We start from the raw sequence: 70,380 nt of genomic DNA on the forward strand, positions 1-70,380 counted from the left end.
GGAGCTCACATGGTGTTGAGCTGGGCACTATGTCTCGCTTGACCCCATCTAGTATCCACACCGCATGCATGGATTCCGCCTGACCAGATCAAGGTTCAATAAAAAGGGTAAAGTAGTGCATATTTCTGTAGTTGTGGTCGTACTAGTTTAGTTATTTTCTTGAGACGCATTCATCTTATTGTAGAGGTTGCAAAGATGGTCCTTGTTGGTTTAGGTACTAACAAAGCTCTAGCGGGCTTTGGTGTCTAGATATCTCCCGTGAGGAGCAAGCTAGCTGATCGATTTGGCCGCCGGCTAAACATGCATGTACATGATGTTGATCGCTACCTTCTGGTAGGAGCACGTACGCAAAACATGGAACCATGGATGTCCAGTTGAGGCTGCAGAGATGCTCTTGGCCTTATGTTTGGGTGTGGACTCAGAGTCGGTTGACCGGAGGATGAAAGTTAATAACGGCAAAACACTGTTGATGAGGGATTTTTCTCGTCCGTCCTCACGTAGAGGTGGTCCTTTCCCATGATCTTCCTGCTCCTGCAGCTTGTTTGACGTTGTGTGCACGTCCAACCTCGTCACCTCTGCCGCGGTTGCAGGTGCACTCCTTCGGCTACCAATTCAACCTGCAGTAATGGACCTCATGACGGCCCGATCACGCAAGAGAATCAAAGGGCAGCCCCTTTTTTGACGTTAAAGTAAGGTGACGGGAGAGTAAATCTAAGCTAGGGCATGGTGTAAGACGGAGAGGACTGGAGGAGATCGATTGGCGGCGACTTCATGGGCATGGTTTATGATCCCGTGATGAGCATGAGGAAGTTGAGACGGACATGTTTTAATTTAATGGCAATAGTGGGTAAATTAGTGAGGATGGCATTGGTGGGTAATTTATTCATACTCAGAATTGATCTAACGGTTGTGTTTTTCTTATGTACATAATTAAAGGTTTGATATTTCTAATCAATATGGGATTTTCTAGCCAATATCTCTATTTTCCTTCGTATATTCCTTTTAGTCTCCCCTAATAATAAAGCACCGATGGCTTCTGCCGTCCGTCGTGGCAGTTTTGCAAAAACGCCCCCCTGTTTTTTCATCCTTCAATAAGTGAAAAACGTTTCGTTTTTACGTAAACCCCCTCGCAATCACCACCCGCGCCATGCCTTATCCATTCCCGTCCTTCACCACCGGGCACATGTGCGCCGCTCGGAGGCTGCCGCCGGATGCCCAGATGCGGCTCACCTTCCCGGCTAACCTCCGGCACAGCCTGAGGCCGCCGCTCCTAGCGCGGTACTTCGGCAACGGCATCATCCTACTGGGCGCCGCCTGCAAGGTGCGGGACGTCGTCGCCGCCGGCTCGGGGGACCAGGCGCCGCTGGCGTCCGTCGTCGGACGGATCAGGGACGCCGTCCGCGGGCTGGACGACGAGCTGGTGCGCTCCACCATCGACTACCTGGAGACGGCACCAACTATGCCTGCGGCGTGCAGCATGCCGGCGGCGTCCCTGTTCCCCACTCACTCCCCCTGTCCCATCCGGCGAAACACGCCAAGCACGCGCACCGAATCCATCGCCCGAGCAAGCGGAGCAGACGGCCGCCCACCGTCTCCCTCCGAGGAGCTACTCCGAGGCGCCAACAACCGATGGCGATGGCCAGCGGAGCCCCGCCGGCGCCGCTGCCAGTGGTGGGGCAGCAGTTCTGCGCGCCCTACGTGGTGCAGCTGACAGTGACCAAGAAGTCACTCAGCCTCTCCGACGGCGACTTCGCCATCACCGACGCCAATGGCGTCGTGGTGCTCAAGGTCAAGGGCGCCATCTTCAGCATCCAAAGCCGCCGCACCATCCTCGACGGCGCCGGGACGCCCCTCCTCACCATGCAAGAAAAGGTCCCTTCTCTACTACAGATTCGCTTCTTTGTCTGTCTCCCAATCTCCGCTGCCTCTGCCCCGGCGCCGGTGAAATTTCCTCCATCCGTGGGCATGTCTGGGATGTTCATAGCAGAAATAAGAATTGTCGTTGCAAATTGGAATAGTCCTGGTATTTTTATTTTATTTTATTTTTCTGAGCTGGGGGAGGAATAATAGTGTTGATTCTTCAAGTTAAGGTGGGTCACAGGAATAATCCTGTGACTTCTACATCATGCTCACAGATCTCAAAACCCAAGTTATTGCAAAAATCATTACAAGGGAGTGGCAAGGAAAACGACGTGTATAAATGAAGTCTGACTAATTCCGAACTGCCAGTATTCTTATCAGCCACTGCCTTGTCCGATGTCCCCACTTGAGCTTGATCTGTGACAAGGAGATATGTCCCCACTGGCTCGTCGGCGACGCTGCTCGTTCCGGCGGCGAAGTCATTCCTCGTCGGCCTCACCAGGTTCAGTGGTCCATGCGCCTCCACCAGAATCACCGTCCAGGCACGCACCGCTCCTCCGTCTATCCTGATCTGATCTGGGGTGTGGTTTGGCTTCATCAGACGGCCAGGAAAACTTGCTTTGGTTGTCGCAGGTCATGGGCATGATTACGGCGCCGCCAGCGAGCGCATGGAGCGAGAAGAAGAACCATTGGCTGATGTTCTACCTGGTCGACGGGCTCACGGTTACCGGCAACAGCACCCGCTTGCTGGACGGCATAGGCCAGACGTGGTGGGTCGATAAATGCAAAGCCGATAATGATGTGAGGAAGCCCAACTCAACTCTTAAGGATTTCTTTTCTTTAATTCCTCCTTGCATTTGGCAAGTGCCCTTTGATTTACCAATCTTCTTCGGAGAGAGAGTATTTAATGGTCAATATATTTCCTTAAACCGAAGCATTTATCAGTTTTCACTCAACTATTATTATTCTTTTCTTTCAAGATTGTGTGATTAAGGCACCGACGGTCAGTATAAACATATATACTGTAATAGAAAGCAAGTGTAGTGGCTAGGTAATTAGCATAAATGGCGTCCATGTAACCTCATTGCACACGTATGACTACATGGATGGATACAGGCCTTGGTGGTCATGAACTGCACCGACGTGGAGCTGAGCCAATTCAGCAGCAAGGACAGCCCGCAGATTCACATCGGGCTCAGCATGAGCGGCAAGGTCAACGTGACGCAGCTCACCATCACCGCGCCGGAGAACAGCCCCAACACCGACGGCGTCCACGTCGACCGGAGCGAAGACGTCCACATCACCGGTTCGACCATCGGCACGGGCGACTACTGCATCTCCATCGGCCCCGGGAGCCGCTTCGTCACCGTCGACGGAATCGTCTGCGGCCCTGGCCATGGTGTAAGGTAACAAAGGGTTGCAATAGGGAGGCTTTCTTCCACTGCATTTTCTATGTAACATGCACTCGAAGAAGAGGCGTAAAATGGTGTGATGACCGGGAGTGTTGTATGGTTTGATCCCGTTGCAACGCACGGGCTCTTTTGCTAGTATATAATAGATAGAATAGACAGATAGAAAGAATAGAAATAGAATAGATAGAATAGAATAGAATAGATAGATAGATTAGCAAACCACGGTGTGTTGTGAGAAACATTGACCATAGCTAGTTGTTCATGAGGGAAGCTATCATCAATAGGTAGTGGATTATCAAGAATATTTTCTAACCTAGACAAGTTATGAGCTACAGGGTTCTCACCTCCTTTCCTATCAATTATATGCAAATCAAATTCTTGTAACAAAAGAACCCACCTAATAAGTCTAGGCTTAGAATCTTTATTTTCCATAAGATATTTAATAGCAGCATGATCAGTGTGAACAATTACTTTAGAATCAACAATGTAGCATCTGGATTTATCATAAACAAATACAACTGCTAAGAATTCTTTTTTAGTGGTAGCATAATTTTTCTGGGCATTGTCTAGAGTTTTACTAGCATAATGGATAACATTTAATTTTTTATCAACTATTTGTCCTAGAACAGCACCAACAACATAATCACTAACATCACACATAATTTTAAAAGGCAAGTTCCAATTAGGTGGTTGAACAATAGGTGCGGAAGTTAAGGTTTTCTTAAGTGTTTCAAAGGCTTCTAGACTATCATCATAAAAAACGAAAGGAACATCCTTAGGTAATAAATTAGTAAGAGGTGTAGAAATTTTAGAGTAGTCTTTAATAAACCTCCTATAGAAACGAGCATGATCAAGGAAACTACGGATACCTTTATATCTTTAGGACATGACATCTTCTCAATTGCATCAACTTTAGCCTTATCCACATCAATACCTCGTTCCGAAATTTTATGACCCAAGACAAATCCTTCATTTACCATAAAGTGACACTTGTCCCAATTCAAGACAAGGTTTGTTTGCTCACATCTCTGCAGAACTCGATCAAAATTGCTTAAGCAATCATGAAAAGAAGTTCCATAAACGGAGAAAACATAACTGAAGGTGAATCAAGTGCAGAGCTAGATGGCAGTTCCTTACCTGTCCTCGTAGTTGAGGGCAAGACTTTAGTTCTTGGATCTATCAGATTCCTCATAGTGACCAGCAGACATAAATCCCAAGTGACTCAGAGAATATTGTTGTGCTTCCCCGGCAACGGCGCCAGAAAATAGTCTTGATAACCCACAAGTATAGGGGATCGCAACAGTTTTCGAGGGTAGAGTATTCAACCCAAATTTATTGATTCGACTCAAGGGGAAGCCAAAGAATACTCTCAAGTATTAGCAGTTGAGTTGTCAATTCAACCACACCTGAAAGATTTAGTGTCTGCAGCAAAGTATCAGTAGCAAGGTAGTGTGTTAGGAACAGTAGCAACAGTAAACACTAGCAGCAAAGTGAGAGCAGTAGCAGCAAGGTAACGTAGCAAGGACCAGTAGGAAAAGACTCGTAGGCATTGGATCGGTGATGGATAATTATGTCGGATGTTATTCATCATGCAACAGTTATAACACGGAGAGATAAGTAACTAGCTCCAGTTCGTCAATCTAATGCAGGCATGTATTCCGTATGTAGTCATACGTGCTTAGGAAAAAGAACTTGCATAACATCTATTGTCCATCCCTCCCGTGGCAGCGAGGTCCTAATGGAAACTACGGGATATTAAGGTTCTCCTTTTAATAAAGAACTGGACCAACGCATTAACACTTGGTGAATACATGAACTCCTCATGCTATGGTCATCTCCGGAAGTGGTTCCGGCTATTGTCACTCCGGAGTTGCCGAGTCATAACACATAGTAGGTGACTACAACTTGCAAGATAGGATCAAGAGCACACATATATTGGCGACAACATAATAAGTTCAGATCTGAAATCATGGCACTCGGGCCCTAATGACAAGCATTAAGCATGGCAAAGTAGTAGCAACATCAATCTCAAAACATAGTGGATACTAGGGATAAATCCCCGTCAAAACTAACTCGATTACATGATAGATCTCATCCAACCCATCACCGTCCAGCAAGCTACGATGAGATTACTCACGAACCGTGAAGAGCATCATGGAATTGGCGATGAAGGAAGGTTGATGATGACAATGGCGACGATTTCCCCTCTCCGGAGCCCAAAACGGACTCCAGATCTGCCCTCCAGATGAAGAACAGGAGGTGGCGGCGCCTCCGTATCGTAAAACGCGATGAACTCTTCTCCTTGATTTTTTCCGGGTGAGACGGACTAAATAGAGCTGAGATTGGAGGCGGTCGAGCGTTGTGGGGCCCACAAGCCTGCCACGCGCGGCAAGGGGGGCCCGCGCCTGGTTGGCTTGTGGGCTCCACGCTCCACTTCCTCCGCTGATTCTTGTGCCAGTATTTTTTATATATTCCACAAAAATTCTCCGTAAATTTTCAGGTCATTCCGAGAACTTTTATTTCTGCGCAAAAACAACACCATGGCAATTCTGCTGAAAACAGCGTTAGTCCGGGTTAGTTCCATTCAAATCATGCAAATTAGAGTCCAAAACAAGGGTAAAAGAGTTCGGAAAAGTAGATACGACGGAGACGTATCAACTCCCCCAAGCTTAAAGTCTTGCTTGTCCTCAAGCAATTCAGTTGACAAACTGAAAGAGACAAAACAAAAACTTTTACAAACTCTGTTTGATCTTGTTGTTGCAACTATGTCTAACTCATAACCAGAATTTCAGCAAGATCACAAGTAAACCACATAAGCAAATGACATCTAGGTCTCACGGTAAACTCATATCAATGGCATAAGCAACTAGCGAGCAAATAATAATAAGTCTCAAACGTCAACACTTCAATCAAAACAATCATGAAGCAGTACGAACACATGGTATCTCGCTAGCTCTTTCTGAGACCGCAAAACATAAATGCAGAGCACCTTCAAAGATCAAGGGCTGACTAAACATTGTAATTCATGGCAAAGAACATCCAGTCACAGTCATACTCAATCACAGTTAAAAGCAAAGCATAAAAATGACAGAGGTGCTCTCTAATTGGTGCTTTTATAAGAAGAGGATAACTCAACAGGAATATAAATAGACAGGCCCTTCGCAGAGGGAAGCATTGATTTACAGAGGTGCCAGAGCTCAAGCTTTGAAAACAGAGATAATAATTTTGGGTGGCATGCTTGCGTTGTCAACGCAGTGACTAAGAGTTCTCACAATCTTCCACGCTACACATGCTATAGGCGGTTCCCAAACAGAAAAGTAAAGTTTTGACTCCCCCACCACCGATCAATCACACTCCACGACTAGCCGAATCCACGGGTGCCGTCCATACCAACATCAATCCAGGGGTTTTTTTTTGCAATTATCTTTTCGATTTGAGCATGGAACTGGGAATTCCAATTACCGGCCCCTTTCTCGTGAATGATAGTGAATAAACACATATCGAGGATAACATGCCTAGCATGGAAGATACTGATAGCCCCCTGTCACCACATGAGCGGTTCGGGCATGCAAAACAGATTATTTCTTGAAGGTTTAGAGAGTGGCACATGCAAATTTACTTGGAACGGCAGGTAGATACCGCATATAGGTAGGTATGGTGTACTCATATGGAACAACTTTGGGTTTATGGAAGTGAATGCACAAGCAGTATTCCCGCTTAGTACAAGTGAAGGCTAGCAAAAGACTGGGAAGCGACCAACTAGAACGCGACAACAGTCATCAAAATGCATTGAGATTAACTAACATTGAGTGCAAGCATGAGTAGGACATAAATCACCATGAACATGAATATCATAGAGGCTATGTTGATTTTGTTTCAACTACATGCGTAAACATGCACCAAGTCAAGCCACTTGAATCATTCAAAGGAGGATACCATCCTATCATACTACATCATAGTCATCTCAAAATTCATGTTGGCAACCAAGACAAACCATTATAAGCTCCTAGCTAATTAAGCATGGCATCAGAAACTATGATCTCTAAGTTGTCATTGAAAACATGTTTCTCTCACAACAAAGCTGAATTTGGAACGATGAGCTAGTCATATTTACAAAAACAAAATAGATCGAGTTCATACCAACTTTTCCAAGCTCAGTCACTTCATCATATATCGTCATTATTGCCTTTCACTTGCACGACCGAATGATGTGAACAATAATAAGAGTGCTCGTGCATTGGACTAAGCTGGAATCCGCACGCAAACACAAAGGAGAAGACAAAGTAATATGGCTCTTTAACAGATAAACAGGTATGCATGCAAGAGCCACTAAACATAGTAACCATGGTCTTCTACCTTGACCCAAAGAAAAAGAAAATTATTTACACGGAAAAGCTCCCAACAGGCAAAATAAGAAAAAGAAAATATTTTTGGGTTTTCTCAAACTAGACAGACACATGAAAAGAAAAAAAAAAGAAAAAAACTAGCATGGATGATACAGTGGCAAAGTGTGAACACCGACGAAGAAAGTGAAAGCATAAGCAAGAATGTAAAGTGGGTGAGAACACGTACTCCCCCAAGCTTAGGCTTTTGGCCTAAGTTGGTCTACTCCCATGGATGGTCCGAGAGATACCCAAAATCATAATGAGGATTATACGGGAGCACTGCAGCCACTACCTGAATAGCTGCCTCACGGAGACGAGCAGCCTTTGCCTCCCTCTCATACTCTTCTGCCTCTCCTCTGGTTATGTAATATCTCCGTTTTACCTGAAAGTCAAAGAAGGCACGAGCAGGAAGGGTAATATGGAAAACAAGCTGTCGGTTAAATATTAACCGGTATAGGAGGGATTCATCATCCCTCTCAAGGAACTGATAGCGTGTCAAAGCGGTGCGATCAAGGAAAGCTGTATGGAGCAGGGGATCTCCTTCGCGGATAGGTACTCCAAGAAAGTTTGCTATGCGAGTGGCATAGATCCCACCAAAGAAATCCCCTTCATTAGCACTATTATTCAGCCTCCTTGCTATAATAGCTCCTATGTTGAAACTTTTATCACCTGTTACTGCACTCTTAAGAATACTAAGGTCGGGTGCGCAGAGGTGACAATGCTCAATCTTGCCATTAATGCATCTGTCTATGAAGAGGGCAAAGTAATGCAAGGCAGAAAAATGAATGCTTCCCATGGTAGCCTGCGTAATATCTCTAGTTTCTCCAACAGTTATACCAGAGAAAAAATCTCTAACCGAGGATTTAGGAGGATCATTGAGACTACCCCAAATAGGTATCTTGCAAATTCTATTGAAATCCTCTAAATCCATGGTATACGATTTGTCATAGAGATCAAAGAGTACAGATGTATCACGGCCAACTGAAAATTTGAATCTACGAACAAAAGAGGCAGTGAGAGCAACATACTGTTCACATTTATCAGAGATGAATTCTTCGAGTCCGACGTTGCGAACAAGTGTATCAAACTCGTCTTTCAAACCTGCCTCAATCATGAATTCATCAGAAGGCCATTCACATGGTTGTACCTGTGCGTTCCTCGGTTGGTAAGGATCGGGCTCCCGAATCGCAAGACAGGGACCTCTCTTGCTTGAGGAACCACCATGATAGTTTCTCCTGAACATCTTCCTTTTATGAAATTTTCAGTGACCCAAAGGAAAAGTGAACAAGGCTCAACTAAACTTGTAGCAACTACTCCCACAAGTGCCTAGAGGCCATATTACGCATCAAAACTACTTGGGGCCAGCTAAAATTAGCATGCAAAGCTCAAGAACAAGGTCACCAAGGCAGCAAAAATACGCGAAGTATAAGGCACTAGAGCAAAAACTAATTGGACCAATGGAGGAGTCACTTACCAAGGAGTAATTTCCCCAAAACAGTTCGGAGAATGGTGCTTTGAGCAAGGAAATCAAAAATCCCAGCAAGAAGAGCAAGAAGACGGGTTTGAGCTGCGAAACGATTTTTTCTGGAGGTAGGAGAAGCGGATGGGAGCTAGAATGAGTGGAGGGGGTGCACGTGGGCCCCACAAGCTAGGTAGGCGCGGCCGGGGGGTGCCCGCGCCTCCAGGGCTTGTGGCCCACTGGTGCAGCCCCCAGACTAGCTCTTTGTCTCAGTATTTTTCAAAAATTCCAGAAAAAATCATACTTGATTTTCAGGACGTTCGGAGAACTTTTAATTTTGGGGTGCTTTTCTACGGGACGCTAAAAGCAGAAAACAGGGAAAACTAAACTAAATCTATCATTTTTCTACTAAGCAACCGAAGGTGAAAGCTTGGAACAGAGGTTTGTGACTCCTCGATTCATCCATCTCATGGTCATCGAAAGAAATCCGTCAATGAGGTTGATCAAGTCTCCTTGACAAACCTTTTCGAATCGCAAAAGAGAACGGAGAATTTTTGAATAGTCACTAGGTTACCTCAATGGGGATGTGTATCTCCCAACAAGCAAATCATACTTCATGTTAACAGGAGGAATAGGGCATTCAAAGGTCCCAATAAGAATCGATGAAGTTTTTTTGATAGCATTGATGCAATGTACTCGATATTGTTTCTTTGGAAAGTGCACTGTATGTTCATTATCGTTGACATGGAAAGTGACATTGCCTTTGTTGCAATCTATAACAGCCCCTGCAGTGTTCAAAAAGGGTCTTCCGAGGATGACCGCCATGGCATCGTCCTCGGGAATATCCAGAATAACAAAGTCCGTTAAGATAGTAACGTTAGCAACCACAACAGGCACATCCTCGCAAATGCCGATAGGGAAAGCAGTTGATTTGTCGGCCATTTGCAGAGAGATTTCAGTGGGTGTCAACTTATACAGTTCAAGTCTACGATAAAGAGAAAGAGGCATAACACTAACACCGGCTCCAAGGTCGCAGAAAGCAGTTCTAACATAGTTGCCTTTAATGGAGCAAGGTATAGTGGGCACTCCGGGATCACCCAGTTTCTTAGGAGTTCCACCCTTGAAGGTATAGTTAGCAAGCATGGTGGAAATCTCAACCTCAGGTATCCTCCTCTTATTAGTCACAATATCTTTCATGTACTTAGCATACGGAGACATTATGAGCATATCTGTCAAACGCATTTCCAGACAGACAAGTCTGATCATTTCAACGAAGCGCTCAAAATCCTCATCATCCTTTTTCCTGGATGGTTTGGGAGGAAAGGGCATGGGTTTCTGAACCCATGGTTCCCTTTCTTTACCATGCTTCCTAGCAGCGAAGTCATTCTTATTGTATCTTCTATTCTTAGGCTCTGGGTTATCAAGATCAACATGTTCAATCTCCACATCCTTGTCATTGCTAGGTTGAGCATCATCGTGAACATCACTATTGATATTATCATTAGGCTCATGTTCATCACTAGATTGTGTTTCAGCATCAGAGATAGAGACATCGTTTGGACTCTCAGGTGTAGCAGCAACAGGGTTGCTAGCGTGCAAATCCCTATCATCTTTCTTCTTCTTCCTAGGATGACTAGGTGAATCAGTGCTAACTCCTTGAGAATCTTGTTCAATTCTCTTAGGATGACCCTCAGGATACAAAGGTTCCTGAGTCATTCTACCGCATCTAGTGACGACTGTAACAGAATTTTCATTCAACTCATTGAGCAAGTCATTCTGACCCTTAAGTACTTGTTCTACTTGAGTGGTAACCATAGAGGCATGTTTACTCAGAAGCTTAAGATCATTGACATTTCTGTCTACACAAGCACTTAAATGACTAAGCATACGAGCATTCTGTTCCAATTGTCTGCTAACATAATCATTGAAACTCTGTTGTTTGGCAACAAAGTTATCAAATTCATCCAGGCATAATCTAGCAGGCTTATCAAAAGGAATATCACTCTCATCGAATCTACGCAGAGAATTTACTTCTACTACCTGTATCGGGTTATCAAGACCATGGATCTCTTCGATAGGTGGTAGATTTTTGACATCTTCAGATTTAATGCCTTTCTCTTTCATAGATTTCTTAGCTTCTTGCATATCTTCAGGACTGAGGAATAGAATACCTCTTTTCTTCGGAGTTGGCTTAGGAGGTGGTTCGGGAATAGTCCAAGCATTCTCATTGCACAAGATGTTATTCAATAGAATCTCAGCTTGTTCTACGGTTCGTTCCCTAAAAAATACAACCAACACAACTATCTAGGTGGTCTTTAGAAGCATCGGTAAGTCCATTATAGAAGATATCAAGTATTTCATTCTTCTCAAGAGGGTGATCAGGCAAAGCATCCAGCAGCTGGACGAGCCTTCCCCAAGCTTGTGGGAGACTCTCTTCTTCTTATGGGCAGGGAAATATTTTTCAAAGAAGTGGTAGACCATATCCTGGGGGCTACGCACACAACCAGGAGAAAGAGAAGTGAACCAGGTCTTAGCATCATATTTTAGCGAGAAAGGAAATGAATTGAGGATATAGTAGTGGCGGATCTTTTCCTCACTAGTGAATAGGGTGGCTATATCGTGCAGTTTGGTAAGATGGGCTACAACCGTTTCAGACTCATAACCGTGAAAAGGATCAGATTCGACCAGAGTGATTAACTCAGGGTCGACAGAGAATTCATAATCCTTATCGGTCACAAAGATAGGCGAAGTAGCAAACTTCGGGTCGTATTTCATCCTAGCGTTCAGAGATTTTTCTTTCCACTTGCGCAGTAAATTCTCAACATCATAGCTATCCTTACACACAAGAAAATCCTCAGCTATCTCATCCTCCATAACATAACACTCAGGCATATCAGGCAATTCATGTCTAGGAGAGCTAGTTCTAGCACGCAAAATAACAGGTTCTACTTCAATAGTATAAGAAGTTTCAGAAGTATCATCACATATAGTAGCAACTCTAGCAATTTGTGCATCAAGGGCACCTAGTGGAAAAGCAGTATCAAGCATAGCATCATCATAAGCATCATAGGCAGTAGAAGTAGCATCATCAAGCAGAGGCGACATATCAAGATTTCTAGCAGGATGTGGTGTCGCAAACTTACTCATAACTGAAGGTGAATCAAGTGCAGAGCTAGATGGCAGTTCCTTACCTGTCCTCGTAGTTGAGGGCAAGACTTTAGTTCTTGGATCTATCGGATTCCTCATAGTGACCAGCAGGCGTAAATCCCAAGTGACTCAGAGAATATTGTTGTGCTTCCCCGGCAACGGCGCCAGAAAATAGTCTTGATAACCCACAAGTATAGGGGATCGCAACAGTTTTCGAGGGTAGAGTATTCAACCCAAATTTATTGATTCGAATCAAGGGGAAGCCAAAGAATACTCTCAAGTATTAGCAGATGAGATGTCAATTCAACCACACTTGAAAGATTTAGTGTCTGCAGCAAAGTATCAGTAGCAAGGTAGTGTGATAGCAACAGTAGCAACGGTAAACGGTAGCAGCAAAGTGACAGCAGTAGCGGCAAAATAACGTAGCAAGGATCAGTAGGAAAAGACTCGTAGGCATTTGATCGGTGAAGGCTGATTATGCCGGATGCTATTCATCATGCAACAGTTATAAACGGAGAGATAAGTAACTAGCTCCAGTTCGTCAATCTAATGTAGGCATGTATTCCGTATGTAGTCATACATGCTTAGGGAAAAGAACTTGCATGACATCTATTGTCCATCCCTCCCATGGCAGCGGGGTCCTAATGGAAACTACGGGATATTAAGGTTCTCCTTTTAATAAAGAACCGGACCAACGCATTAACACTTGGTGAATACATGAACTCCTCATACTATGGTCATCTCCGGAAGTGGTACCGGCTATTGTCACTCCGGGGTTGCCGGGTCATAACACATAGTAGGTGACTACAACTTGCAAGATAGGATCAAGAACACACATATATTGGCGACAACATAATAGGTTCAGATCTGAAATCATGGCACTCGGGCCCTAATGACAAGCATTAAGCATGGCAAAGTAGTAGCAACATCAATCTCAGAACATAGTGGATACTAGGGATCAATCCCCGTCAAAACTAACTCGATTACATGATAGATCTCATCCAACCCATCACCGTCCAGCAAGCCTACGATGAGATTACTCACGAACGGTGAAGAGCATTATGGTATTGGCGATGAAGGAAGGTTGATGATGACGATGGCGACGATTTCCCCTCTGCGGAGCCCAAAACGGACTCCAGATCTGCCCTCCACATGAAGAACAGGAGGTGACGGCGCCTCCGTATCGTAAAACGTGATGAACTCTTCTCCTTTATTTTTTTCCGGGCGAGACGGACTAAATAGAGCTGAGATTGGAGGCGGTGGAGCGTTGTGGGCCCCACAAGCCTGCCACGCGCGGCCAGGGGGGCCGCGCTTGGTGGGCTTGTGGGCTCCACACCACTTCCTCCGCTGATTCTTGCGCCAGTATTTTTTATATATTCCACAAAAATTCTCCGTAAATTTCCAGGTCATTCCGAGAACTTCTATTTCTGCGCAAAAACAACACCATGGCAATTATGTTGAAAACAGCGTTAGTCCGGGTTAGTTCCATTCAAATCATGCAAATTAGAGTCCAAAACAAGGGCAAAAGAGTTTGGAAAAGTAGATACGACGGAGACGTATCAGTCTTCGTTGGTGATCAACAATGGGTTTAGCATCTGGTTCCATATTAATCTTGTGCTCACTGAGAGTGGGACTAATGCCCTTAAAATCATTAAGAGTATACCCAATAGCAGCTTGGTGCTTCCTTAAAGTTTTTAACAACCTTTATTCTTCATGCTATGTAAGGTTAGCACTCATAATAACAGGATATATCTTCTTTTCATCAAGATAAGCATATTTCAAAGTGTCGGGTAATTGCTTTAATTCAAAAGCAGGATCACCCTTGGTTGGAGGAGGACCTCCTAGAGTTTCAACAGGCAAGTTGTGTTTAAGGATAGGCTTTTTCTCAAAGAACATATTATCTAGTTCATTTCTTTCACGCATATGCATAGCATTTTCATGGTCTAGCAAACATTGTTCTAATGGATCAGTAGGAGAAATGGCAATAGAAGCAAGACCAATTACTTCATATTTACTAGGCAATTATTTATCATGGGGTTGGTTACTGAACTTGGAGAAATGAAACTCATGAGACATACCACCAAAATTAACACTCACCGTTTCCTTTTTGCAATTTATTTGAGCATTTACACTGTTCAAGAAGGGTTTACCAAATATTATGGGACAAGAATCATCTTGTGGTGATACAAGTACTATAAAATCACTAGGGTATTTTACTTTTCCACACAAGAGTTCAACATCTCTAAGAATCACAAGTGGTGTGATGGTGTCTCTGTTAGCAAGTTTAATAGTAACATCTACGTCTTCTAATTCAGCGGGTGCTATCTCATGCATAATTTCTTGATATAAGGTAAAAGGAATAGACTAACACTAGCACCCATATCACATAAACCATGGTAGCAATGATCTCCTATTTTGACTGAAATGATAGGCATGCCAACAACGGGTCTATTTTTATCTTTAGCATCAGGTTTGGGAATTCTAGCAGCTTCATCACAGAAATAAATAACATGCCCATCAATATTATCGACCAAGATATCTTTAACCATAGCAGTACTAGGTTGTACCTTGATTTGCTCAGAGGGTTTGGTTGTTCTAACATAACTTTTGTTAACCACGGTTGAAGCTTTAGCATGTTCCTTTATCCTAATAGGGAAAGGTGGTTTCTCAATATAAGAAGTAGGCACACCTGGGTCAACATTGTAAATGATAGTTTTGTCCTCAACTTTAATTGGTTCTTCAAATTTTTCTTTAATAGGTGGATGATATTTAAACCATTTCTATTTAGGGAGATCAACATGAGTAGGAAAGGTTTCACAGAATGAGGCTATTATCTCAGAGTCAAGTCCATATTTAGTGCTAAAATTATTGAAAGCATTGGTATTCATAAAACATTTAACACAATCAAACTTAAGTTTTAGAACTCACTCTTTACCATTGTCGAGTTCCCAATCCTCATAGTTGCGTTTAATTATTTCCAAAAGAACCCACCTGAATTCAATAGTCTTCTTCATAAAAGAACCAGAGCAATAAGTATCGAGCATGGTTTAATCATTACGAGAAAGCCGAGCATAAAAATTAGGAATTATAATTTCCCTCGGGAGCTCATGATTAGGGCATGAATATAACATTGTCTTCAGCCTCCCCCAAGCTAGAGAGATACTTTATCGTTCATGAGGCCAAAAATTATAGATAAAATTCCGATCACGATGAACAAGATGCATAGGATAATTTTTTGGTGAAACTCCAATTACAATCGAATCCAGTTCCAAGATACTGTATCATCACATAGCCTATACCATATCAATGCGTTTCCCCCAAAATATAAAGGGAAAACCTTCTTCTTGACTTCATCTCCGGATAAACCTGCGAGCTTAAATAATCCACAAACTTCATCCACATAGATTAGCTAGCGGTTTCTCTATCATACCCAAAGGAATTTCATAATAAACATTTTAAGTAGGTTTAGCAGGTTGAGGGACAACTCTTGGTGTTTCCGGTTGAGGTGAAGATACCCCGAACAAGCCCCTCCAAGGATTACTTTCCATAGTGACAAGTAATAGTAAATTTCAGCACGTAATATGAAAAAATTCTTACCAAAGGAGCTTCACTCCCCAACAACTGCGCCAGAAAAGAGTCTAGATGACCCACAAGTATAGAGGATCAATCGTAGTCCTCTCGATAAGTAAGAGTGTCGAACCCAACGAGATGCAGAAGGAAATGAGAAGCGGTTTTCAGCAAGGTAATTTCTGCAAGCACTGAAATAGCGGTAACAAGTTGTTTGATAACAAGATAATTGTAACAAGTAATGAGTAGAAATAGTAAAAATAGGTGCATCAAGGTAGCCCAATCCTTTTGTGGCATAGGACAGGTTAGACCAGTTTCTTATAATAGGCAAAGCGTTCTTGAGGGCACACGGGAATTTCATCTACTCACTTTCGTCATGTCGGATTAATTCACGTTTGGTACTTTGATAATTTGATATGTGGGTGGACCGGTGCTTGGATGTTGTTCTTACTTGAACAAACCTCCCACGTATGATTAACCCTCCCACAAGCATCCACAATTACAAAAAGTATTAAGAATAAATTCTAACGATAGCGTTAAACATAGGGATCCAAATCAGCCCCTTACGGAATAGCGCGTAAACTAGGGTTTAAGTTTTTGTCACTCACGCAACCCACCATTTAATTATACTCCACAATGCATTTCCTTGGGTCCAAAGATGGTGAAGTGTTATGTAGTCGACGTTCACATAACACCACTAAGCGAATCAAAACATTCACATCATCAAAATATCAAACGAATATCAACTTCACATGACTACTTGCAACACGACTTCTCCCGTGGCCTCAACACCGAAAGTAACTACTCACGAGTGATAAACATACTCATGATCAGAGAGGTATTAACTAGCATATTGGATCTGAATATATGATCTTCCACCAAATAAGCCATAAAGCATCAACTACAAGATGTAACCAACACTACTAGTCACACCCCAGGTACCAATATGATGTTCTGGTACAAGATTGAGCACAAGAGATGAACTAGGGTATTGAGAGGAGATGGTGCTCATAAAGATTGACCTCCCCAAGATAAGAGAGTTGTTGGTGATAACGGTGTCATCGATTTCCTCCTTCGAGAGGGAAGTTCCTCCGACGGAATCGCTCCGTCGGAGGGCAAAAGTGCTCTTGCCCAGGTTCCGCCTCGAGACGGCGACGCTTCGTCCCGAAATTCCTCTCCTGATTTTTTTCATGTCAGAAGAGAATTTATATCAGAAGATGGTCGTCAAAGGTAGGCCGGGGGGCATTACCCACCAGGCCGCGCCAGGGGGCTGGCGCTCCCTGATGCCTAGTGGGCACCTGGTAGCCCCCCTCTGGTACTTCTTTCCTTCCGTAGTTTTCACTTATTCCAAAATAAATCTTTATGAAGTTTCAGCCCATTTAAAGATGGACAGAACAGGTACCTTTGGCATAGCTTTTTCAGTTTCAGAATTCCATCAACCGGGATTCTCCCTCTTGATACAGAACAGGTACCTTTGGCATAGCTTTTTCAGTTTCAGAATTCCATCAACCGGGATTCTCCCTCTTGATATAAACCTTGCATATTATGAAAGAAAAGACATTACAATTACTTCATAAAATGGTATAATGCATAAAACATTATAAATAACAGTAACAAAACATTTTACAACATGCATAAAACACGTTTAATGAAAAAATAAAAAGTATGGTTGTGCGGACGGACAAATAGAAAACATGCCCGGTCACTGACCAGCGCATCTGCAAGTATTTAAGAGATCATATTTATAGTGTCCGGATGTAGATGTTCTTATCATGTCATCCAAAGAGACAAAGACGACCAAGATGCATGCACGACAGGCTACCTTTGGCGATGGTAGGCTGGGGAGATCTGCTCGGCCGCATCGGCAGCACCTTTCGATCGACTGATCTGCAAGGAGAAGATTCAAGTTAAATTAGCACGAGGGACAGGGAATGACTAACTGAGTGTGTGCGTGGTTAAGTCAGAGTTCAGTATATTTCCTTTCTGGGTTGCACATACTGGGTTTCGTACTTTGACAAGTCTACAAGTTAGCATGTGACCCACGCCTGCATCACTCGCGAATGCTGCCATTATCGCTCATGAATTCTGCCGTTTGGCTGACCCAACGCACCTGTTTAACGGGTCACACGAATCCTGTCGCTGTCTCAAAAGGTTCAGAGGCTCAGAGCAACTAGCCATGCCTCGTGAGCCACTCGTGGACGTATCTCTGTTCTTCAAGCGTCTAGTACTCGCCTCCTATCTATGGTGCTGAAGTCATATAATGGCACTACGGCCAACGGAGGTTGCATCAAAGCTATATACGGACAATTCTTTCACATAGAAAACATGTGGTGTTGAAGCTACCATCCAAAATAAAGAAACGCTTCCACGTGACGCTAATTTCCAAACTATCAAAGAGGGACCGGTATACATCACCATGAGCACGACCAGGCGCCGCGACAATGACACGAGGCGGGTGGTCGGTTGTGGCGCTGTCTCGGTTCAGGCTTAATGTTCTTCTCCTATAATGCTTATCGACAGAGTCGAAACTGCTTGATAGTTGACGTGTGCGGTTGGCTGTTTGACTGCTGCTGATGTGGGTCTCGGCGTTTGCTTGCAGTGAAGGCTATATTGATGATCATCGATAGTGGAGTCAGAGTCGCCCTTGTGTATGTGTGATGACGATGACACCGGATTGTAGCCTCAATAGTGTTCTCTCCACGGCGACGTGTGTGCGTTCTTATGTGGGTTGTCAGGTCGCCCTGTATGTTATGTGTGGACGTGTTGTAACGATTTCCGTTCCTTTTTCGTTAATCAAGCGAACAATTCTCTTATTCTTAATTAATAAGATGAGGCAAAGCTTTTGCCTCCGTTTAAAAAAGATGAATTGAGTTCCTCCTCAATTCAGTTGTCATAGTCCAGGCTGTAAGAGCATCTTCAACCGATCTTCTATAATTTAGAGAAACAAACCATACCGAGTATTCTTTAAAGTACACTAACACAAATGCCCGTGCTTTGCAATGGAAGAAAAACTATTTCTCCATTATTGCACCTTCTTACAGTAAAAGAACAGATGGTGCAACACTTCAGAAGACATAAAAATAATTTTTGGACACATGCAAGAATAAGATACGGAATTTTAAAAGGCCATTCAGAAAAATGAAAATGTGGTGTCGTTGTCACGGCCTGATTTTCTAAAAGCATTCATGTTATAGTCATTTTTTGTGTATAAGGTTACTTTTTTCTCCCCGTATCACCCCGCCGTCCGTCGTGTCACTTTTACAAAAAAAGCCCCTGATGTTTTCTGAAATCAATCCGCGGTCCGAATTTAAGTCAGAAAACGAATCATTTTCTGCATTTTACAGAAAACCCTCTGATGTTTCAGGTAATCAACCGGTAGTCCGAATTTAAGTCAGAAAACGAATCGTTTTTTTTTTCAAAAAACCCACTGATGTTTCAGGTAATCAACCCGCAGTCTAGATTTAAGTCAGCCGAAACATTTATTTTCGTTTTAACAAAAAAAAACTGACTTTTCAGTTAATCAATCCACATTTTATCTAAAACAAAATTATCCATATCTTTTAAACCGTAACTCCGATTATAACATGTTATATATGAAATTTGATTCAAAAAATGTGTAGAATCTAAATAGGATGTTATTTTTAGCTGTTGAATACTTCTTATATACTCCCTCCGTTCCTAAATATAAGTCTTTTTAGAGATTCTACTAGAGGATTACATACGGATGTATATAGACATAATCTAGAGTGTAGATTCATTCATTTTGCTTCGTATGTAGTTATCTAGTGAAATCTCTTAAAAGACTTATATTTAGGAACGGAGGGAGTATTATTTTTGATGCAAACTTAATATGTAGTGCATGGTCCTTTTTTTCTCTATTTTCGACGACGATATGAATTGCAATAAACATCCATTAAATTAAAACTAAATTGAGAGAAAAGAAAACATCGTTAACCACACATGCACACCTTTGAAAAACCTCGTGGGGAGAAACAACATATTTCTCATCTTATTCCGAGTGACTGTACATTCAAACACGTTTTCATTGTGCGAGCACTAAGGTCATCGTCGGCAACACAAATGTGATGCCATGTGAAAATATATTACGTTCAGAACGTGTTTTATTTTCTCTTCCGTTGTAACGCACAGGCTCTTTTACTAGCATACAAAAAGTATACATGATGTAACACTTTAATCAAGTTGTAGAGATATGGTATATATAAAAGGAACTTTTGGACATGTGCAAGAATAAGATAGGGATTTTTAAAATTCCATTCAGAAAACTAAAGATATGATGCCATTGTCATGGCCTGATCTCCTGAGAGCATTCACGTTATAGTCATTTTTTATGTATAAGGTTGCCTCGACCATTATGTGAATCAAACAAACGTAACTTTGCACAAATTATGAGCAAATGGTGCGGCCCTACAAAATTCATATTCTGAATACAATAATCAAAGCAAAAGTTTGGCACTATAACTTTTATCATAATTAATCCAAGTTTTTGTGCACATGATTTGCAATTAATCTAATTATTTTAACCACATAAATACCTCTTTTATCAAGATATAAGACCAGAGGAGCAAAAAAAAATTGTCTAGCAAAAGTACCGAGCCCAGAACAAAAGAACCACATCCTGTTCTCTCTCCCTCGTTTTGCACATAACCTTCATGTCCGCTAATATAGCTTCTTCTATTTTTGGTAGTTCCACGCCACGCCTCTCTCCCTTGTTTACACATGATCTTTATCTCGGTTCTTTTGCACAAAACCCCCTGCAGTTTTCCGAAATCAACCCGCAGTCCCGATTTAAGTGAATAACCAATCGTTTTTGTATTGTTTACAGATAACCCCCTGTGAGTTCCCGAAATCAACCCGCAGTACATAATTAGCTGAGAGAACAAAACTTTTTTGGAGTTTTTGTAAAAAGCTCCTTCAGTTTTCACAAAATAAATCCGCAGTACATACTTGAGTAAAAAAACAATTGTTTTCTGTATGTTTTCAAAAACACCCCTACGGTTTTTAATTAATTAATCTGTAGTTTAATTATAAGTGCAAAATATTTTAAAAAATCATATCTTTTAAACGATAACTCCAATTTTACATTATTATATATGAAATTTCATTAGAAAAATTTGTAGAATCTGAATATAATGTTAGTTTATCTATTTAATTTTTTAAAATTGTGTTTATAATATAATTTTAATCAATAGAGATGCGCACAATCTAAATATAATGTTATTTTATCTGTTTAACAATTTTAAAATTATATTTATACTGTAATTTTAATCAATAGCGTACAATCCATTTTTTCATAACGAGGCCGGTCCATGTTGTTAATTAATCCGCGGTTCAATTATAATTAACAAATACTTTAAAAATTTATATCTTTTAAACTGTAACTCTAATCTTAAATTATTACATATGAACTTTCATTCAAAAAATGTGTTGAATCGAAATATAATGTTTCTTACCTATTTAATTTTTTAATTTCTATTTATAATGTAATTTGAATCTATAGTGATGTGTACAATCTAAATATGATGTTATTTTACTTATTTAACAATTTTTAAATTCTATTTATGCAGTAAGTTTAAATAAAGGTCTTAAATCATGATTATTAGGTTATGACATGTTTGTACGGTTTGCTCCCGTTGCAATGCACGGGCTCTTTTGCTAGTGTCCACTAATATAGCTTCTTCTATTTTTGCTAGTTTCTCGCCACGCCGGAAACAATCCTTGTATTGCGTGTAAATTCCTTCCGACCACTAATGTAATTTCTACTTTTTCGTATTGCGTGTAAATTCCTTCCAACCACTAATTCAGCTTCTATTTTTGCTAGTTTCTAGGTCCTGTTTGTTTCAGAAGTACCAGGACTTTTTTTTAGTCTCAACTAAAAAGTCTCTAGTCCCCATCCGTTTGTTTTCATGGATTGAACGGGGACTAGAGGTCATTAAATAACATGTAAAAAGATCATGCTACTTCTAGTAATGTAGTAGAAGTTATTAAATGACATGTTAAAAGTAGGGGTACTGTTAGAAAAAGTGTCAAAAAAGTCTCAAAAAGACCCTCCCATGGAGACTTCTTCCTTTAGTCCCAAATACCGTCTTTTAGTCCCTAAAAGTCTCTCCTGTTTGTTTCACATGGGACTAAAAGAGACTTTTTTTAGTTCCTACACCAAAAAATCCTTGGAAACAAACACCCCCCTAGCCACGGTTCCCTCTCCCTCGTTTACACATGATCGATATTTGTCCATGTCCGGCCTCGGTTCACACAGCCAAATTAATCTCGCAAACGGGACCCATTAATATTAATTATTGATTCTCAATGCTGCTTGTTGACTGTAAATCATAGACCTATATAAATTAGTAAAGTACCATGTAAAGAAGCCAAGTGGTACTATTTAATATGTAGAAAACCATAAATTTTACACGAGGATGAGCTAGTCCGGTTGGTCGCAGCGTGCGAGCTCGACGTAGAACGTCGGGAGATTTGACGGGCTGACGAGCAGGCCCAATAGCAACAACTGAAGTGCGGGCCAATGCTTGGTGAAGCTAACACGGGCCTTTCTGCAAAAACAATTTGACTGAACCCTTTTTTCACTTAAAAAGGGAGTGTGGGTTGAATACCTAAAACCTCAAGGGCCTTTCTGTAAAACAGACGCGGCGGGTTTTCCGACATAAGCAATAGCCGTTTTAGTATTAGGTAAAGATTTTCTCATGTAAAAAAGTGTGGTTCCTAATCAAACCCTAAATTTAACTGCTTAAAAAATTGAACACAAACTGACACTAATTTGATTCAAAATTAGTTTGTTAAACTTGGCTCGATCTCCATTCAACCACTTGCATAAACTATTTTACATAACACTAAACTAAATTAAAAGTAAAACTAAACTTACTACTCGCGATCGGACTCGTTTATCAACCTCTCCCAGTCTGGTTCGGTTATGGGGCCGCGGTCACTCCTCTGGCCGTCTCAGTCGCCGCAATCGCCCTGGCCCGCTCCGGCGCCACCGCCCTCGCCATCTCCGCCGTCATCGGACCCGTAGCCTTCACGGTCGCTCGAACAAAGGTTAATGACCGTCGCCGCCCCGCCTTGTTGAGCTCGTACCGCCGGCGCCCCTCCTCGGTGTGCTTCGGGTACATGTGGTAGAGCTCCACCATGTACACCTCGTTAGCTTGTTGTGCCTAGAGGCACTCGTGGGCGTCCCGGTCTTCCCGTAGCTCGAATGTTGTGGCCACCCGATAGCCGATGGGAGTCAGCTGCAACAGGCCATCGGGGAAGTAGAGTCGCGAGTTTGTGTTGTAGAGCCCAACCGACATGACAGCATACCCCTGCCCGCCTATGCCGCCTATTGGAATGAGCCAGTTCAAATCCTCTCATGGGTTTAACGGTCAATGATTTCCTCCACCCACGTCCACCACGCTCATTGTCACACGTTGAGGTCCTTTATGGCGGCGACGACTGTGCGAGGTCGAGGAAGCAAGATGCACCACTGTGGGAGGAGAAAGCCCCACTGTGACCATGATCTTGGGACTGTGTGTGGCAGCATAGATTCACGCTTCTGATCCGGGGGGAGCGGCGACGGCTTGATCCGTCCATTTTTGGCGGTGGGTCAATACCCAAGTGAATGGGAGTGGGGCATGCCGACGGGGCTTGGGCGGTGGCGGAATAGGTAAAGGTGGAGCGATCGGAGTGAGGGCTTTTGATCCAGCGATGCAGGGTCGAGTATATTTAAGGGTTAGAGCCACAACGGAGTAAAAAATATTCTCCTATAACGGTTATAAGGGCTCGTTTAGGTGCATGTTAGGGATGAAAATATATTTGTTACTCCTTTAATCGATTATAACTGGTTGGTTAGAGGTGATCTTAGATCGTAGAAATGACAAAGCAGGTTTAAGGAGTAAAAGATGTTGAAAGCTCAAATGGAATAAATATAATCACAGTATGTCAACCAGGTAGTAAAAGTATAAAAGTGATATTCAAGATGACTGTAAAAGGGGATTAAAAAAGTGTTAAAATTGTGAGTGTAATAATGAATACATGACTGAAATTGTGGATGACCTAAGCATATCGGTTACATAAAAAGGACATATAGTCATGATGACAATATACACACAAAGCTCGACGTTTTCTATCTCCATCACATGGCTAGAAGATCAGAGGTCGGTAGATTAATCAAAAGTTGTAGTTGTTCATGAATCCTCTGGTCCAGAACGTCAGCCTTCTCCAACAGAGAGCTAAACATGTCACCCCGAGAGTAGAAAAGGTTTCCGAGCTTCCACATCTTCCGTAAGAGACAACTGGACCGACAAAATCCGCCCCCTAAACATTCGCGGCGCGTTCGGATGCGTACGTGGACAACGCCAACTGGCGCCTCAAATGTCCTCCCTTCCAACCATAATCCTCACTTTTGAATCATCAAATCCATACAAACACATGCACATCAATCATTCCAAGATACAAATAAAGTAATAGTGAATACCCTACACAAATAAAATTTATCCTTGCGAACTCCTCCTTCTCGCGACATCCAATTTGGATACCGCGGTTGCACATGGGCGAGGAGGCACTGGCTCTATTTTGACATGCAAGGGAGGTTGCGATGTTGGCTTCGCCTTGACGTGGTGTTGAGGCAGCGAAGTCGTCTCCTCCTTGATGAGGGCTCAGGGTGGTGAGGGCGGCGCCTCCGGACCAAGGTACATGAGTGATCACTCGAACATGAGCTTCATTTGGGTCGCATACTCCTTGTCCATCGTCCCCACCTCCATGAGGAGGCATGGCTACTATGATGCTCCTCCTCCTTGCCGTCACGGAATGATATTGCATATCTCCTCCTTCTCAAAGGACTTGGTCGATATAGAGGTTGGTGTCCTTGAAAAGCGGCGGCGGGTCCCAAAGTGATGGAAGGTAATGGAAGCGAGGGATAGGTCAATACGCTTGAAACATAAAATGATAGTTAAGTTAACTATTTGTAGCGACCAACTGCAGCCAAGGGCCCAAAGTCCATTCATGATAAGAACCCTACGAATAGTTCACCTGCACTCCAGGGCAACCCAATAGTCGAGTCAACAGAAACCCCGACAACACCTCCTACGATAGATGACCTAAATAGTCGGACCATGGACTCCTACTCGGAACAACCGAGGAAACTCAAGTACATCCGGGTAGACCACAAAGTCAAAATACATGGCATACATCTGAAAGTGTGGCATTCGTCCAAGGGTTGACACTATGGTGCGATTAAGTGACCAAGACTCAGTAGAGTGGAGGTTCACATGGTTTTATGGAGCACCGAGAGTGGAAAATAGACAATACAGTTAGAACCTGCTGCGGTCTTTGTTTGCAATGCCACACACAGCGTGGTTGAGCATGGGAGACTACAATGAGACTCTATACGGTGACGAGCATTTTAGTCGGACACGTCGTCCGGAACGTCAAATGCAATTGTTCCGCGAGGTCATTGAGGAGGTTGCGTTCCAGGATCTGGGATGGACGGGGATTCCCTTCACATGAGATAATGGACAGCAGGGTTCTTCCAACGTGAAAGCTCGATTGGATCGAGCTTTTGCGAACGATTCTTTTCGTCAGCAGTACGAGAATATCGGGTGCGCCATGTTAGTGCCGTGGAGTGTGACCATTGCTTCATTATTACAGATCTTAGTGAGCATGGGAGGAATCAAGGAGTTCGTGGAACAAAACAGTTTCGATATGAAAATGTGTGGCAAACTCATATGGAGTACGAGCAATTGGTTACGTCAACATGGCAAGAGAAACAGCGGTCTGATAATATCCATGGGATCATGGAATCGCTCGGAGCCTTACAGAGAACACTTGAGCCATGGGGAGCGAAAGAATTCGGCTGTTTGGCACGGTCTGTTCGTCAGCTACAACACAAGCTCGATAGGCTGCGGCGGTCCTCTGTTGGGCGCAAAGTTTTAAATAGCCGGCTACTGCATTTAGCGGCGACTTCTCCAGCAGCTACGAAAGGCTATAGCCTAGCTATAGCCGACTAAGCCCATTTAGCGGTTTTGATAAATCAGGAGAAAAAATCAAAATTTTCAGCCCTATATCTTCAGATATATATCAATGATTTTCAGGGACATAAAAATATTCACATAACATATATACATGAATAACCAGGAGTTCTGGACATACTTCTGTCCAAATATTACATAACCAACAAAAGCAAGTAGCATGTAGCAACAGCTAGTTGAGGACATAGTTCTGTCCACATATTACAGACCATGAGACCAACATCAACACTTATCCTATACGTACATGTAAGGCAACATGAACTCAGACTGTAATCATCAGCACTTATCCTATACATACATGTAAGGCAACATGAACTCAAACAAATCCATTATTCACGTCATCTCCCAGTCATCGTTTTGAGAGGCAACTACCAGAGATTAGAGAGTATGTTAGAGTCTTGCCTGACATTGTTGCCGGGAGCAGCAGCAGATCGGAGAGGCAGTCAGGGGTAGCAGCAGCAGTCAGGGAGGAGTGCGGCCTGGGTCGCCATCGAGCGGGACCTAGCGCGGCCGATAGTAGGATCTAGCGCGACCAGTGAGCAGGAGTTAGGGCAGGCAGGGAGCGGGAGCAAGCGCGGTCGGCAGCAGGAGCTAGCCCGGATGGGTCACACGCGCCGCCATGGTCGCTGCTCGTTTTCTGTTCGAGGAGATAAGGAGAAAGGGAAATTTGGCTAGGATTAGGCTCCTCAGGGTCGTTTTGTTGTATATATTGGGCCGCACAAACGAAATTTTGGGTCAAATTTTTTATCTCCCGAGCGCGAAGCTTAGCGGCTAAAATTTGGGCCCCATTTTAGCGGTAATAGTGGTTTAATGACGATAATAGCGGCTATCCTCGTTTTAGCATTCGAAGGCCCTAGCTGCAGCGGGAGGACTCCTGGGAGGCTATAGCCCAGCTATAGCCGGCTATTTAAAACTTTGGTTGGGCATTGCCCATCCAATGAGGAAAAGGCAACTGCAGCGAAACTCAGAGTGCCTCTGAAGCACGAAGAAATTTGGATGCGACAGCGTTCCAGAGTAAGATGGTTGAAAGTGGGTGACCACAACACCAGGTATTTCCAAGCACAGGCGAAACAACGTCAACGTATGAATAAGATCAGTGGCCTGGTGAGGGCAGATGGTTCCGTCTGTGCGACTAGTGAGGAGGACCAAACTGAGATTTTGTCATTCTACCAAGACCTATATTCCTGCCAAGGTAGGAGTGACATGAGGGAGATCCTTACACATGTTCCAGTCAAGGTTTTAACTCCGATGAATGTGTATCTTGATAAACCTTTCGAAGCACAGGAGGTTCGGGAAGCGCTATTTCAGATGGCGCCATCGAAAGCCCCGGGTGTAGATGGTTTCACTGCGGGTTTTTTCCAGAGACATTGGAATCTGCTGAGTGGGTCGGTTACTACGGCTGTGCTTGGCTTCTTGAATGGAGGTGATCTACCTCTGGGCCTAAACGATACATCAATCACCATTATACCTAAGGTACGACACCCCCAAAAGATCTCCCAGTTCCGTCCTATTTCCCTTTGCTCGGATCTCTATAAGGTGGCCTCCAAGGCGATCACAAACCGGCTCAGGACTTGCATGGATGAGATTGTTAGCGAGGAACAGAGTGCGTTTGTCCATGGTCGGTTGTTAACTGATAATGTGTTTGTGGCCTTCGAGTGTGTCCATGCTATTCGCAGAAGGAAGAAAGGAAATAATCACTCCTGTGCACTTAAGCTGGATATGATGAAAGCGTACGATCGTGTAGAATGGCATTATTTGGAGGCAATTCTTCTTCGACTAGGTTTCAGCTCTTCACTTGTTCGTTTGATAATGAAGTGTGTTACCTCAGTTAGATTTTCTGTGAGGATTAATGGGGAGCTACAACCTTTTTTCACCCCAACTCGTGGCTTGCGGCAGGGGGGTCCTTTATCGCCTTTTCTGTTCCTCTTATGTGCCGAAGGGTTTTCCTCGCTGCTCAAGAACTATGGCTACATTGACAGAGGAGTCAGGGCAAGCTTTCGTGCTCCCTGGGTAAGTCATCTACTATTTGCAGATGATAGCTTAATTTTTATTAACGCTAACTCCCAGAGTGCAGAAAGGCTTAACTCAATTCTGCGGATTTATGGAGAAGCTTCGGGCCAGTGTGTGAATCGTGAAAAAAGCGCAATACACTTCAGCCCAAATACGCCCTATGAATTGCGCCAGTGTTTAAAAGAAGTTCTCGGGATTTCGGTGAAAGCCTTTAGCGAACGGTATCTCGGTCTCCCAACTGCAGTGGGGCGCATCACTAGTGGATCCTTTGATCACATTGGGGAGCGATCGAGAAGCAAGATGAGGGGTGGTCTGAAAGGTTGTTTGCTTGTGCAGGCAGGGAAACGCTCCTCAAATCGGTGATTCAGGCTATTCCCACCTTCAGCATGAGTTGTTTCTTGCTTACCAAGAATGTTTGCAAAAGCCTAAATTCCAGTATGGCTAAGTATTGGTGCGGCAGTTCCATTGACAGACGATCTCTCCACTGGATATTGTGGAAAGAATTGGCGACGCCAAAATGCAAAGGGGGGATGGGTTTTCGAGACTTCCATGGCTTCAATCTGGCCCTGTTGGGTAAGCATGGATGGCCCTTGCTTACCAACCCTAATTCCTTATGCGCAAGAGTGTTGAAGGGGAGATACTACCCAGACACAGATTTTACTCAGGCATCAGTGCCACATTCGGCCTCTGCCACTTGGCGTGCAATTGTGGCGGGAAGGGAGGTTTTGAAACTGGGCCTCATCCATCGCATTGGAGATGGAACTTCTATTAATGTCTGGACTGACAAATGGATCCCGTCTACGGAGACAATGATTCCCACAGTTAAACCTTCTGGTGCGACCGTTACCTTTGTTAGTGAGCTGATTGACATCGAGGCGGGAGCATGGAGGGTTGATCAGGTGAGGAAGAACTTTGCTGCACCTGACGCTGAGGCAATCCTGAATATCCCACTTCGGCGTGGAGGGGGGCGATTTTTTGGCTTGGGCACATGAGAAATCCGGCAACTACACAGTGAAATCAGCGTACCGAGCTCTAATGACACATAATGAGCACTCAGCTCATGTGGAAGGGCAGGCTTTAGGTACTTCAGTGGAACAAAATCACTTGTGGAAGATGTTATGGTCTCTTAAGGTCGTCCCCAAGGTGCGCGTTTTCTGGTGGAGGGTCATGCGAGGCATCCTACCAGACGAAGCAACACTCAAATATCGACATATCAGAGATACAAGTCTGTGCAAATTATGTCAACTTGCTGAGGAAGATTTGGAGCATGCGCTAATGCACTGCTCTCATGCCCGTCGTTTCTGGGTCGAGGCGCAAGCTCTGTTGGACGTTCATCTCCCAGCGCTCCATTCAGTTTCTTGGCGAAAGGACATTCTTTCTGATCCTAGTTTCTCCCCGAAGGATCGAGCCACAATCATTACTATCATGTGGTCCATTTGGAATTCGAGGAACAAATGGACGCACGAGGGCGAAAGGTTTGATCCGATGCAATCAATTAAGTTCATCAGGGAATCTCTAGCTGTGTTGGAGATCCCAAATGAGCAAGCGGCGACACTGCCTGGATATGGGTGGCAGCCTCCTGAAGGTAACCAGATTAAGATCAATACCGATGCGGCGGTCGAGGTCATAAGCCAACATAGCGCTGTTGGTGGTGTGGCTCGCTCCAGATGCTCCTTGTTGGGTGCATGGGGTAAGCCTCAAATCGGGGTGACTGATCCCCTCATTGCCGAAGCATTGGCCCTCCGCGAAGGAGTAATTTTCGCAAGTCTTCGTGGTTTCTCCGAAGTGGTGATGGAGACAGATTGCTTGGAGGTTGTAAATCTCTGGCATGATCGCCGTGATGGACGTTCTGTCGTGGCTGCTATCTTCTCTAAGATTGAAGAGCTTTCTCTTATGTTTTCCTCTTTTATAATCCAACATGTATTAAGAGCAGCGAACGGTCCAGCTCATCTATGTGTCAAGCGTGCTTGCGCTAGCAGGGCTATCGAGAGTTGGCTTACCGAAACTCCTAGTTTCCTGGTGACCAGCCTGTTGGCTGATTGCCCAGCGAACACTTTTTATCAATAAAGCTCTGAGATTTCGATGAAAAAAAAAAACCAAGGCACAACCCGACAGTCAGCTGGCCTGAATGAAACAACCCGTTAAGTAGCACACTTGTGCATCGATAAACAAGCCGAGTCGGGTACTCGTGCATGCCGAGAGATGGGCATGGGCAAGGCAGATACAAAAGCATTACCAACGTAATCATTTGTAGCGCGCTTGTCTTTTTGTTGATAGAAGAATGAGAATGAGTATAATTGGAATAGTTCGGTTAACTTCCACTCTGCAGTTGGTCTTTGTGCTTCATTTAACTTTTGAGATGTGGTCGGTTCGTTAGTCTCATAAAATAGTACTCCCTCCGTTCCTAAATATAAGTCTTTTAAGCGATTTCATTAAAGGTCTACATACGAAGCAAGATGGATGAATCTATACTCTAAAGTATGTCTATATACATCCGTATGTAGTCCATCAATGAAATCTCTATAAAGACTTATATTTAGGAACGGAGGAAGTACATATAGTTCACTTAACTTGTGATTGCAGTTGGTCTGTGCGACAATTGGCGCAACGGGTCATCTGGTTCTAGAAAAGGAAAAGTGGGTAGATACACTTTCAATCTCTTTGGCTATGGGCATTGAACCATACGCCCGTGTCGCTCCCCGTGGGCGACACGGGCGCTAACCCTAGCCGTCGGACGCCGGCGCACCTCTAGCCTTCTCTCCCCGCTGCCGCCGATGAACGCCACCGGGCAAAGCCCCGTGGTGTCGGCGACGGCGGGCCTTCTTCCCTAGGTGCGAAGCGAGCTGTGCGGGGCTTCTACACTTTGCGGAGGCGAGGGACGCTGCGGCGTGTGACTAGGAGCGGGCCGCCGCTGCCCGGCGCGCCGTGGCGGCGAGTTGCGGCTTGCGTTCTAGATGGTTGCGTTCTCCGCCTAGATCGACTGTGTTGTGCCATGTGGAGGCAGTAGCAGTGGAGTCAGGGTTGCTGGTGGTCCCTCCTTCAAGCGCGTCCACGTCCGGCTCCCTCGAGCGGCGGAGCCATCCAGATTTCCTGGCGTTGTACGAGGCTCTCACAGTCCAGTTCCAACACGAACTTTGTTGTTCTTGCACGCGAGGGTGCGGGCAGTGCAATTTGGCTTGGTTCCCACCCATGTCCTGTGCGCGGCGGTGCGGACCGGCTAGGTCCAGCTGTTCCTCAACCTTTTTTGTGTGTTGCGGTGCGGAGGCTCGCCCAGATCTGCGCACGAAGGTAGAGGACGGCCTGATCCGGCTTGGTTGCTCAGGGCCTTCGAGCAGTGGCGCGGACTGGTCAGATTGGCGTGTGCTTGTCGAGTTCCTGCGTACGGCTTCAACGGATTCGTTTTTTACAGTGTTTGCTTGGAGTCATGATGCTCCGTGGCACTGGCGGCCTCGGATCCTAGGATTGTTGGTGGAAGGCTCTGCTCCGGATGAAAATCTTGCATTGACCTTGTCGTTGCCAGCGATAACGCATCCATGGATGTCGTCTCCCTCCTTGGAGGTATCGTTGTGGGGCCGTTTGCCCTTCCTACCAACTGGTGCGAGATCTTCAGGTGAAAACCTAAGATCAGGCGGTGCCAGATCGGGCGACGACGGTGTCCTCAACAACGTTTCCTCCTTGGGGGCGTCACCTTGGAGATCCCCACGATGGATTTCGATGGTGGACACGATTAATGGTAGAGCTTGGGTTTGTGGTGTTGCCGACAGATCTTTTCTTTGTGCGATGTCCTTTTTGCGGTGCTTTCCTCCTGTGAGGACTCTTGTAACACCCTCTTGTGATTAATGAATTTGGCAGTTCAACTCCCGACATTTAAAAAAAATCTCTTTGGCTATAACCAGTGGCGGAGCTAGGACCCAGGCCAGGGGGGCCTGGGCCCGGGGTGTCAGGAGCAATGTCTTCATATACTGTAGCACCATTGACACTGTTTAGCACTCTGCTGACACTGTAGCAGGCTTGAGGCCCGGGGCAAAGTCTAATCCTGGTTCCGCCCCTCGCTATAACGGTACATTGATATTGGCGAGAGCTTAGGGACTTTGTGTGTCTTGACTGACGATGGCATTGTTGTTATACCTTTTTTACCGCATCTTATTATTATTTTGTGAGCATGTCCTGAAGCTTCCTTCTTTCCATACGTTTGTTCCATGGGTGGTGATAGTATTCATAGGAAGCTCGGGTTAGTGAGGTGCCTATGCTTGATTTCCTTTACCATGGCAGCTGGATCACTAGCATCGATCTATGATCTTGGTCCTGTTTAGATACTCTAACTCGGTTAGAGGTTAGAGTTAGATTCTAACTCTGGATTAATCCTAAACTAACTCTAACAAAGAGGTGTTTGGATGGAAGGGTTAGATTGTCAATAAATGCACCTTTTCTAATCATTTGGCTCCTTTATCAAGGATTTAATGTGATGGAGTTAGAGAGAAAAGTAACTTTTTATGGACGAGAGGGTAGGTGGCTCTCATCACATGGAGTTGGCTGGCGCTATGATTATATCTAGCCAACCAAAAGCAGTTGAATACTTAGGCCTTCCGTAATGCATTGTCTCTTAGCGCGGTATCCTAGGTAGTATACGATCGTTAGATACAACCATCCTAATGTATTGTATGTTAAGTGTCGTATCTTAGTAAGCATGTATTTAATGATTTTGGCCTCATACTAATATGTGATTGGTCTAACAAGTTATTTTGCCTATGATACCGTGCAAGAGCCGTATCCTAAATAAGATACAACAACCTCCTCTTTCCTCAATAAATATAGTGCCACGTCAGCATTTTGCATATGATATTGTGCCAAGATACTACCATTACGGAAGGCCTTAGTCTTCCTTTGATAGATGGTCTAGATCCCCTCCTGGCATTCACCTATTCACGAGTGTCTATGAAGATATTGATATTCGAGCTGCACTTCCTTTCTATTTTTCCTGTTTGCTTGTATTGTTCGTTTCCTACAAGCAGATTATCTAGCGCTACGTATCTATTATTCACTGTTTTACCGAATTTAAAGCCCAGTGTAGTGCCCTCGATCTTTAGGCTACACTATAACACAAGGATGGATATGCATCTTCACAAATGACCGCGCACAACAGTATAAAAATGAGTTAATACTCAATCTTTATTCTCTCACGCAAAGTAGATAAATCGAGTTCAGAGAGTAGATTCATCGGGAGTTGGAGTGGATCATGTATCACCGCATCCACCGCACCAGCCTTCTCCTCTTGGCAGCTAAATGCGTCTCCCTCATAATAGAAAAAGTAGCATGTCTTGCATATGTTCCAGAACAGTTCTTTGCAAGGCCTAGGTATGACATTATCTTCCCTGAGGACCAACCTTAGGAGGTCTCTTCTACACGTGTCTATGGGCTTTTGCAACTTCATCCTGGCTTCTGGTATGGTCATAGAGCCATCACTGTGAAGCACGAGTAGAGAGACGCTGTTCAGTTTACCCTCTTTGTACTCCCTCTGCAACAAAGTAGTTAGAAAAATTCCTTTTGTTAGCTAGTATCAAGCTACCATTTTTCTTTGGAGTTCTTCATTTGCATCATGAGAATTGGGGACATATTTATCCCAAGCTAAGTAATAAACCAAGACATGTAAATTAAAATTCAGAGTAACTTGGGCAAGATACCTCATAGGTTTGGACGTCGTTCAGAAGACGGCCGCAGGTGCTCATCAGCCTAAACAACTCACTGTACTCAGGATCTATGACCATAGACTCCGTGATCTTTGGTCCAACAAAATACAAAGCCGGCAACACAATTGGGCCCAACGCAAATGTCACAACCGCATTTTCTATGTACTCATCTAGAGTTGGCACGTATCCGCTCGTTCTCCATTCCACCTCGGTCATCATATTCCGTAGCAATTCTTGCCACTGCACAAGGACAAGGGAGCTGAGTGTTCATCAGTACTTGTAGAAACAAATTATTCTTCCATGAACATGAGACCGGTTATGATTAGACTAACGATTTCTACTAGGTGACCAGTGACATCGCGACCTTGAACTGCGGAAGCCTTTGATCCAAGCTCGTTCACTGAGCTATAGATTGCAGAGAACACGATCTCGACTTGTTCAGAGAAGTACTCGGTTTCCTCTTGATTCTCCCACCTGCAACAACCTAGGATATGCGTAAGAAACCCAACTATGTTTTAGAAAGAAAAACAACCGATGTAAATATTGTTACATCTCGACCAATGCGGTGAGGTTCTCCAATTCATCTTTTGATCCCCCGACATCAAAGAAGTCATCGACAACTGTTGTGAGTGCACCATTCATGGCCCATAGGATGCGAGCATCAGATAGCTCTGGAGGGAACATGGTGCTGGCAGCTGAGAGGTAGAAATATGCCAACTTCTGTCGTGCGAAAGGTAGCTGGTTCAGCCTGCTCTCTTTCACCCAACTGCCATGAAAGAAAACGTATGTATAAGAAAATTTGTTGGTACAACATTAATTTCAATGAGAAGTACCTGTCGAGATGTTGATATTCTTGTTGGTAAATAGATTGACTTGTATAGAAATCCATGACACCCAAACCTAGGAGATCTTGATTTGTCTGCCAAGTCCTGCATAAGAAATGTGATGATATGTTAGTATGGAATGGTAGTGTGCGTATACATAGCACTTGATTTGCGAGCAGGAATAAAACCATACAATTGTAGGATGGGATGCTCGATTACATCAAATTGTTCGATGTTCCTCTTATGCTCGAGACGATCCAACATGGTGTAGAAGGGGCTATCAAGAACATGTTCTACCTAAGAACAAAAAGGCACATATAGCAACGTGCATACAAGAAAAAAATGATCTCTAATGGGTATAGGGAAATTAATTCCATGAACGAATTAATCATAGACAATATCTTACACAAAAGTAAACCTATTATATCACATAGTTCATCAAGCTCGTCAGTCCTAATATATGATTTAGGTTTGAGTAAGCCGATTAGGGCATGGCGAACGAGTAGCCTCAACCTGCTGCCCCACAGGTCCATGTAGGTTCGGAGCTAGGCTCGGACTAAAAGTGATAGCCCCGTGGGTGGTAGTGTAGCATGCATGCGGAAGAGCCGACCTCTTCTGCTGTGAAAGCTGAGAGAAAGGAGAAAAGTGGAGGCAACACTATGCAGTATGCAAGGAGAGAGATAGAGATAGGGGGGTATAAATGCCACACATGTGAACATAAAGGTGTTGCAAGATTGGATCCACTAGAGTGCACCCTCGGTTGGTCAGAGAATTTCACAAACCATGGTTTCACCAAAGTGATGCCGCCATGCTACATGCCCATAGTGTTCGGATGAAAATGGGCTATGCCCTTGGAGATGTCCTTATCCCTGACTGTCCAATCTTACCTTGTTTTTCTACTACCAGTAAAATCTTCTGCCACACAGATTAGGTGTTCCTCTAAGCCGTAGGGCCACCTAGCTAATGCCCGATGAGTGGCGGCTCTCTTCCCTCTGCCGGACATCCTTTTTTCTTCTCCCTCCGAAAGTGTTGTTCGGATCCAGAACTCATGCGAACTCGGGTGAACAGTAAATAAAAAGGAAAAATAATTCAAAAAATTCAATCTCTTTTTGTGCCAAACATTGACAAATGTTTTGATTGGTTGCAAAGTTTCATCATCGGATGACATTCATAGAAAATATGGCCAAAAAACTAAATCCATGCTGCAAAATGCTTTTAAAAATAGAGCAAAAGTGTTAAAAATAATGTTTTGGATCATTATTATGTTTTCACGTTTTACATGAATGTCACCTGGTGATGAAACTTTGCAACCAATCAAACAATTTGTCAATGTTTGGCACACAAAAATTCAGTTTTTCCAAAAAAAAAAAATTGTTCACCCAAGCACATGAGCTCGGAATCAAAACAGATGTGTCCCTTCTCCCTCCCCATTCCTCCTCTAGCATGAAGTGCTTGGCCCCGCACGAATCCAACCCCACGTGTAAATTTGTTTATTTAAGACTATCTATGTGGAACGTCATGATGCCGAGGCCGGGGTTCAATCTCCTTTTCCAAAAAAAAAAAAAAAAATCTATGCAGAACGTCCAATAGGTACATGCAGGCGTGGTTGAAGTATATTTACCTCTCTTAGGAGTGGGGCTCTTTGAGCCTCAGTAGATGTCAGTTGTTGCTTCAGTAGGTGACCTGACCAGGATCCGATACTGTCCAGAATCAACTCATCGTCCGAAGTGCTAACTTGTGAAGCCTTGTATAATTCCAACAAAGATCTCGTGTCACTCAGATCGGTGGAGATATGCGACAGGCCATCTACATGCAGACGTTCTAATTTCAGGCGGATAATCAGCGTGAGGAAGTATACGGCCCTTATTAATTAAGAATCGAAACAGATAATACTGTATATGTTATGCAGAATAACAACCAATTTTGTTTCCAAAACTAGAAAATGTGTACCAGCTGATACATTGTACCCATTCATCCGTAAGATGCGGAACGCCATGGCACATGTCTCCGCGCCCAGTATGATCTCATCTCTTTGTAACCAATAACTGTACAATTTGCTATTGTCAGGCACGCAAATGAGACCGATACTTCTTTTTGGAAAGGAGGTTGAAACCATTAAACATGTTAATGTTTACACCCAAATTGTCTTAGATCTTTCTTATGTCTAAGTCGATGGTGCATGTCCCTTACTATAGAAATATCAGACGGCTCAACATTTCAACTTAGACATAAAAAAAAAGTCCTAAACAACTTAGATTTATCGAAACCAAAAATAATAATCAAACAAATCGTCTCCAACGCCTACCTAGTAGTATGTACCTGTATGTAAAATCCAGGATACTCTTGATCTCACTGGCGAAATGCCGAGATATACCGATCTTTTGGAGCACATCCACCATGGAAAGTTGGCGATGTATACTTTCCTGATACGTTGGCGCTTCTTGAGGTTTGTGGAGCTGCTTCTTTGTTCGAGTCTCTCTAGCATTCTTCTCGACCTTGCAATTTAATGATCCTAATTGAGAAGTGCATATGCGATATAGCTAGTGCCATTGCATAATATGAGAAAGTTTTTCAAGCTAAGGGAGTAAAATATAAGGTGTATTGAAATTTAGTGAGTTTCTAATTTCATATTGTAGATGTTTATCTTTAATACATTTACTTTGAAACGGAGTAGGTGTATGCTATAATCATCAACTAGTTATAGCTCGCTACGTACCAGATTTGGCATGCTCGCAGCATTTCCTCCGACTTCCGGCCTGTTCTTGGCGACTGCTATAGTAAGCAGCGTCACCAAACCGATTGAGGAGTGTTAGATAATATAAGAGGAGCGTTTATGACAACAGAGGGAGTAAAAGTTAAGCACAAAAAAATTGATTGACATCAATCAAACAAACAGAAGATGTGTGAGCACACACCAAGAAGGTGCAAGCACGACAGGCTACCTCTAGCGACGGCAGGCCGGGGAGCTCTACTCGGTCGCATCTGCAGCACCCTGCATGGTAGGCCGCCGCCGGAGGAGGAGTAGCCAGCGTTCGGCCGCGTGATAGAAGAACTGGCCGGCGTATTCACGACCATCATTGCCGCCATCACACGATCAATCGATGTGTAGAAGACTAATAAGCAGTTTAGCACGAGGAAGTGATGTACTACTAACTAACTGAAACCGCGTGTGTGTGGTCGAGTGAGAGACCCGGAGTTCAGTTTATATAGGTGGCCGGACCTTCCTCTCTATGCTCATGATATTTTGTTTTAGTATACTTCCTCCGTTCTTAAATATTTGTTTTTTTTTAAATTTCACTACGAACTACATACTGATGTATATGAACATAATTTAGAGTATAAGGTTATTCATTTTGCTTCGTATGTAATCTGCAGTTGAATTTTTAAACAGACAAATATTTACGAATGGAGGGAATATTTGACAAGTCTGTATTGTTCTCTGCTCCACTCACGATTCTTGTGGACGAGGTGACCCACACATTTTTCAGTTGCGAGAGGTTGGTTCGGAAAGTAGCCATGCGTCGTGAGCCACTGGTGAAGTTCATGCGAGTAGGCCTAATAAGGGCACGTCCAATAGAGGCTGCATCAAACTATACATCCACATAGCCACATGTGGTGTTGAAGCTACCATCCAAAACAAACACTCTCACCTCACGCTCATACTCAGATTCTTTTATGAAGTATACATTCAGTGGTCAGGCTTCCCATCGACTACGAAGCTTTCTGTTGCGGCTTCGATAATCTTAAGATGATGTATCGCCTCATTCTTTTCGAATATGTTTATAGGCATAGGGTTTGCACGTGTGTCTTTATAGGGATGAGTATATATGTGTTTGTATGACCGTTTGTGTCTCTAATGTGTTAAAAAAACATTGTCATCTCACGCTCGTATCCAGATTCTTTATGGAGAGGTCGACTCGTTCGATCGGAGTAGATTCCGATAGGTCAGTGTGAAGGCAGAGATGGACATGGTAGCCAGATCAACAAATGTATACTCTGAGCAAGCCACTCTCGTGCAAAATTATAAAATCGCGGGCATGCACGATGAGTGAGGATCCGATACATACATAGGGCTCCTTCGTACCCCCTCGTCACTCGCCCCTCCAGGGCAGTCAGGGGGGGGGAGGGGTGGGAGGGGAGGGGACCCTAGCCACTAGCCGCCTCGACCCTCATTCCCCTCCACCACCATCGGGGGACAGCATGCAGAGCCCGTGCTTTCGACGGCGTGGCGGAGGGAGGCTCCTCCTTTCCGGATTGTACGACGATGATGGCGCCAAATACGCGGAGATGCGACATCTTCCTCGATCCATGGCGGCGCGGTGGCTCCTGCTGGAGGCGTTTTTAGTGATGCGGGGTGAGATGGCCAGAGGATGGAGGTAGAGCTGGGTATGGCCGGTGGCGGCGGCGGAGTCCGGCCTGGATCCGGTCTTGGCGGACGCGATGGCGATTCCGGCTTGGATCCGATCTTGGCGGACGCGATGGCGATTCCGGCCTGGATCCGAGCATTGCCTCTTGGCACAGATTTGCTTCCACAAAAATCACAACTGTACCCTCTCATGAAAAGCACAACTGTACGCAAAGCCTGTCCTTCTCAGGAAAAACACAGAAAGCAAAAATGTGCTTTTTGTGAAGGCACAAATTTACTTTCATGAGAAGTTTGCGCCTCTAGTAAAGAAAAAAATTGTTTTTGTTCTCATAAAAAGCATAGATTTGTTTTTCATGGAGGCATAGATTTGCTTCAATGAGAAGCACAACAAGGAAAAACCATGTTATTTTTCATGAGAAGAACATATTTGTCTCTCATGGTGGCACATGTTTGCTTCCGCGAGAAGCACGGTTGTGCTTCTCGGAAAAGGGAAAAAGGTAAATAAATAAAAATGTGATTTGGTATTTTTCCTTTCGGATTTTTCATGAAAAAAATGTTAATCAAAAGGGGAACACTAATAATCCGTCACCTAGCTAGTCGTCGGATGCCCGAGCTAACAACCGTTTGATCTAACGCACCCGCATCCCGCCGCATGGTCAGTAGTTATTTCCTGAAACGATGCTCGAGTTGCAGAAACTTTCGCTTTGTTGTAAGAAATAAACTTTGAATCTGTTAATTCCTGAAACAACGGTTGAGTTTCAGAAACAATTTGCTTATTGCATTTTTTTTTCTTCGCCTATCTGTAACATAGGTATTTTTACGGAAGAATTTTTTGCAACAACGGTCGAGTTTCAGGAATTTTTTCAAACAAAGTCAGGTTGCAGAAGCACTACCCCAGCCGGGATCCGGTCTGGCGTGGGGATGCAGGGCCGACGCGAGTCGGGCAGCGGCAGGAACGCGATGGCGATGGCTAGGGGCTCCAGCGTCCGGTGGCGTCCTGCTGGAGGCGTTTTTAGTGATGCGGGGTGAGATGGCCAGAGGATGGAGGTAGAACTGGGTATGGCCGGTGGCGGCGGGGGAGTCCGGCCTGGATCCGGTCTTGGCGGACGCGATGGCGATTCCGGCTTGGATCCGATCTTGGCGGACGCGATGGCGATTCCGGCCTGGATCCGAGCATTGCCTCTTGGCACAGATTTGCTTCCACAAAAATCACAACTGTACCCTCTCATGAAAAGCACAACTGTACACAAAGCCTGTCCTTCTCAGGAAAAACACGGAAAGCAAAAATGTGCTTTTTGTGCAGGCACAAATTTACTTTCATGAGAAGTTTGCGCCTCTAGTAAAGAAAAAAAATGTTTTTGTTCTCATAAAAAGCATAGATTTGTTTTTCATGGAGGCATAGATTTGCTTCAATGAGAAGCACAACAAGGAAAAACCATGTTATTTTTCATGAGAAGAATATATTTGTCTCTCATGGTGGCACATATCTGCTTCTGCGAGATGTGCTTCTCGAAAAAGGAAAAAAGGTAAATAAATAAAAATGTGATTTGGTATTTTTCCTTTCGGATTTTTCATGAAAAAAATGTTAATCAAAAGGAAAACGCTAATAATCCGTCACCTAGCTAGTCGTCGGATGCCCGAGCTAACAACCGTTTGATCTAACGCGCCCGCATCCCGCCGCATGGTCAGTAGTTATTTCCTGAAACGATGCTCGAGTTGCAGAAACTTTCGCTTTGTTGTAAGAAATAAACTTTGAATCCATTAATTCCTGAAACCACGGTCGAGTTTCAGAAACAATTTGCTTATTGCATTTTTTTTTCTTCGCCTATCTGTAACATAGGTATTTTTACGGAAGAATTTTTTGCAACAAAGGTCGAGTTTCAGGAATTTTTTCAAACAAAGTCAGGTTGCAGAAGCACTACCCCAGCCGGGATCCGGTCTGGCGTGGGGATGCAGGGCCGACGCGAGTCGGGCAGCGGCAGGAACGCGACGGCGATGGCTGGGGGCTCCGGCGTCCGGTGGCGGCAGGATCGGCCGGCGGTGGCGCACCACGGCGGGGCATGCGGGACCGGTGGCGGAGGGGGCGCCGAGGCCGCAGCAGGCCGGCGGCAGAGGGGGCGGCGCGGCTGCAGCAGCCGACGACGGAGGGGAGGCGAGCCACAACAAGCCGGCGACGCGAGGTCGTCGGGGCGGAGGCACGAACTGGACAGTTTCTCTGAAACAACTGCCCAGTTTCAGAAACTGTGCCCCAGTTTTAGAAATCATTTGACGCGGGGTTAGATGGAGTAAGATCCAACGGACGAGGAAGCGGTGGACAGTTTATTTGGATCCGCCGATGGAAGGTAAGAGTTTCCCTAATCAAAATCTATTAACATGGATCTAGTTTTGAGATCTCGAAGCAAAAGAAAATCAACTGGGTGAATAATATGGAATTTGGACGCACGGTTCAAGAATAAAACGGTATAATAAAAAACAAATATAGGGAAAAAAAGGAAGTCCTTGGCCCGAACACGGTGTCTTAAACGTTTTCACACGGCCCAGTCCCATCTCGCGCAAGGCCTTGGCCCGACACGGTGAGACCTCCTGCCCTGCCCTATCGCCGCCGCCGGCCGCCATTGCCAGTAAACCTTCAACCGGTGACTCCCACCGCCCCCAAAGGCCAAAACCTACTCGCCCTACCGCCTCATCCCCGAACCCTACTACCACCCCGGTCTCCGTCGCCCCCACCGCAGCAGCACGGGAACCTCGCCGCGGACGCCATGTGAGCGCCCGCCTTTTAGCGCCAGCTGCGCAGCCGGCCGAACTGCTCCGCCGCGTCTCGCTTCTGCGTTACCTCTTGGTGCTTGATTTGACATGGCTGATGCTGCGCAGGTCGTCGCGGCTGTGCGTGAAGAATCTGCCCAAGGGCGCCGACGAGAAGCGGCTGCGGGAGGTGTTCTCGCGGAAGGGCGAGGTGACGGACGCCAAAGTCATCCGAACCAAGTAAGCGCCTGGGGTTGATCTCCCCTTGCTGCTTCTGTGCCAATTTAACCATATTATGTGTTCATGTGCATCGACGACCGGATGGTCAGAATCGAACCGCTAGATTTGTGTCCCCTTTTACGGGACACATGGTATTCCTCCGGAAGCATAAGATGAGCTGATGAAAAGGCAGCAGGGAAAACGATAGCTTCAATCGGGCAAGAGAGTCAACATTTCACTTCTACTATACTTGTTTCCTGCATCTTCAAACCTGGCCTGGCTCTTCCATTGCACTTCATCACTCTGTAATGTGCAGGCACAGTGAAACCTGACTTGAACCACACCACATGTAGCTATCTGTATGAAGTAATTAAATTGCATTTTTAGCATGAAGTCTACAAGTAAATCGATTCGTTTTGTGTGTTTATAGGGATGGAAAGAGCAGGCATCTTGCATTTATTGGTTTCAGAACCAATGAAGAGGCAGCGGAGGCCCTCAACTATTTCAACAATACATACATTGACACTTCTAAGATCACCTGTGAGGTACTTTACTTTCTAAATGGGTTTCAACCTTTTTTCTCTTTTGTACGTGTATATTGGATGCACTGCTATAGCTTGTAGACGATTCAGTGATACCCTGGTGGGTTGAGATGGGGTGAATAAACATGTCTTATGAATAATCTGGTGTCTGACAGATTGCTCGGAAGATTGGTGACCCTGATGCTCCTCGCCCTTGGAGTCGCCATTCTTTAAAAAAGCCAGAATATAATGCTAAAGACAAGACTAACAGTGGCGATGTTAATGCACCGCTGAAGAGTTCCAAGAGCCAAGGAAAGTCTGCTGTTGTTGGAGCTTCTAAAGGCACCATAGCTAATGATCCCAAGTTCCAAGAGTTTCTTCAAGTTATGCAACCCCGATCTAAAGCAAAGATGTGGGCAAATGATACAACGGGTACCCTTGACGATGCTGCCAAAGATAGCATGGTAGCTACTGGATCTAAAAAGTCGCAGAAGAGTGAAAATGATTCATCGTCTGAAAATGATTCATCTTCCGACGATGATTTTGAGGAGAAAATAACAAATGATTTGCCCTCACAAGATCCTTCAGAGAAGCTGCAAACTGAAAGTAAATGTGACAACAATATGACAGATATGGACTTCTTCAAGAGTAAAATTAGAAAAGATTGGTCTGATTCTGAATCTGATGATGAAGATTCTGGTGATCAGTTGAGCAACAACACTGATGATGAAGAGCCATCTGATGAATTGCTTGACGCAAATGAAAAGGGTCCGATGGTGGATCAGAAGGGTAATCTAAACCAGAAAAATTATGAAGATAAGAAAGCGCCCATGGAAGGTAGTAACACACAAGAGGTGGAAGATTCTGACAACCAAGACGATGAACATATTGACAGCCAACAAGAAGATGAAAATCATGCCAATCAAGAAACAGAAGATGTGGAAGCCGCTTCATCTACTGATGAAAAGAAGCTGGCACTGGAGACTGGCCGTTTATATATCTGCAACCTTCCATATGCAACTACGTATGTTTTTACTTTGTGTCATTACTTCAGATCAGCGTTTATGTGTATATTCAAGATTTTAGCTCTTTGCCTTTTCTTACAAGAATATTGTCGCTTGTGGTTTCAGTGAAGAGGATCTGGTTCAGCTATGCAGCCAGTATGGCGATGTTGAACATGCACATATTGTCGTCGATAAAACCACTAAGCTCTCAACAGGCAGAGGTTACGTGCTTTTTAGCCTTCCAGACTCAGCAGTCAGGTAAATATTTGGCTAGCAGCTTTATTATCTCCGATGCAGAAGGATAGGCTTATTTATTTTTTGACAGTTCAGCTTACAGGAGATTGTTTAATCCTTCACTGTGCAGACTTACTTTCCTCCATGCATATTTGCATGATGCATGACAGCTTGATATGTGGTTTGCAGGGCACTTGATGAATTAGACAACTTAAGTTTTCAGGGGCGACTGCTACGTGTTAAGGCTGCTAAACCACTTAATAATAAGACATTTGAGTAAGAAAAGAAGTTCCTTTTGTGCTGTTTCCTTTCTTTGGTTGGCTGTGCAAATAATGTGCTATTCATTTACTCTTAAATTGTCAAGGTCTAGTCATTTTGCTGTTGACGAGAAAATGAATCTCAAGCAGAGAAGGTTGGAACAAAAGAAAACTTCTGAAATTGGTGGGGATACAAGAGCATGGAACAGCTTTTATATGCGTCAAGATACTGTATGGTTATCTTCTAGCCTTGACATTGAGTACTAGTTTTTGTTTGTGCCAACTCAACATGCTGTTTATGTTTTTGTTGAGACAATTGTCGTTTATGTACTTACGTTGAGAAAATATTGTTGCAACTCACATGATATTGTTGTCAAACATTTCCGTGCTGTCCCTTTTTGAACAATCCTCTTATCTTTCATGTCAACTGATTGAAGCAATTACGTTTGTGTTTAGGTCGTTGAAAACATAGCAAGGAAGAATGGTATAAGTAAGAGTGAATTACTTCATAGGGAAGCGGATGACCTTGCTGTTCGTATTGCTCTTGGTGAGACACATGTCATTGCGGAGACCAAAAAATATCTATCTAGGTCTGGAGTTAATGTTGATGCCTTGGAAGAACATACTTCCAAAAGAAACGAGAAGTTGAAACGAAGCAACCATGTGATATTGGTAAAAAACTTGCCATATAGTTCTTCTGAAGAAGATCTTGCTGCGATGTTTCAGAAACATGGAAGTTTGGATAAAATCATTCTCCCACCGACGAGAGTATTTGCCTTGGTATGTTCTACATTTTACTTGTGTTGTTCCACTGTTTGTTGTCATAGTGATCGTGACATTGCCTTTTGGAACTATTTATGGGTGTATATCATTCGCTCTTAGGATTGCAAGTTTGCTTTGCCACTTGAGCTGATAATGCCCCTCTTCACTTATTGTATTTTTTTCTGAGTTATTTCTTTTGGTATCTCAGGTAGTCTTCGTTGAAGCAACTGAGGCTCGTCATGCTTTCAAAAAATTGCTATACACACGATACAAGTAAGTTTCTGCAGTGGTGCTAGTTAATTCATTCTTAATTAAAAATATTCCAGCTCACAAAGTTGCTCTCTGTGTTAGTTACTGAATTGGGATCGGGTTCCATAATGTAATTTTCTTTGTTCAAGTAAAGTAATGCAATGAATGGTATCTGACCTTCAATTAGGGAGGTTCTCTATAGTTTGTATATTCTTAAAAACTCATATAGATACCAGAGGCTGTAATTCTGCTATGGAGATATTTTAAGCGACTCTGCATCCTTCCATTTTAGTGTTGTTTAGTTTTGTTTACACATCGTATCTTCTGAAATTTCTGTCAATTTTTTTAACGATAGCTCTTAGCTTGGTTTATACGGGAAATCTACACTTCTGTATTTTATAAGAATCTTGCTTTTGGATTGTAGGGACACTCCACTGTATTTGGAATGGGCACCTGACAATATTTTATCTCCTACCTCAACAACCGTGGAAGAAGACGAAACAAATACCGCTGGCGAGAGGATTATTGCAAAAGCTATTGTAGATCAAACAAAGGAAGGAGTTAGTGCTGAAGACATTGATCCTGATAGAGTGGAGGTTTGCAGCTTTCTCTAACTCCTGCTTTCTTGTTTGTTATGACTCATGAGGAGCATTTGTTACACTTGGCCTTCTCCATTGTACAGATTATGAACAGAACAGTTATGTATTTTCTTTTGGTTACCCCGATTATACTTGGGCTATTACAATCTTAGTAATGTACCATTATTCATTGCAGTCCCGATCTGTATTCGTCAAGAATTTGAATTTCAAGACTACAGATGAATCGTTAAAGCAGCATTTCAGTACAAAATTGAAGACTGGCAGCCTTAAAAGTGCAACGGTATGGACATGCTTATGAATATCAAATGCATCCTTTTTTCGAGAAAACGCAAAAGATTATGGGTGTGCCACTATCTTAATTCTTTACCCATCCTTTTTCTGAGTCACTGTTTAGGTGAAAAAACATATTAAGAAAGGCAAGAATGTTTCAATGGGATTTGGCTTCGCTGAGTTTGATTCGGTTGAAACTGCAACCAGTGTGTGCAAGGACCTACAGGTATCCTCCATTTGACCTGCCTGCCAGGGTTCTCCTCCCATCTGTTTTTTTTTTTGTTCACATCATAATGTGCTCATATAGATATGCAGCATGCTAAATGAACTGCGTGTTAATAGGGAACGATTTTGGATGGGCATGCTCTGATCTTACAACTATGCCATGGGAGAAAGGATGGTCAAACTGCGAAGAAAAATGAGAAGGATAAGAGTTCAACCAAACTGCTTGTGCGAAATGTAGCATTTGAGGCAACTGAAAAGGACCTGAGGCAATTATTTAGTCCATTTGGCCAGGTGAATGTCCTCCTTTTGTTGTTGAAATCTATTTGAAAACGCAGATGAAGACCAAGAACAGTCTCTAGGGATTTGGATTCAATTGCACTGAAAATTGCAATAATAATATCATCATGAAGAAAATTTGAACTCCTCACAACAAGTATTTAAACATAATTGGATTTTACTTTTTGACCGACCCAATAAAGAGTCCATGGCTTCTGGGTGGATGAAAATGCTATATTCTTCCTGATATCTAATGAGTTTATGTTGATGAAAACAATTTCAGATCAAAACCCTCAGGCTGCCTATGAAGTTTGGAAGCCACAGAGGTTTCGCGTTTGTCGAATTCGTCACGAAGCAAGAGGCACAGAACGCCCTGCAAGCCCTGGCAAGCACTCATCTCTACGGCCGACACCTGGTATGAACCTTTCGCACTCAAGATCACACGCCCTATGCTTGACGAACCAGCAGTATGTTGATTCTGTTGCATCCACTTCAGGTGATTGAGCGAGCAAAAGAGGGAGAGACGCTTGAAGAACTGCGAGCAAGAACCGCCGCTCAGTTTGTGGACGAACAGAGTGGTTTCCAGCGGATGTCCAAGAAGAGGAAACAGACAAGTCTGGTGGACGAAGGCTCTGTTAAGTTTTCAAGGATAGTAGAATGATAATGTTCTGGGGGTAAAATACAAGGCAACAAATTTTTGACCATGTAGTATGTGATATGATAGCATCACTCATCTAAGGCGAGCCTCTTCTATCTTCTCTTGTATTTTTGGGTTAGTGCTGGAGAAAAGAAACTGCAGCAACTCGTGTGTGGAAAATGAAATACAGTGATCCTAAGAATGCAGTTTACAAGAAGTGAAAATGATCCAGTTGAAGGCACATTGATGCCACAAAATCTTAAAATACCTAGTATTCTGCTTGTTCAGCTCCATAACAAAATCTACACCACCAGAAGCTATTCTTGTCCAGTCTGCAGTGAACATCCTTATCTCAAATTTTGTACAGCAATGTGCAGATTCATAACTGCTATGTGCAACCGTATCTGTTTTCGCGTGAAATCTATCTGGCACAGTTCTCTACAAAAGCAACCAGGAGGAAAATGCAAGAGCCCCTGCCACCCGCGTCAGGTAAAGCTATGAGCAACCTCTTTCATACGCGCCATGGTATTATTCACCATTTGTGGGAAATCCATCTTGAAACCCCAGAGCTGTCTGCAAGTATGAACAATAACATAACAATCAATTAAATCAAGCAAACGACACCAATAATCAGCACCTGAACTCACAGCCTTGAGAGATTTTGGATGCCAAAACTAGAGTTATACCTGGCCATCTATGCTGCCTCGACGGCCTCCTCCCTGAGCGGCCGGTTCTCGCCGCCGGTGCTGCTCTGGCCCTCCAGAGGCATGTACTGCGACATGATCGCCGCCACTTCCGAGTCCATGTACCGCTGCACCAGATTTTCATTTTTGCTTCCGTCAGCCAACAAAGATCTAGTACTGCAACGACGATCTACATTTCGAGACGGAGGAGGCTGCCTCTGACAGCGCTGGTCCTTACCCTGAGCCTGTACTTGTAGAAGGCGAAGCCGGCGAGCCCGGCGCCGACGAGGCACGAGAGCACCAGCGCCGTCACCAGCCACCCCGTGGCCGCCGCGCTCTTCCCCACGCAGGTGTCCTCGGCCATGACGTACACCTGGTTGCCGCCGCCGCCGCCGCAGCCGCAGTGGTAGCCGCCCCAGGTGTTCCTGCAGGAGCAGGCCGGGCAGGTGCACGCCACCTTGTCGCTGCACTCGTCCACGTCTGCAATGCAATGGCGGCTCCGGCATCAGTCATCCACAGAGAAACTGCAGACGGGAGCAGCAGAAGGAGTTGAAGGCACCTTGGCAGGTGAGGCCGTCGCCCTTGAAGCCCGGCGGGCACTCGCAGCCGCTGAGCGACTCGGAGCCCCTGCAGGCGGAGAAGGTCTTGCCGTGCCTCGTCTCCTTCCAGCACCCGCCGTTGTTGGCGGCGCACCGGCCGGGGCCGACCGGCTTGCACTCCTTGTACCCGTCCCCCTCGTACTGCACGCCGTCCACCGCCGGGCACTCGCACACCCTCCCCCTGTACGTGTCCTGCAGTGCCCCCAACGTGCTCTGACAATCGATTGGACAAACGCCACTGCAACTGTTTGAATGTTGTTTATTCAGAGAAGGAATGGTGGATGCTGTACCTTGCAGGCGGTGATGTTGGTCTTGTCGTCGCGCCAGCAGCCGCCGTTGTTGTGCAGGCACTCGTCCGTCTCCATATCTACCAGACAGATCATACAGATTAGTCAGTGATTCGATCAGGAAAACAGCAGGCAACTGTGATCAGGTTGTAAGAAGATAAACACCTTGTGTCATGCACACGCGGGGCTCCGTGGTCTCCTTGAAACCGGCGCAGATGGCCTTGAGGACGGCCGTGCTCTCCAGCTTCCCTGCAAAAAACAAGAGACAAGACACCACGGTCCATTTCTGTCAGACCAAATGCAGCAACGGCGACGGGATGAGGAGGAGAAAGGCACCAAGCCCGATGGTGCTCTTACCCCGGTACTGCACGTTGTTGATGACGAGCGTGGGCAGGATGGTGACGTCGCCGCGGTTGCCCTGCCCGACCTGCACGACCTGCTCCGTCCTGAGCACGTCGTTGTCGGCGTCGGCGTCGGGGTCGCCCATGCACTGCTCGACCAGCTCCGACGGCAGGCCGAGCGACGCCACCACCTCCTCGGCGCACCCGCGGGAGTACTTCTTCTCCCGCATGGAGCACCGGACGCGGTAGTCGGCCACGAAGTCCCACCACGCCCACGACGCGTTCCGGGCGCTGGCCACCCGGTGCACGCACAGCTGCCGGAGGTTCTCCAGCACCACGTCGCGGCCCCGGTAGCCGGCGCCGAGGTCCCCCTCCGGGTCCGGCGCGCAGTACCGGCCGCGGTTGATGCACTGCGACGCGCACTGCCGCGTGCCCCGGTACTCGGCGGGGCAGAACCAGGTGATGTAGTGCGGCGTGAAGAGCGCGTCGCCGGCCTTCTCCAGCAGCTGCGCGTGGCCGCGGAACGCCGCCACGAACGCCGCCTGCTCGTCGCACCGGGGCCCGCACTCGTCGTTGCTGTTGGTCCAGAACTCGTACTCCACCCGCGCGTCCGGGTTCGGCATCGACTCGCGCCAGTCCAGCCGGACCACCACCTCGCCGGACTTGGGGTCGGACGCCGCCGCGCGGAGGGCGTCGCCGAAGGGCTTGGAGACGAGGGCGGAGGGGGCGGTGATGTTGGCAAGGAAGGCCATGTCGGGGGTCTCCTCCTCCGGGGTGTCCATGGTCAGCAGCGGCTCGTCCACGCTGTCCGCCACCAGCACCGCCGCCGCGCCGGCCTGCTGCGCGTTCCACGTCTTGAGGGCGAAGTAGCAGCCGCCGCGGTCCACCAGGAGCACCACCGGCCGGCCGGAGCGGGACTTGAACGCCGTCGCGCCGAACGGCTTGCACCCGGTGGCCAGGCTCGTGTCCGCCGGGTACAGCACCACGCCCGTCAGCGTGCCGCCGTAGTCCGGGACGCCGTAGTTGGCGATCGCGGCCTCGTGGCGGCCCCGGAGCGAGTGCGGCGACAGCACCTTGATGCTGTTCTTCTCCACAACGAACCGCGCCGACGCCACGCTCGCCGTGGTCACCACGACCAGCCACACCGCGGCGGCGGCGAGCCTCCCCCTCCTCCCGCCGTGCCCGTGGAGCGCCATCGCCACGCCTCTCGGTCCGGTGTGGCTCTGCTTTCCTCTGCGTTCTTAGGAAGAAAAAATCGTGGCTCTGTTGGTTAAGACGGGAGACCACGTAGTGGAGACGACATGGAATGGAAGTTTTGCCAGGGAAGAGACTAATGAGAGAGAGACTACGAGTTTTTCATAGGAAAATTGGAGGAATAAAAACATGTTGGGGGGAGCTGGTCCGTAGACTGCAATTTGGAGTCTACTCTAAAAGTTCAAAGGTTGAAGTTTTCTGCGCCATGTCGCTGTACAAGATGATGTGCCAAACTTTTGTAATTTTGCATTGACCGGCTGCAAGTCTGCTAAAAGTTTTTTTTTTTTTTTTTGGCTTCGCACAGCAACACACCGTGACGTGGTAATTAGGCTCTGACCAATTCCATTCTCCATTTTTGTCTCTGGGTGATTTGATTTGATCCATGACTCTTCTCCATGAGAGAGTCGTGACACTGACATTGGGGATGCCCTAACCAACCAGCTCAAGGTTTGGGGTCAGTCAGCGGGTGAGGGCAATCATGGCAACTGGCCGTGTGGGATACATCAGGCAGACCAGACGTGCCAGGAACAACTCAACCCTATTTCATATGCTATGCGTCCGATCAGATCCGTGTTCAAACAATAATACAACTAGCTAAACCATGACAATTAAATGGCGTTCTGGGTGGCTGCTTATGCCCACTAATTGATGCTTACATGAGATATCTCGCTCGATTACATCATCTGTCATATGACAGGAAACCATGAAGAGCTGAGTTCTTGAAAGGTTCAGACAGGCTGCACAAAATTCAGTGGCACTGCCACGGTTTGGATAAAATTCCTCCAGTCTGGATTACAAGTCAACTGGTGCTATTTTGTTTCCAGCGCAATCTGCTGTGCACATGAGGTAGATGATTGTGACCGGATTAACATTTTGGCCTGCTTGCTGCATTCCGGGGTCTGCATCCCAGGGTTTCCATATGCATGCTACCTAACAGAACATGCTCTCATGAGAATCTGAAATTCTTTATGATCCGCAGGCATGTGTCAAGGCTGGAACTCGAGTACTCGCTCGCCCGAGAAGAAGCGGGTTGAAATGAATGAGCGCCTGCGTGCAGATTTCACCGAGAAAGAAATTCCGGATAGCTTATTCCGTTACAGCGTGTTTGGTAACTTTTGGGATGCGGAATAGGAATTTAGAGGAGGGAGTTGTAACGAGATTAGACATGGGAAGTGTAATTTTATTTCCAATCCCTTGTTTGGGAGTATTAGATGAGTTTTACACGTGAGGATTTAAGAGGGATGTTCATTCCCCTGTTTGGTTAGTGGAAATTCGTGGGAAATTAGTCGGGAGACAACAACATAAGTTATGATGAGGGACCGAGATGTTCTCTGCAAATTAGTTCCCTCTCAATTCCCATCCCATCCACTGTTAATAAAATGATGGGAGTTGGACTCGAAACTCCCATGCGCAATCCCTAATAAATTCTCATTCCCTCCAACCAAACAGGTAACGTATATCTTAGAGCCCCCTAATTCCCATTCCCTCTCTCATAGTTTTTCTTTTTTCAGAAAAACTGGCTGGCCGTGAAAGAGGAGATCGTTAAAGCGGTTCATGAGTTCTTTGCGACAGGACATATGCCACCCAGTGTAAACGTTAAGGTACTTGTTCCAATTCCAAAAGTTGTTGACCTAGTACCCCTTAGGCCTCGTTTGGTTAAGGGGGATTTGGGAGGTTTTGAGGAGAAAATCCTCGGAAGGGCCAGAAACCTTACAGATCCTCGGGCGCCCATTTGGTAGGAGGGGTTTGCTTAGCCCAATCCCCTCCATTTTCCTTCAATCCCTTCCTATCCATGTGTTTCAAAACCCTCCTCGGAGGACTAGTGGAAGCAAAACCCCGGGAATTTGAGAGGATTGGGTGAAACAAAGGGATTCACCCAATCCCCTGAAATCCCTCCCTCTCAAAACCTCCCCAATCCCCCTTAACCAAACGAGGCCTTACTGATTTTAGGTCTTTGCAATGTTATCTACAACATAGAGGATAAATGCTTGGTGAACCAAACGAGGCCTTACTGATTTTAGGTCTTTGCAGTGTAAACGTTAAGGGTGTGTTTGGTTGGAGAACCAACTGTCATGGAATGGAATGGTTTCATTCCAGAGGAACGGGTCGGTTCCGTTCTTGTGTTTGGTATGAGCAAAAAAGTGGAACGGGATGGTTCCGTTCCAGTGTTTGGTTGGGTTCCCTTTCGTGACCAGCAGGTGCAGCACCACTCCGCCATGGATCGGGAGCTCGCAGCTCGTGCAATCCCCGTCGCCGAATCGAGCTCTTGTAGCTGGGAATGGACTCCCCAAGCCTCGATCTGCGCAGATCGAAAGAGGAGGAGATGGATCAGCCCTTCTGCGCAGATCGAATGAGGGAAGGAGGAGAGGAGAGCCGGCCGGCGGTGAAGAACAGGGGGTCGGTAGCGCTTGATGTGGTGCGGCCGGCGGCGCAGTGCTTGTGTCCGGCGGCGCAACATATGGAGGGGGTCGGCGGCGCTGCAGAAGGGGGGCGGCGGCGCAGCAGAAGGGGGTCGGCGGCGCAGCAGAAGGGGGGCGGCGGCGCAGCAGAAGGGGGGCGGCGGCGCATCAGAAGGGAGGAGGAGGTCGAGCGGGGTCGAGCAAAAGGGCGTCCTCCAGGAGCGATTCCGCGTGATTCCTCCGATTTGGAGGTATCAGCGCATTCCGCATATTGGAGGAATATTCGCTTCGTGGGAACGACCTGGTTCCGGTTCCACCTATAAACCAAACGCAGGGACGCGCCTCTGGTGCGGGTCCGACCCGTGCCGTTTCACCTGGTGACAGCAACCAAACACACCCTAAGGTACTTGTTCCAATTCCAAAAGTTGCTGACCTAGTACCCCTTACTGATTTTAGGTCTTTGCAATGTTATCTACAACATAGAGGATAAATGCTTGGTGAACAGACAACACCCCCTTCTTGATGAGATCATATATCACCATATCAGAGTGGTTTCGTTCCGGAAAGGTTGATCAGAAACAATGCATTACTTGCCTTTGAGTGTTTCCATTTCATCCGGCATGAGAAAAATTCAGACAACTGTCGTGCTTGATCCGTCAAAGGCCTATGACGGGCAGATTGCGGGTTCTTGAAGCAGGGCACAATGGATAATGACACGCATCACCTCTGTGAGATATTATGTTCAGTAACATCTGCGAGCATGATAGAGAAGAGTTCTTGAAAGGTTCAAATGGGTTCCACAAAATTCAGTTCCGTGCCACGGTTTGGGTAACATTCCTCCAGTGTGGTTAGAAGTCAACTGGTGCTATTTTGTTTCCAGCACAATCTGTTGTGCACATGAGTAGATGATAGCGAGTGAATTTATATTATGGGCTGCTTGATGCATTCTGGGAGCTGCATCATGGTGTTTCCATATGCTACCTAACAGAACACTGGATCATGAGAACCTGGTAACATTCTTTATGATCTGCAGGCATGTGTTGTGGCTGGAACTGGGGTACTAGCCAGCCAGAGAAGAAGCAGGTAAGAACCCTTCAAGAGATATACCAATATACCATTGCATGAATAATTTAGAGGGAGCAGAGTTCTTGGGACCTCAGCAATGCGGCACACATATGAAAATGTCTCACCAAAAGCAAAGTATATTTCACAGTAGCATAATCTCCTAATCAGGTGAGCTCAAGCTCAACTTCAGACAAGAGGGTACAAACAGATGAACATGGCAGACACTATTTTCGTTTGAGTGATCGTTGAGACGTTTTTCAGTACATTGTTGGCCACCCCCTAGAATGGATGGTTAACACTTAGGCGCACAAGCAGAATTACCGTTACATGCATTGTTCAAACTAACGAAACAAAATTGCATGATACATGACAGAGCAGCTCGCACATCTAGTAACTCTTCTTCCCAGAATTTCCCTTCTTCCTAGCTTTTCTCTTGTCTTTCTTGATCTTCAAGTGAAGCTGTACCTTCTTCTTGCTAATGGTGCCCATTGGCTTCAGAAAGGATGCAGACTTCTTGCTTCCTCCATCAACCTCTGTGTACATGAGAGAGAGCATGACTCAACAAAACACAGAAGGACGACATGGAATTGAAAGTAAAGAACCTAAAAGGCCGGCATGTTAAATAACAATGGAGTATATCTTTTACACTGAAGCATCCAATCCAGAAGCCAACAATTCGTTAGGAAAGACAAAAAACAATGGCATGCTGACTCTAGAAGTTGCACCCAGAAGCATCAAACCAAAGCTATATGACACACTATGTGACTCAAACTGGCGTAATTCAAACAAACAATAAAATTCTATTGCTAACCCAATCCAGACATCAGAGAGCAACTTCAAATACTTGAGCAATAAGCAGCTAAGATGCAAGTTGGGGGCAAAATCTTCAGTTACAAGGAGGTACGCAGATATTTCCCAGTAATTCACAAGGGTCAAGGCTTGATAAAAGGACTGACTGCAAATTATTTCCAACTTATATAACATTCCAAATCTTGCATTAACCGGACAACTCTACTCGAAATACAGTTCAAACCAAACACCAAAACAACCCTCATAGGCCTTTTCAACCTTATTCAGAAGGAAGAGACCAAACTAAGCGATTAACCCTTGTCACTTAGACAGACTCTACAGTTCATCCCTACATAAGAAATTGGTAGACGCAGCACCTGACAGGTAATCTGCGCATGGACCAAACTTTCACGATAATCACCGCAAGTTCAGAGCTGAAAGCTTACTACGAAGTATTTTTCTATATTTATTACGACCTGATGAATTGAGCTATACTAAGAAACGATTCGAATGCTAATTCAAGCCTAATGGAGCAATGATCTCAGAAACGCCGATCACCCTGCGGTAATCCATCAAGGAAAGAGAAGGGCTCACCCATGGCCGAGGCCCGGCTGGCGGCAGCGGCCGCGGAGGCGGCTGCTGCGGCGGCGAGGGACTCCTCGTACGCCGGGTGCACGCGGACGGGGAGCTTGGGGGCCTCGAGGGCGGCTGCCTGCGCGGCCTGCTTGGCGGCCTCCTTCTTGTCGTAGAAGGGCTCCGCGATCTCCCGCCGGAGCGTCCGCAGCCGCTTCTCCCGCTTGGACCGCAGAGACTTCGCCATCTCTCTCTCTCTGTCGCCGCCGCAACGAGGGGAGGGAGGAGGAGGAGCTCGGTAGGGTTTGGGAGTCGGCGAGGCAAAAGGAAGGGGCATAAGTGGGCCTTGTTTTGGTTCTTGTAGGAACGGTTGCCGTCTTTCCTTGGGCCGGGCTTGGTTCAGACCTGGGAGGGAGGTGCTGCTGGGTTTAAAATTTGGGCTAAGGCCCACAAAAAAACGGACGTTGGGCTGAGCATCAATTTAAGGATTCAGGAACTTGCTGGCTGCTGCTTCTAAAAAAACATCAATCCATCACACCGACGCACACATGGTGAACAGGGTACAACAAGATTTCAAACACGCACGGCCACCGATGCATAAAAATTATGGAAATGTCTGATTTATTTTTCATCTTTTTTGCGAATGGAAAACTTCTAAATTGTCTAATATCAGTTGGGGCTGATTAGTTCAGTTTCATCGTTCCTTCTATCACCGGCTAAGAAGTAAATTATATGCACCCTGTTGACATTGCTCCTGACGTCAACTTCTTTGTTACCGAATTAACTGAAGCTATAGGTTTGTCCGAAGTCAATCTTGGTTAAATTTTATAAGTATATATAAAATTTGGTGAAATCTACTTACATACCAAACATACATAGTACAAAGAGTAAAGTATACCAGAAGTCCTAAAACTATTTGAGGGGTGTCATGTTAGTCATGATACTATGAAAATGCACATTCAATTCATAAAAGATTGCTAAGTGTGTCACTCGCACTCCATTCCACATGAGATCATCCTTGATTGGCACGGGTGGCTGATTGACCGCCACAATGTGGCAATTTTTTTACGCATGGGTGGCTGATTAACCAAGCCATGTGACAAATTGTTGCACAAAACACCCTAATAGGTTCCCTCTTCTAATTTTGGGTCCCTCATTGTTGCACAAAACATATGTGGATGTCGTCTAGCCATCAATCTGACCAAGCCATCCACCCCTCCCCCCCCCCTTGATTCCCTCACACAATCCAGTCGCCACTATCCCACGTCCACACTCCCGCAGGCATGGCGTCGATAGCACACGTTGGAAGGTAGCAAAGAACATGCAAGCTCCGTTCCCAGTCACTTCTACCTGACGTGAAAATCAGGACGGCCCCATCCCCACTTCCTCCCAGCACAGGTGATTCATCCTGGACAGTGAAGGGCATAGTGGTTTCTATGTGCACCGTCGGAGCTAGCTCATCACGTTCACCATGTTAGAGCGCCCATGTAGACTATGGCCGTCGGAGGTGCAAATGAAGGCAAGGGAAAGGATATGTGGAAAGAGGAAGGCAATACAAATAAAGGGGTGTGCAAAATATTGCCATGTGGGAGTAGTCAACCTGCTACCTCTGCAAGTCGAAGGTGAAGTAGCGCGAGCGCTGATAGGACTGCGGGTGACATGCTTAGAATTTTTTTTAGACCAATGTGTGCATTGTCACAGTATTAGGGCTAACTTGACACTCCTCAATAGTTTGAGGATTTGTGGTACACTTCTAATACAAACCTTGTTTTCTAAATAAACCAATCAAATTAATTTAGTGTTCTAGATGCTGATGCATTTTTTTTAATAAATCTGTTATACTTTTTTTTTACTCAGAACAAAGTTATAACTTCGATTAATTTGGAGTGGAGGGAGTGGCATACTCTATTGAACCATCCCATGTCATTAAATTTATGCACAAAAAGGGCTACATAGATGCTAAAAAAGGATAGCCGACACTTCATCTATTTAAGGATATCTAATATTTTTTTTCCTTAGAAATAATGATATCTAATTAAAAATTGCAAATGGTGCACGAGCGCCATGGTGCCCTTTTCGACAAATCATTTTTCTACAAGGCAAAGAAATATATATTTTTTTGTAAACACACACACATATGTATAATTCATACGTGTGAAAATTGCAAATGGTGCACGAGCACCATGGTGCCCTTTTTGACAAATCATTTTTCTACAAGGCAAAAACATGTCTTTTTTTGTAAACACACACACACATATGTATAAGTCATACGTGCAAAATTTCACAACATTTTACGCGTACAAAGAAAAAATAAATATTTACTTCCAAATGGACCTCTTTTTTTGGGGGGGGGGGGGGGGGGGGTGCAGGATTTTTTTCTCTCATTTGTACAGCTTACAGATTACATTATTTTCTCAATCGAAATTTCATGGATCGGTAGTGCACACAGTTTTTTTTCTTCATATTTTAACTTGTGGATATGTTTTTTGACTTTTTTTTTAAAAAAAAGACACCATGTTGCCCTTGCACCATACCTTCGTACTCGATATCTAATCTACTACTCTAGTGGGGGTAAGAAAACACCCACACAACTATTTAAGGATCATCGGCAATCCAACATATTCTAGTCTCTCTTTTTTTGCAGCGAAAACAATCCACCAGATTCTGCACAAAAATAGAGATCATTTCCAAGTTTAACTTAGTCTGAGTACAGGACGAAAAGAACACACCAGACATTGAAGATGAACAACAACATAACTTTTCCCAGGATCCTTGGAAAAGAGTGCCGAGGAATCATTTCACAATGCGGTTAAACCTTTTTTATTTCTTTTTCCTCCCTGTATTTGTGCAGGATCAAGTGAAAGTTCGGATGGAGTCATGGTAGCGAGGAGCACGTGCTCTGTTCCTGAACCACGTTGCAATTGAATACATAATCTTTGTGAAAACGTGTGTGCCATTGTTTTGGCATTTCATACTAGTGGTGTGTATGTTGACATAATAATAGTGCAATTCTAAAAAAAAGACATAGTACTAGTGCTGTACTCCTAAAAAAGACAAGACATAGTACTAGTGCTGTACTGCTTTATGAAACACAGCTTTCAGCTTTACGCTAGCAGGCATGATTTCACTCTTTTTAAAAGAATACGACGTCACAGCTGAACAATAACAGTGACTTCCATTTTCTAGTTTCAGTAAGACCCTTTAACAATGATGAAAGATCGCACAGGTGCAAAGCTTAATTGAATAAAAAATGTTTTAGCTTCTACGAGAAAATGGAATAAGCTCTGCTCATGAGTAAAAAAATAAATCCGACTCTGAATCTTTGCCCCAATTAACTATGCTGACAATTCGAGTAACCAGCCTCCAAATATAGCCTAAAAGTTCAGACCGACATGGCAATTGGCTTATAAAATAACAAACCCCCAACTAGAATCCAGTCTCGCAGTCTCATGCCGGCAGCGTGGACCCTGGCACAATCTTCCCCTGCTCGGCATTCTCGGCCACGACGTCGGCCGCTGTCGCAGAGTGCGCCACGTCGTACGTCGCGTGCACGCCGAAGAGCACGTAGTACACGAGCATTGCCACCGTGCAGATGCCGAAGCGCATGTAGGCCATGGACCCGAGCGAGCCCATCAGGAAGAGGTTGGTGGCCACGGACATGGCCGGCAGCCACGGCATGAGCGGCACGCCGTACACCTTGGGCTGGCGCTGCTGCTTCGCTGCCAGCGCCAGCCCCGCCGCGCCCGCCGCCCAGCCCACGCCGAACACCGCGTACCCCGGCCACCGCCTGGCGTAGCGCGAGTTGTAGTACACTGACAGTCCGATGGAGGACAGGATCACCAGCGCCAGGAAGACGAGGAATGTGCGCAGCTGCGAGGCCGGGGTCTTCCCGGCGACGTAGTAGCGGCGGACGAGCAGCGCGACGGCGACCAGGGCGAAGATGAAGAGCGTGCTGATGGATGAGACGGAGGCGAGCACGTCCAGGCTGGAGAAGAGCGCGACGCATGCGGCGCCGAGCGTGACGGCCATGGTGGCGTACACGGGCGTGCCGGTCTTGGGGTGCACGAGCGCGAAGTAGGGCGGGATCATGTGCGTGCGCGCGATCTGCGTCGTGTAGCGCGCCTGCCCCAGCGCGCCGACGAGGAGCCCGCTCGTCATGCCCTTGAGCGCGCCGAGCGCCACCACGTAGCGCGCCCATTTGAGCCCGGTGGCGGCGAACGCCACGGAGTAGGCGGCGTTGGCGTCGATCTCGCTGTACCGCTGCATGCCGACCAGCGCCAGGGACATGGCGCAGTACACCACGGTGATTGCCGACATGGACGACAGGAGGCCGAGCGGCACGTCCCGGCCGGGGTTCTTGGTCTCCTCCGCCATGGTGGCCACCATGTCGAAGCCCGTGTAGGACCAGTACACCACCGCCGCCGCGCGGAACACGCCGGCCGCCCCGAAGGGGAAGAAGGTCGGCTCGACGAGGTTGCTGGAGTGGAAGTGCGAGAACCCCGCGCCGATGACGAAGGCGATAATGACGATGCCGATCACGGACGCCAGCGAGTTGATTGTGGAGGTGAGGCGCGCGCCGGACATGGCCAGCGCGGAGGTGCAGATGAGGACGACGACGGCGATGGGATCGAGCAGATTGAAACCTTCAGCGAGCGCCGGGACGTGGATGCGGAGCGCGTCGGTGTCGAGTCCGAAGAGCGCGGCGAGGTAGGACGTCCAGGAGCGCCCGAGGCCGGCCGCCCCCACGACGGCCTCAAGCAGTATGTTCCCGGCGGCGAGGAATGCCGCCATGTCGCCGAGCTCGACCCGCAGGTACGAGAAGGAGCCCCCGGCAGATGGGATCTCGGTGGCGAGCTCCGCGTAGCAGAAGGACGAGAGCAGAGCGGAGAAGCCCGCGGCGGCGTAGGCGAGCGGGATGGCCGGGCCGGCGTCGAAGCGGGCCTCCTGGCCGGTGAGCACGAAGACGCCGGAGCCAACGACGGAGCCGAACCCGAGGAAGGCGAGGTCGACCCAGGAGAGGCAGCGGCGCAGCGGGTTCTCGCTCTCCGCTTGCAGCGTCCCCGCCTCGACGGCCTCGGACGATCGGGCGGCCACGCGGTCGCGCAGGCGCGGCACGGTGGCCGCGAGCGCGCCGCCGTACGCGCGCCAGCTCTGGAACGAGGGCTCCGGGAAGAAATCGGCCTTGCTCCACCGCCAGTACCGCCGGCCCTGCGGCTGCTCCCCCCCAGCCGCCATCGCTGCGCACGCAATCGGGATTGGAACTTGGAAGCGGGGTACAGGGGAAGACCGAGATTTGATGAGTGAATATAGACGCGTCAACAGAGGATTGTAATTCGTTTCCGATATTGTCTCAACGAACTACCGAATAACTGAAAAAAAAAGCGGATTTGTTTCTTTTCTTGAGGGAAAAAATGGGATTTGCTTTTTCTTCTTCTTGAAACTCAGCCAGCTGAGTTCCTTTTTTCTCGAAAATAAAAACATGCGGCATGCGGCCTGCGCAGGTGTGTGATCGTGTACTATTGGCCCACAGTTGGGGTGCGGCCCGTTATATTTTAGGGACTCCTTTTCCAATATAGTGGGCACGCAGGGCCTCATTCCTACTTTTTAGGTGTGTGATCTTGAAAGGAAAGATGGACTGAATTCCAACCAACAATATCTTTCCCTAATCTCTCCCTAATCTATACCTATACCTATAATAATAATAATAATAATAATAATAATAAATAATCTATATACCTATATATATATATATATATATATAATAAAGCGGTTATTGCTTCCGTCGGAAAACCCACCACGACATTTTTATAAAAAAGCTCATGTAATTTTTGTTATTCAACCCGCGCTCCATTATTTATCTGCAATGTAAAAAGAAAAAACAATTCGCTGCAAAAATTATACCCGTACGCATCGCCTCCTCCCGTCGACCCTGGGCACCCTGGCCTGTGCCCAGGCCGCCGCCACACCACTCGCCGCCGCGGCCGACCTCAACCCCCACTGCTGTCGATCTCAACCCACCCGCCTCCGCGGCTGTACCTCTCCCCGCTCACTGCCCCCGTTGCGGCGCTCGAGCGCATCGCGTCGATCCTGGTCCACCCTGGCATGTGCCCAGGCCACTGCCGCACCACTCGCCGCCGCGGCCGACCTCAACCACCACTGTTGTCGATCTCAACCCACCCGCCTCCGCGATCGTACCTCTGCCCACTTGTTGCCCCCGTTTCGGCGCTCCAGCACAGCTTCTCGATCAAATCAACGCGACAGCTACAACGACTTGGGATGATGTGTCTACTCGATGCAGAACGACGGCGACGCGCGGATAAGGTGCGACGGAGCGAAGTACTTGCAGGTGGAGGCGGGCCTCCATGGCTCACACGGGAAACTCCGAGGCTATGGCGCGGCAACGGCGACTCCTTATGGCCAGATAGAGGCGCCTAACCCTTGCTCCCCTCATCGTATCCCCTCCTCCGGCAGGAACTCATCATCTGGTGAAATCCCCTCCCCATGCCTCCAACCGTGTGCCAAGCACCGGCAAGAAATTTTGTTTTGTGGGAATTTGTTTGCTGATGAATGAAAGATTGCATTGTTGTAGAGAGAGAGAATGGAACACCACCTTCAGTTTGTTATCTGATCCCCACATTCTTTATCCCATGAGTGAAATAAGCTAGCAGTCCATTGATCAATTCACGTAGCCTCTTTGTTTTGCTTTGCTTGTCCCGCTCAATTTTTCATCATGGTGCAATTAACAATGGACGGGTTGATTTCTCAATAAAATAGGATAGGACTGACTACATTAGTTAGTTAGCTTATTATTTTAATAAATCAAAATGATTATAAAAAGATTAAAAGCGTGTGGTATTTTTTTCTCCCGTTGTAACGCACGGGCCCTTTTGCTAGTAATAATAAAGAGGCTATTGCTTCCGTCGGAAAACCCATCGAGGCATTTTTACAAAAAAGCCCCTGTAATTTTTGTTATTCAACCAGCGCTCCATCATTTATCTGGAACGCAAAAGGAAAAAACGATTCGCTGAAAAAATTATACCCGCACGCATCGCCTCCTCCCGTCGACCCTGGGCTACCCTGGTGTGTGCCCAGGCCGCCGCCACACCACTCGCCGCCGCGGTCAACCTCAACTGCCACCGTTGCCGATCTCAACCCACCCGCCTCCGCAGCCGTACCTCTCCCCGCTCACTGCCCCGGTTGCGGCGCTCGAGCGCATCACGTCGACCCTGGTCTACCCTGGCCTGTGCCCAGGCCGCTGTCACACTACTCGCCGCCGCGGCCGACCTCAACCACCACCGTTGTCGATCTCAACCCACCCGCCTCCGCGGTCGTACCTCTGCCCGCTTGCTGCCCCCGTTCCGGCGCTCGAGCACAACTTCTGGATCAAATCAACGCGACAGCTACGCTGACTGAGATGATGCGTCTGCTCGATGCAGAACGGCGGCGGCACGCGGATAAGGCGCGGCGGAGCGAAGTACTTGCAGGTGGAGGCGGGCCTCCATGGCTCACACGGGGAACTCTGAGGTTATGGCGCGGCAACGGCGACTCCTTATGGCCAGATAGAGGCGCCTAACCCTTGCTCCCCTCATCGTATCCCCTCCTCCGGCAGGAACTCATTATCTGATGAGATTCCCTCCCCATGCCTCTAACCGTGTGCCAAACACCGTCAAGAAATTTTGTTTTGTGGAGATTTGTTTGCTCATTAATGAATGTATTAAATGTAAGATTGTATTGTTATAGAGACAGAGAATGGAACACCACCTTCAGTTTGTCATCTGATCCCACATTCTCTATCGCATGAGTGAAATAAGATAACAATCCATTGATCATATCACGTATCCTCTTTGTTTTGCTTTGCTTGTCCCGCTCAATTTCTCATCATGGTGGAATTAACAATGGACGGGTTGATTTCTCAACAAAATAGGATAGGACTGACTACATTAGTTAGTTAGCTTATTATTTTAATAAATCAAAATGATTATAATTTTTTTAAAGCGTGTGGTATTTTTTTTTCCCGTTGCAACGCACGGGCCCTTTTGCTAGTATATATAATAATTTCTCCCTAATAATAAAGCAAATAGGGTTTCTGTCGTCCGTCATGACAGTTTTGCAGAAAGACCCCTGCGCTTTTTTATTCAACCCGCACTCCTTGTGTAAGTGCATTTGGAAAAAACGTTTCAATCCAACCTGTGGTCATGCCCTTCCTCTTATCCACTCCCATCCACTTCCAGGCGAGCCGATGCGCCGCCAGCAGCTCTCCATGGTCACCGTCAGCACCGAGTTGTGCTTGGCCGCCGACTCCCAGATGACCCGATGCGCCGTCGGCTCCCAGGCGACCTAATGCGCCGCCGACAGCTCTCACCGATGCGCCGCCGTCAGCTCTCCGGGGTCGCCGTCAGCAGCGAGTCCACGACGCGCAGCACCAGAGATGCCCACCCACTAGAGACCGCCCGCCACTGACGAGGGTCGCGCCGCGATCTCCCCTCAATCCACCTGCGACCGCCCGTGCTCGCCCAGATCCATGGCCCTCTTGTTCCACCCAGTTCCAGTCCGTCGCCGGTCATCCGTGGCGCGAGCGTCGGGCCTGCTCCTCAACCTCCTCATTCCGCGCCGCCCTTACTGCATTGCGCATGCGCGCCTCCCGATCCATGGTTGCCTTTTGTCTAGATGCATGATCGGCGCCACGACCGGCCTCTTGCGCAGCTCCCGGCCGACGTCCCCTACGCCTCCTCCCCACCTCGCCTATGCAGCACCGTGGCTACACGTCTCCAACGCCATCCGTTGCAGTCCCGCAGTCAACGCTTGCATGCCATGGACGACGACCATGGAACAGTTCGACAAGACCTTGGTGCTTGCACGCGGGATGCCCCGCCGGCACCGTGACCATACCCTCTGAAGAAGATGTAGTGAGTCCATGGACTCCTGGAGGCCTGGACACTCGTGTGATGCCTCTGAACCAGGGTACTCTTTCTGAATTTTATTTGTAACTACAGCGTACCTGTTATGTCTCATGCTGAATTTCGGCCACTGTAATACATTGAACAGACAACAAGTGCTGAACCGGTTCACGAACTAGCGTGATGGATCCAATCCCCACATGTTTGTGTCAGTGCGTGCAAGGAAGCAAGGATACTGGTGGGATGGTTGAATGGATTGTAATTTGCTACAATGTTTTACATTATTTATTTATTTATGATCATTTCCTGAATCTATGATATAACATCTAATGCATTATGTAGAAACCAAAATGATGTCCGTTTTTACCGTGTTTCTTTCATTCATTTGTGATTTGAGAAAATTGCTCGGAATTAAGGGAATATCATTTATGCTTGCGTTATCTCTATCATTTCATGTTTTAGCACCACTCACACACTGTGGTTACAGCGTGTGTGGGGCTTGAATCAAGTAGTATGTGATTGAGAAAATGAACGAAATATAGGTGAAACATATATTTTTTAGAAGAGATGGGTGTTACGTACTTCTGTCAAGTGTTCCCTTTAATTTTTCATAGTAATTGCTTAAAGCATGTTCTTTACTGTAGTGTTGCTCGTTAGCATCTCCACCATTCATGCTCGCTGGCATCTCCACCATTCATCTTGGCATCTTCACCATTCATGCTCGCTGGCATGTCCAATAGTTTTAGCTGTGTATTCTGATCTATGATCAAAATTTGTAATATAGGAAGATGAAGCTAACGATATATTCACTCATGAGGGTTAAGTAGTTGATAGAATCATGTACATGTGGGAAGAGCAGGTTTTCCTTTCCAAATGATCATTTATATGTTATTAGCGTACATATCAGTTTTTTTATAGTCAATTAGCATATCGGGGGAGGACGTACGCTGCTATCATCAAGGCCATGGATATAGACTTGTGTGTTGTGGTCTTTCATTTGTGACCAATATGACAAATTGCTACACATTTCCTGGGACATTACTTTAATACCACCTTTTTAAAAATGCAACACCTTGATTCCATAAGTCACGCTTGCACAACTACCACGCTGGCCCTTCGAACGTTTACATCATTTGGTAGGTCATCAGTTCAAACTTACCGAACAGTAAGTTGTCTGGCGTCGAAAGCCGCTAAAGCATGCGCTAATTTAATACATACCCGAGATACAAAATTGAAAGAAAAATCACTAAAGTTCAAATCTGCAAAAGCTCAAATTTCCCTTGAGAGTACTCCTTCCAACATGACGTCCACCTCAGATTCACAAACTGCTTTTATTAACTCCTGGCGATCTGATTCAAGTTCAATATTGATCATACCACATCTTTTGAGTTCATCGCCCCGAGACTCATCATGTTCACGTGAACACAGTAGCCAACATTGACAAGGATCGAAAGGAGGATAAGCGGCAACAAAAATCGGATGTCGTGTTAAAATAGAAAAATATGAACCTAGGGAGGGGTCTTGAGCTATCCTTATTGGTTAGCGATGTGCGATGTTTTTTTTTCGCCCGTTGCAACGCACGGGCATTTGTACTAGTAATAATAAAGCAAATTCGGTTTCTGGTCGTCCATCTTGAAAATTACCCCTAAATTTTGCATAAATTACCACCATGCCACCGGTAAATAATATATAAAACGTTTCACAAAGCGAAAAATCTTGAACTGGGCCGGCCCATGTAAAAACCTCCTATATTACGCTCTGCACGCTCCCATATCCAGCACACCGTATGAGCCGACCCATGCACAAGCGCCTGCTTTTAGTTCCGTTTATTTTTTATTTTTAGTTTTGTTTTATTTTTTTTATTTTAAGTTATTTAGAACTTTAAATAATCTTTAAAATTTTAATAAACTGAAAATTGTAAATCAACATATTTAAAAAATTAAAATGTTTGTGACTTCAAAAACTGCTCGGAGTTTTGTAAAAAATGCTCGCATATACAATAAAATGTTTGCAATTTTATAAAAATATTTGTACAATAAGAATAGTCCATGATCTCAAATACAATTCCATGTATTGAAAACAATTAAATGCATTTAACACAATGCTTTCTAATTCAAAATATGTCCTAAAATTTTAAAAATAGCTAACCCCTGTTTTGATAGTTTCTTTTTTTTATTTAAAATTTTCCGTTCCATTTTTGTTTATTTATAATTTAAATAATTTATAATTACAAAAACTTTTGCAAATTAAAAAATAAGAATTTGGATTAAAATGCTGACGATTTTTTATTTTGAATTAAAAATAGGATTCAAAAAAAAAGCGCCGGGTTTTTATTTTTTTTTGCAAATTCCAAAACAATGTCCATGAATTTAATAAATATATTACTGATTTATAAAAATGTTTGTTTATTCAGAAAAACTTCATGCATTTCAAAACATGTTTGTGAATTTAAAATAAAATCCTCCAACATCAAAAATTATGTTTGTCTTTTCCTGAATTGGTGGCCAATTCAAAAGAAAATATTTAAACTCGTTCGAAATATAAAAAATATTCACGATTTTTAGTAAATGTTTGTAAATTGTAAAAAATGTTCTCGATTTTAAAATCGTTTCCGTATTTGTAAAATTGTTCACAAAAGATCTAATGTATGTAGTTAAACATTAATGCTTCTAAGTCTTTGTGACAATGTACCTGTGTGAATTTTGAAGAATTAACTGTTGGATGGATCGGATTATTATTTTATGTTTTCTAAAAAAATCTTGAAATTCATAATAAATCTTTGAGTTACCAAGATTTTTGACAACCATGATATATATTTTTTGAAAATGTAAAAATTTGCTTCAACTTGTGAATAAATTTAAAAGAAGAAACATTTTTCTTGCGTTTGTGCACCAAATTTTATAAATCAAGCAATGATATATGAACATAATGTGGTCACCATCATTGGAGATAATGTTATTTTTTCTTCCGTGGCAACGCACGGGCCATTTTGCTATACTGATAAAGCAATTAGTGCTTCTCTCGTCCGTCATTAATATTACCCCCAAAGTTGACATAAATTACCCACTGTGCCATCCATAAGTAAGGAAAACGCTTTGATTTTTTTTCTCCAAAAAGTCGCGGCTTAGTCCTTTATTTTATGGAGATGTTACAATAGCATCACCAATGGACTAGCGCTGTAGTGGATGAGGCCTAGCATTCCTAGCCAGGCGACCAGGGTTCGATCCCCACATCTTGCACATTGTTTTCGTTTTCTCACACAACGTCTTTCCCTATGTGTGTGTCTTCATGAGCCGGGCCGATCCATCTGTTGATCTACATTCCGTTGTCTTTTTCTCATTTTCTTTTTCTTTCTTTTTTCTTTTCTTATTCTGTTCTCTTCCTTCTTTATATTAATTTGGGGTTTTCAAATTTCAAATATGATGAGTTTTGAAGAAACATTCGAGAAATTATAAAATGCATGAGACTTTGATTTTTTTAAGGAAATTATAGAAGTTTCATGGATTCAAAATATATTGCTGTATTTGTAAACTGTTTGCAAATTACAAAACTAAATCACAATTTGAAAAATAAATAGCCGGAAAAGAAAATCATGTTCTTGATTTTGAAAAAAATGATCATTTGTTTAAAACATATTCGGGAATCTGCAAAAAGTGTCCATCAAATTTTACAAAATGTTCACAAAAAGTAAAAAACCCAAATTTTAAAATTTGTTCCCCCATTTTAAAAAAGTTAAACGATTCAAAAATGTTGTTCAGTCAAAAAATGCTCATGAATTAAAAAAAAATCCATGCATTTCACAAAATGTTCATACACAAAACAAAATAGCAAAAAATGTTCGTACAGAAAATACATTTCAGAATATGTGCAAAAAAAAAATTCGGAAATCTGCAAAAAGTGTCCATCAAATTTTTGAAAATGTTCACAAAAAAGTAAAAAAACACAAATTTTAAAATTTGTTCTCCAATTTTAAAAAAACTTAAGCGATCCCTAACATGTTTGTTGAGTCAAAAATGCTCATGAATTCAAAAAAAATTATTGCATTTCAGAAAATGTTCGTACACAAAACAAATGTTTTCAATGTTAGAGTAAGCTAATTGAGTTTTTCTTTTTCTCTCTTTACTAGCACAAATGCGTGACGGCGATAGTCACGCCGATTGATTAGCCATTTTTTGATTTGTATCACTACCACTAGCTTCATCTGCGTACATAGATGTATGATACGGATGTAAAAACTAATTTTTGGATTAGTATCGTTCTTAATTCTCTAGAGCAAGTAGGACAATGCTTTGTCAATGTGAACAAATTGTACTACCCTCCCGAGTGGTTTCCTGATAAATCTCAGTTTGTACGTAATGAACCTATGCTTTTTTTGTAGTAATATGTTTTGAAGATCTATAGATGGAAATGTGTATATTATTAGGTGATTTGTTAACAATTTAGAATTTTGTTGCAAATAATTATGTTTCATCTTCTTTTCATTTGCTGTACTCCAAATTTGAAGGTTGATATTATATAAATTATACCAAATTAATAAATATTGGTTGTAAGAAAAAATTTGGTATGTAACAATCACCAACATTAGGAAGCAATTCAAGGAAGGCGGCCCTCACGGTCTAGCTCAGCATGATTAGTTTTTAAAGTTATAAATGTTCTCTTATGCCGGTGTGGTTAAATGGCATTGTGGTGGGTGAGCTTATCGCCTCAAGATTGACCATGTTCACACATGTGCGACAAGGTGAACGACCTAATGGTAGAAAGAAGGATAAATATGAGACGGATGGGTTATCGTATTTAAGTGGATGAGGCAGATTGTGTGTGCGCTGATGGAATTTGATGTTATTATTTTTCGCCCGGTGCAACGCACGGACATTTGTACTAGTCTATATTTATACCTCTCTCCTCTCTCCCTTATAATAAAGCACGTATCGCTTCTGTCGTACGTCGTCGGCACTTTTGCACAAAAGCCCTTCACTTTTGGGTATTCAACCAGCAAGTCCCTGTGTAAGTCACGAGAACATGAGGGTTCCTCCGCCGGCGTCGCCGCGCCCCCATCTATCCTATCCACGGTGCCTGCCGCCGGCACCGACGCTCCCATCCATCCTCTGTGTGGCGCCCGCCTCTGCCGCAGTGCCCCATCCATCCTATCCGTGGTGCGCGTCCTCGCTCCTCCATCGCGGAATACGGTCGAGATCGGCAGGATCCGCCGCATCTCGAGCTCCCTCGATGGCGCGCGCCTCCAACGTTCCGGGCATCAGCGGCCACCTCCGTGGGAGAGCTCCTCCTACCTCAGGATGAGGCGCATGAGCCGAGCCTGGTCATCACACGCCCGTGGCCGTGGCCATCAGCAACCACCGCGTCAGCGTTCGGCCGCGGCCGGCCGTTGGTGATTCGTGAGGGACGGGGAAGCACCGGAGGTCGGCGCGAGGCAGATCCGGTCAGGATCCAGCGCGGCCGCTGACTCATTCAGTTGACGGGATGGCTCAGGTATCGCGCCAGGTGCGGTCGCCATGACGCCGGCGCCAGGGTGTTCGACGAAATGCGCGTCCGGAACTACGTCTCCTGGAACTCGCTCGCGGAGTCGAGCGCGGGCGGGCATGATCCAAATCCGGCGGCCCGAGTCAAATTCACCGCGTCGGCATGACTCGAATCCCCGTCCTGCTGCCTGCTTGTCGCCGCACTAGGGAGGCTCCGCTCCTCTCACTTGTCGCTTGCCACGGGCAACGATTGTGCGACGGGATCAATGGACGTGGAACCCTCGCGCTCCGCGGGCCACGATGAGCCCGGCGCGGCGGCGTGGGTGACGGTCGAGGAGTGGGGCGGCTCCTCCGGCTCCGCGCTCTCCTGCACCGCCGTCCTCACCGCCTCCGCCTCCTCCCTCACCTCCAACAAGTGAGGCCTCCCTCCCGCTCGGTTCCTTCGTTTCGACCCGCTCTCGTCTCACGCACACTCACCGTCCCAGGTTCGGCAGCCGATGGGGGCGGGTCGGCAGTCGCGTGCTGGGCGCCTTCGTGCCCAAGGTGAGCCAGCCAGCCTGACGCTCTCCACACTCGCCATTACAAGGCTATTACAGCTATGAATTGTGATTAAGCTGCTGGCTCTGAATTTTGATTCTGGTGGAGTATTCTTCTCAGTTTCACTCGACACTCGACATTAGAATCTGTGTGTCAGTTGCAGTCGTTACAGCTACTAATTATGACTAAGCTGGTGGCTCTGAATTTGGATTCTGGTGGAGTGTTCTTCTCCGTTTCACTTGTGGTAACTCATGAGCGAGGACTCTCTGATTCGCAGGGCTTTCCTGGTAGCGTCACTCCTGACTACGTCCTATTCCAGATGTGGGATACCTTACAGGTAAATCACTTTTCTACAGTAACTGTTTGCAAGCTTGTTGGACCCCCAAACTACTTGGTCTTCAGTTCTTATATATGCCTTATCCATGGCTCTTTGTTATAGGGGCTCTCGACATACATCCGTGCAATGTTGTCTACTCAAGTAAGCTTGGTAGTGTTGTGTCTCTTCATCTTTGCTTTGTGTTTATGTCTCATCGTTTCCCGGTCTAAATGGAATACCACCTGAACTGGCTTCAGGCCCTTTTAGGTGCCATTGGCATAGGTGAGAAATCTGCTACAGTCATAGGTGCCACTTTTCAGGTAAACTAGATCATTGATGACGCGCGTTGCTGCGTCCGTCGATTTTACCAATATAATGGTAGGAATTGCAGTAGTATATATAATTCCACAAAACAAT

The 70,380-nt window shown here is 45.4% G+C and overlaps 5 protein-coding genes across 8 annotated transcripts; 1 reads left to right on the top strand and 4 right to left on the bottom strand.

Moving 5' to 3' along the window:
- Positions 1–32,970: 32,970 nt before the first annotated feature.
- LOC123427643 (acyclic sesquiterpene synthase-like) lies at positions 32,971–37,561 on the bottom strand. Of its 2 annotated transcripts, none has more exons than XM_045111732.1 (11): positions 37,328–37,561; positions 37,102–37,154; positions 36,705–36,880; positions 36,336–36,430; positions 36,007–36,191; positions 34,579–34,682; positions 34,395–34,490; positions 34,112–34,327; positions 33,894–34,035; positions 33,556–33,801; positions 32,971–33,389 (listed from the first exon to the last, which is right to left on the bottom strand). In XM_045111732.1, the coding sequence occupies exons 1-11, from the start codon at positions 37,470–37,472 to the stop codon at positions 33,030–33,032; spliced, it is 1,818 nt and encodes a 605-aa protein (XP_044967667.1). In that variant the 5' UTR covers positions 37,473–37,561; the 3' UTR covers positions 32,971–33,029. The 2 variants fall into 2 exon arrangements, with proteins under 2 accessions (XP_044967667.1, XP_044967666.1); XM_045111731.1 differs by having other exon boundaries at positions 37,102–37,157.
- A 3,802-nt stretch (positions 37,562–41,363) lies between these two features.
- LOC123427640 (multiple RNA-binding domain-containing protein 1) lies at positions 41,364–46,970 on the top strand. Of its 3 annotated transcripts, none has more exons than XM_045111728.1 (15): positions 41,364–41,512; positions 41,623–41,733; positions 42,143–42,257; positions 42,410–43,257; positions 43,364–43,495; positions 43,661–43,747; positions 43,836–43,959; positions 44,185–44,512; positions 44,703–44,763; positions 45,164–45,335; positions 45,514–45,618; positions 45,733–45,834; positions 45,951–46,124; positions 46,393–46,524; positions 46,606–46,970. In XM_045111728.1, coding segments are annotated over exons 1-15 (2,658 nt in total). In that variant the 5' UTR covers positions 41,364–41,510; the 3' UTR covers positions 46,771–46,970. The 3 variants fall into 3 exon arrangements, with proteins under 3 accessions (XP_044967663.1, XP_044967662.1, XP_044967664.1); XM_045111727.1 differs by having other exon boundaries at positions 44,185–44,508; positions 44,699–44,763; XM_045111729.1 differs by lacking the exons at positions 41,364–41,512; positions 41,623–41,733 and adding an exon at positions 41,961–42,061 and having other exon boundaries at positions 44,185–44,508; positions 44,699–44,763.
- Positions 46,971–47,435: 465 nt separating this feature from the next.
- LOC123427642 (vacuolar-sorting receptor 7-like) lies at positions 47,436–50,179 on the bottom strand. Its single transcript, XM_045111730.1, has 6 exons — positions 48,673–50,179; positions 48,481–48,564; positions 48,319–48,395; positions 47,989–48,220; positions 47,668–47,909; positions 47,436–47,557 (listed from the first exon to the last, which is right to left on the bottom strand). Exons 1-6 carry the CDS (start codon positions 49,850–49,852, stop codon positions 47,441–47,443), a joined length of 1,932 nt encoding a protein of 643 aa, XP_044967665.1. The 5' UTR covers positions 49,853–50,179; the 3' UTR covers positions 47,436–47,440.
- A 3,312-nt stretch (positions 50,180–53,491) lies between these two features.
- Positions 53,492–55,070, bottom strand: LOC123427644. Its single transcript, XM_045111734.1, has 2 exons — positions 54,758–55,070; positions 53,492–53,907 (listed from the first exon to the last, which is right to left on the bottom strand). Exons 1-2 carry the CDS (start codon positions 54,981–54,983, stop codon positions 53,762–53,764), a joined length of 372 nt encoding a protein of 123 aa, XP_044967669.1. The 5' UTR covers positions 54,984–55,070; the 3' UTR covers positions 53,492–53,761.
- Positions 55,071–57,944: 2,874 nt separating this feature from the next.
- On the bottom strand, positions 57,945–60,408 carry LOC123430720 (cationic amino acid transporter 8, vacuolar-like). Its single transcript, XM_045114565.1, has one exon. It carries the CDS (start codon positions 59,969–59,971, stop codon positions 58,184–58,186), a length of 1,788 nt encoding a protein of 595 aa, XP_044970500.1. The 5' UTR covers positions 59,972–60,408; the 3' UTR covers positions 57,945–58,183.
- Between the last annotated feature and the right edge of the window lie 9,972 nt (positions 60,409–70,380).

The sequence above is a fragment of the Hordeum vulgare genome, chromosome 2H, assembly GCF_904849725.1.
Source record: "Hordeum vulgare subsp. vulgare chromosome 2H, MorexV3_pseudomolecules_assembly, whole genome shotgun sequence".
NCBI classification, from domain to species: domain Eukaryota; kingdom Viridiplantae; phylum Streptophyta; class Magnoliopsida; order Poales; family Poaceae; genus Hordeum; species Hordeum vulgare.

What these genes read in the sequence shown, in the direction of transcription:
- LOC123427644 (XM_045111734.1), bottom strand. Translation starts at nt 54,983, where the DNA reads ATGGCGAAGTCTCTGCGGTCCAAGCGGGAGAAGCGGCTGCGGACGCTC. An exon ending in CAGCCGGGCCTCGGCCATGG is followed by an intron (nt 53,908 to 54,757) that starts GTGAGCCCTTCT and finishes TCATGTACACAG; the next exon opens with AGGTTGATGGAGGAAGCAAG.
- LOC123427642 (XM_045111730.1), bottom strand. Translation starts at nt 49,852, where the DNA reads ATGGCGCTCCACGGGCACGGCGGGAGGAGGGGGAGGCTCGCCGCCGCC. An exon ending in CAACAACGTGCAGTACCGGG is followed by an intron (nt 48,565 to 48,672) that starts GTAAGAGCACCA and finishes TGTTTTTTGCAG; the next exon opens with GGAAGCTGGAGAGCACGGCC. An exon ending in CCAACATCACCGCCTGCAAG is followed by an intron (nt 48,221 to 48,318) that starts GTACAGCATCCA and finishes GGGGCACTGCAG; the next exon opens with GACACGTACAGGGGGAGGGT.
- LOC123427643 (XM_045111731.1), bottom strand. Translation starts at nt 37,472, where the DNA reads ATGGCGGCAATGATGGTCGTGAATACGCCGGCCAGTTCTTCTATCACG. An exon ending in CCGGCCTGCCGTCGCTAGAG is followed by an intron (nt 37,158 to 37,327) that starts GTAGCCTGTCGT and finishes TGCTTACTATAG; the next exon opens with CAGTCGCCAAGAACAGGCCG. An exon ending in TGGGTACAATGTATCAGCTG is followed by an intron (nt 36,192 to 36,335) that starts GTACACATTTTC and finishes GTCTGCATGTAG; the next exon opens with ATGGCCTGTCGCATATCTCC.
- LOC123427640 (XM_045111728.1), top strand. An exon ending in GAGAGTATTTGCCTTGGTAT is followed by an intron (nt 44,513 to 44,702) that starts GTTCTACATTTT and finishes TATCTCAGGTAG; the next exon opens with TCTTCGTTGAAGCAACTGAG. An exon ending in TTGCTATACACACGATACAA is followed by an intron (nt 44,764 to 45,163) that starts GTAAGTTTCTGC and finishes TTTGGATTGTAG; the next exon opens with GGACACTCCACTGTATTTGG.
- LOC123430720 (XM_045114565.1), bottom strand. Translation starts at nt 59,971, where the DNA reads ATGGCGGCTGGGGGGGAGCAGCCGCAGGGCCGGCGGTACTGGCGGTGG.